A 72,089-nucleotide genomic window follows, 5' to 3' on the forward strand; every position below is an offset into this window, starting at 1 on the left:
ATTTGCCTTTTTTCCTGTTTGCATGTAGGTAAGTAGTGTACAAACAAGAGGCACATTGCTCACATCTGAAACTTACCATTATGTAATATATAGCTGTTACTACATAGGCCTATCTCCACTCCAGGCCAGGATTTCACAATTACTAACGGCAATAATTGCATATATCTGGTGTCTGTGTTTGGTGGTGTGACAGAAATTCTATTTTCTCTTTCACTGTTTCGACAATGCTGCACTCCACGCAAACAGCCAAAGCCTTATCAAAGATGTTTTAAACATGTGGCGCATCATGCAAATGTGAAATTAAGACAATACAAAATTGATAACAGTATGGGACACAGAATGCCACTCTGTAAAACACAACCTATTGCTAGTGCACATCCAAAACCTCTACCTATATCAGGGTTCAAACCCTCAACAGCATTACACCTTCATCAGACAGGATGGATGAATTAGTCCTTTCTGCCACAGAAGCAGCTTGCCAGAAAAGGGGTCATTCATCATACCACCACCTGAATAACAATGTACACTGCAATACATTAGTTACCTAACACATACAGTGTATGATGAAATCTACACTACTCCTGGAAAATTTGGAGATAATAATTGTGACAAGCACCCATTTACCATGAGCTTGTGGGTAGTATGAATGAATTAATGGTATGCATTTATAAGGAGAAACCCCTGTTTTGGTGGGTGAGGGAACAAGTCACATCTACTGTTAGGATACAGAAAAGTCTGAAGTCAGAGACTGCAGTGTGTAGCCTCACTTTCTAACTTCTGTCTTTAATTATGTATCAGTAATCTGCTGGAGTTGGACTGTATGAAGGTTTCATGCATGAGGCCTACTTACAAATGGACACATGCTAGCAAAATAGTGTCAGCAGTCACATGTTACTTAATTTTTTGTACAAATACACCACTATTTACTTGCATACTGTACTAAGTTCATAGACACAGAGGATCTATCAGAATACTCCACAAGACTACAATGTAGGTTAAAGACCTACCTTGCAAATGCAGTAGAGGACAGAACTGTAGCTCAGGGGTGACTATGTCTGATACAAGCAGTACATAGCCAATACATGATAGGTACAGGTCATGTGAGTTGCCCGGCATCCTTTTTAATGTATGCATGTGAGAAGGAGAAAGGTATTAACCCCTAGGACCCTAAGTAGTCAGTGAATGTGCTATGCATTGTCTCTTATCCTAAGAAAGGACATACTGAGCATACCTACATCTGCCCATGTTGATAGCAGCTGAGGGTTCCTCCTCTGAGTCCTTCTGTGACTGTGGTGAACTAGGTGTTGTTGGGGGGGATGAGTGTTCCTTCCCCTTGCTGATCCTGCTGCAGCTGTTTCCGCAGGATCAGATTGTGAAGCATAGCACATACTGTAAATATTTGTGTACATGTACATATAGTATACTGCAAGGCTCCTGTGGATATATCTAGGCACCAGAACCATGACATCAGAAGCCAAAACACATGCTCTATGATGTTCCTAGTTTGTACATGTGCCTCATTATGGCATTCCCCCATAGGTGTGAGTGTGCATTTCTGATGGGTGTCACTGCTCAAAGGCATAGCCAGCTTCCTCCAGTAAATGGCCCTGTGGGATGTCCTCCCAGCAAACATCTGCTACAACTGAGATTTGTGCCAGATATTGGAATTATGATAACTCCCAGGGTTGCCAGCACACACATTCAAGGTAATCCCCTGGGCATTGCACACGACTTGGCAGTTGATGGAGTGGTATCTCTTGCAGTTAATATAAATTCTACCCTGCTCACCAGGAGGTACCTTAATATGTACATGAGTGCAATCTATTGCACCCAGTACTTCAGTGTAGTGAGCTACATTGTAGAACCATTGCATATTGCTGTTTCTCTTGTCAGCGGTAAGGGAAAATGATATGTGCTCACTGGCATGTAGGAGCATACCATCCAGTAAGTGGTGGAGTATCCTGGATGCTGATGCCTTTGACACCCCCATCATGTCCCCAGTTGGTCTTTGAAAAGTAACTGTAGCTAATATTCTAAGGGATACACATGCCTTAGTTGCCGCTGGGATGGCTTACCCTCAGTTGGCTCTGGCTCTGAGTAGAGGGTAGCAAACTTTACAGAGTTCTTGTAATATGTCCCTGTCCACCCTGTAGTGCTCTACAATCTCCAGCTCATGAAGCAACTGGAAGTTTACCCTGGGCCTGAACACTCTTGTCCTTCTTGGCCTAGGCTTATTGTCAGCAGCACCAGCAGCACTGACTTCAGCATCTAGCACATGCAGATGTAGAATAGCTGCAGCAGTCTCTAGAATTATCTCAGATAAAATTTCCAAGTCTCTACTTCAGTGGTCTTGAAGTAGCAAGGGAAAAGCAAAATGCAGGCTGCATGCATACTTTATACATTTCTTGGGTAATTCCACCATGTGGATATGCTAATTAAGATGGAATTCACCTGATTTAAAGGTCCTCCTTCATGGGCAATAGTGCACTGTGTGCACTGGTGTGTAGCAGAGCACAGGTGTGCCTTACTAAGGTAAGGCATGTAAAGATTTTTATTGTCATCCCTGATGTCATGAAAACATACAAACAATGATAATTAATGCTACTTACACTTCATTTGTGTAAGCTGTGGTGTGAAATAGTATGAGAAAAATTGCCATACTCTGTACTTGACCCAGACCATCTGCGCTCCAGTCCAATACCCAAGACATAGCACCACAAGAGTAGTTATACATAGTCCCAGAATGAGAGGGAATGAGCAGAGTATAGCCCTGCTTATCAGGATTGTGTGATGTCCTGCAGTGCTCAACAATATTTATCGAATGCTTCCGGTTTCCATTTTTGGATGTCTAGCTCATGTCTGATACATGGGTGTTCTGCTCACCCAAACAAAGAATGCATTGCCATAACCATTTGCATGAGCTAGCACATTGCACAAGCATAGGCAATAAACCCCAAAACACAACAAAGTTACCTGATACACCCTCCTGATGTCAACAACATCCATGGGAAACATAAACACAGCGTAGAAGGTTACACAAAGTGAACAGCCCTACACAGTTCCTGCTGTTTGTGATTCAAAAAATCCACTAATTTGTGTACTCATTTGCCTAATAACCATGCTGAATGCCTGCAACCATATAGTCAGTTGCTATGTAAGTTGTACAATAGCATGGCGGATCTACTTTAGAGACTCAGATCAGGGCATTACTGTACCCATTGTGACATTACATGATACTTCTCTTTTCAATGTTTATATTATTCATATTTAAAGCCTTATTTGGCAAGCACCACACTGTACAAACATGCGATTAAAAAGGGATTTTAAACGTATACTATTTTGACACACAGCCCTGATGCTTTTGGACATCCACAGTGTATACATCAGACATTATACTGGTAAGTGGATAAAAACACTGCACTTCACACCACAAACTGAGAAACCACAACCAAAAGCACAATCCACTCAGTATATTCTCGTTTTACTCTTGTTTAATAAAGTGCTTTTCATTCGGTTCTTGACCAGAACTTCTTCAGATAAAAACTTTATACAAATCAGCTGTTTAAGAGCCTTTCAAAACAAATCATGTGGTCAACAATTTAACCCAATAAACTATTCTTCCCTATTACAGAATTACAAAATTAACTCTATCTAGTGTATAAAATATTGCTATTTAAATTATAAAACACTTTTTACTTGTTTATAACTTATTTTTCATTATAACCATAAAATAATGAAGTTAGAATCACGTTTCTTATCTTGAGAGACTCCTGAGTTTTAACAAACATAAAATGGAACAAATACTGGCCATTATATTACCTTTTCATGGCCATTCTGTCCACATATCCAGAGTTTTACATGCCCTTGATTCCATACACACTGCTGTACACAGAATATTTCCACATACACTACCAGCATGGACATGGAGTCTACACAGTTGTATTTAAGGTTGTTGGATCACTCCACCATGTTGTTTCACTTCATTTGCATAAATTTCAGCTACTTATTGCTGAAATTTGCATTCCGTGAAAATTTCTGTAATTGTGTGTGAGTGTGTGTGATTGCGTGCCACTACACGGAGTTTGCTGAATCTAAAACTCATCATGCCTGTGTTTGTATTGTGACATGACGCACACATGGAAAAAATGACAATGTAAGCTTTATGGAATTCTCCCCATATTATGATCTAAATGTGGAAAGGAGGGACACAAAGCTAGATTTTGCACCAGTAATATTAACATTGTTCTATGTGTGAAAACATTAACCAATGAAAAGTATGTTTTGAACTTGTACAATGCAGTAGATTGTCTGAAAGAATCATAGAGTCTACCTTCTGCTATTGTGCTATTGTAAAGTTGAAAAGTTAAATGCTTTAATTGATGGTAAGAAAGGTATAATTTTGTAGTAACTAATCATAGCAGTAAAGTTTCAAGGTCACTGCTGCAGCTGTTTGACTACTGCTGGACTTCTAAGATTCAGTTACAAAATGTTTCGTAGTCAGAACTATTGCAACAATGATCTAAATGAGGAACATCCACAAGGACTACTAGAGTCAGATGGTTTGGTTATACTTATTAAGGGATAATATGTCTGTAAATGGAAAACACTTATTAAAAAAAGTTGTTGAAGTTGTCTGGATTCATAGAAATAAATACAGCATGTCATTACACAAGAAGCTTTAAGAATTATATATAGGGAGGTGGAGCCTAGATGGCCACCTGTGAGAAGTGAATTTTGAGAGCTCCATAAACTAGTATTATAATATAGGAAAATTTTATTATTTTCAAGTTTAAAACATCATAAATCTATAGATAAACTACTAAGTGTCTTTCGGCTTTTTCCCGGTTAGGGGTCGCCACAGCGGAACTCCGGTCCGCTAATGATTGGCTGTAGATTTTTACGTACTGGCTTACTGGGCCTAACGCACAACCTTCAATGAAGGAACACCCATTCACGCATGTCGCTGCACAGAAAACGCTCTAACTGAGAATCAAACAGGCAACGTCTAACTGTGAGGCGACAATGCTACCGCAGCACCACCACCGCAGTCTAAATTACATAAATATCAATTTTGGTGGAGAAATACAACAATTATCCTGACAAGTAACTTGGAGATATATTGAGTCACTGAATATGAATAACTCAAGAAATTCTCATCCAGATGCTGTTTTGAAAAAAGAACTGCAATTGATGACATCTACCTTACAGGAACTATCTTTGAACATGGATGGCTTTAAAAATGAGTTAGGAAACCTTAAATTAAATTCTCAAAAACAGACTGAAAACCTTAAATTAAATTCTCAAAAACAGACTGATACTCTTAAGGAACTATTACAGCAACACCATACAAAAATAACAAATATAGAGACTTCTCTAAATGACATTAAAGTGAGACTCAAAGAGGAAGAATTCCAAAAAGAATTTCTGCTTAAACAGAATATATGGCTGCTTAACAAAATAGATGACTTAGAAAACAGGGAAAGGAGAAACAACATAAGGATCTTTGGTCTGCCTGAAAACACTGAAGGAAAATACATTATTTCATTCTTAACCTGGATTCCTGAATTTTTAGACTTGAAAGAGGGACTTTCATTTGGAATTAAAAGGGTGCATAGGGCACTGAGGAAACCTACTTCTAACTCAACAAATACACCACCTAGATCCAGAGTTATAAAATTTCTTTCATTTTTGGACAAGGAACTAATATTAAAATCTGCTTGGAGAAAATCACCCTTAAAATACAATCAAAGTCTGATAAGGTTTGACAATGATTATTCTTCCAGAATACTAGAACAAAGGAAAAAAAGTTTGGCCAGTAATAAAACTGTTGAAACTAAACAACATTAAAGCACAGCTGGCCTTTCCAGCCAGGATAAAAGTACTTTTTGCCAATGAGATGAGAACCTTTAATGACTTAGAAGAAGCTACTATATTCATCAAAAACAACAACATATTGTCTATCCCAGAAGCAATGGAATGGATGGCCCCTACTCTTAAAAGAATAAAAGAAACAAATCCTTGGACTGATGCTAGAAAGAAGAAACAAAAAACTGATTCCAAGATAGCTGTCCCAAAAATAGAAAACTCTTACAATTACATCTCTCAAAGTATCAACTGATATGGCACATCACTTGTCATTTGTTTTTATTTAAAAAAGAGGGTTTCTTATACAACTGAGAAACAGTAATGATTTATTCAGAATGTTCAAAGAGTCCAATAATTCTTCACAAACAAAGGTAGGCCAAGATGGGTTGCTATTTACAGTATATATAAGCCAAACAAAGCAACATATAATACAAACATAGATGTTTCTATTCCCCTACTTGAACTCAATGAATACTTATCTTGTTCATTTTTCATTGATTTTACTTCTAATAATTTAAGTAATTAATTAACTAATTCAACAAGGTACCATTCATCAGAGTTTAGACTCAAATGTAACAAATTAACATCATATATAATAGCAGTAACAGTAGAGTGTTTTGAAAAAAATGCTGTCATGGAGACTAATGCCTTCTTCAGTTAAAGTATGATTTAGAAATGTCATGTATATCCTGGTTAAATAATAGTAGCAAGCTCTTAGTACAAATGTCATTATTATTCTGTCTAAACATAGTTAATATCAATTATGGCAGGTATCATAGCTTTGAGTGCTGTTTGATCAATCCTGATATGGTGTGCGTGGATGCAGCTGTGTCTGGCAGATAGTACAAATGTCATTATTATTCTGTCTAAACATAGTTAATATCATTTATGGCAGGTATCTAAGCTTTGAGTGTTGTTTGATTAAGCCTGACATGGTGTGTATGGATGCAGCTGTGTCTGGCAGCTGTTGTATGTTGCCATTTTCATCTCTGGGAAGCTGTGGGTTGTAGCTTGTGATCAAGGTTTACTGATGTTTGTGTATTAGGAAGAGACATTTGATGTTTTAACCTAGATCCAGGGGAAGGGGATGGATAAAACTGTGATTTGGGATATTTTGGCAGAGAATAGTTTGTTTATACATCTGCTGAGTGAGAAGTGGGAAGGCTGGAAGAATGTGTTATTTTTTGTTGTGGTGGCTTGTTGGGAGTTTTTTTTTTATTGTTTGCTCTGTGTTCTTTTCCTCGCTGCTACCTCACTGAAAGGGAAGGAATTTAGGCTTGAAGTTGCAGTGAAGTGAAGCTTTGCTTCAGGTGCATCGTGAGCCTCTGGTATGCAGTACACAGACACACTAACAGAAGCAGATGATCCTAGGTTGCTATGGTAATAGAGACAGAGTGATGATAATGCTTAACGGCTCTGAGGAGCCTCCAAGATGATTCTCAACAATAACGTTTTTGGTCTAAAAAAAAAAAAAAAATATATATATATATATATATATATATATATATATATATATATATATATATATATATATATATATATATATATATATATATATATATATTTAGGCTGTTTTAAACCACATGTAGACATATTGATGGTCTCCCAACACTTTGTTTAGCTCATTAAGTTGATTCTTGATAAAAAAAAATAATAAGCACAATTTTATATTTAAAATGTATTTTGGTCCAAACACATTAAGGACTTACATAAGAGTGGAAGTCTGAGTTATTGTGAAAGACTAAGAGCACTAGGTCTTGTGCAGTACCCTTTGCAGTAGTCTGGGAGGTGAGCTTGCTCAGACGTGTTGGGCATATGGGGATAGCTGATTCTAGGGCTGTTTGGGGTTGCCGGGAAGTGCTAGAGAGAGTAATCAGATTTCCTTTGTGGAAATATCTGTGTGAATGAAAGGTGTGTTGAGTGGTTTACTGCAGAGTGGCCACTGCATGGAACAGGCTGGTAAAATGAAACAGGACAAATATCAGTTTGGATATTTTAAGAACAGCCTGGAATCACACCACATGAACTAGTGAATGGTATTCTGGCAAAACTGGATGGGCATTGTTGCCCGTGCTTGCAGTACTGATATGTGTGTATGTAAGGATGGAAATATACTTATAACAAATAAGAAACTAGAAGGGTCTCATAATTTAAAGTCTATGCACTGTATAAACATGCTTGGAAGGAGCTAATAATAAGAATAAGCATTACAGCTTGTGGTCTCCACACACACACACACACACACACACACACACACACACACACACACACACACACACAATACTTATGTAATGTATGATTTTAGTAAATCTAGACATAAAATATATAATTGTCATATAAGATGCAGCAGTCTGCTAAATGTATATATTAAAGACAGGATTTAATAACATGGGCTTGTGTATAATAAAACTGCTGTCTTAACTTGTCATAAATGACATACACTAAATTGAACTTCAAGGGGAAGCATGATGATTTTCTTATATAAGTAAATATGCATAACAAGTCATGTAATTGCTTTAACTTGACCATATATAATACTTAAGTGGTTACCAAGGTAACTAATGTTTATACATGAAATCAAACTGACAAAGTTGATTGAGAGAAACAATAGAAGCCTGAAGTAGGAATGTCACAGAATGTAGCAATCACATTCTGAACAAATAGCATTAAATTGACAATAATCATTCAGTTTAACCTTTGCTGATTATACAAAATAGAATGTTGCCATTTAAATCTAAAAACTTTCAGTATATGCCATAAAATGGCAATTTAGTGGAAAGGGAACTTATAATCATTAATCACAATAAGTGAATTTGTTGTTTTTAACCTATAATTTCACTCATTTTATAATAAGAAATGACAGATATGAAAATCCTTATGTGTAGGAAATGGGGGGAAGAGGGATGCACTGATAATTAAATGCACTAACTTTTATCAATGTTCACATAAAACAAACTTGATGCTTTAAGTAAGTTAGCAACAAACAAAGTGATTACTTAAATGCTGCAAAACAATGAAATATGACTTCTGATATATCCAGTAAAATACATTGCATTATAAACATTAGGAATAAATATTATTACCATCTATTTATATTAAGTAATAAGTTTTTAAAGACTTCATCAATAAGGATGAATATGTTAAATAACTGTGCGCTATAATCTTTTATTGAGGTTTTATATATGATACATCCTACTTTACTATGACTGAATTGCAGTGGCAGCTGGTGACTTCGAATTAAAGGGGGGCTGCAGAAGACAGCTGAATGGGTGGGGCCAATGGGAATGGGTGGGGCTAACCAGAAAGGGGTGGGGTTATGCTCAAAACCACAACAACAGGAACTTTAAAAATGCTGCCCTGGGCGCCAAACCTTCATTACAAGAGTCCAATCAAGGCAAAATAAATGTAGAAGAAAAAATATTTCAATGCATTGGCTACATGACAACTTGCTTAATATCTAGATGGAAACACAAAGGTTGTGAGGCATTAACAAATAAATTACTTTTTAAATACATTACTGGAATATCAGTCAAAGTCAAGTATAAAAAAAAACAAGCATCCCTCAACTCAAGTCTCTTCTCCTTGCACTGCATTTCTAATTATAATTTATATTCAGCTTTATAAAATTACCAAGTAACATGCTGAAAGTAGCAATCTCTGTGATACCCCCACTTGTAAAAATGTTTCTTATCCAAAAAAGACCTGCTGCCTGACAACAACTATCTACTTTGTTTCATGGGGAAGACATGATCAAAGTAAAAAATGAACAGCAAACAAGAAACAAGCTCAAGATAAATTGCTTAAAGGATTACTGCACAGGTTATGGACAGCACATGATAGACTGGCATTCTGTTTAGTTTACAGGTAAAGCCTGCAAAGATGACTGCAAGTCTCCAACAAATGTAATGAGCTTCTGAAAATACTGTAATCCTGTCCTTTATTACAAATACTATCATATGCATTTCAATACCTAAGGCTTATACGTTATCTAGTTATGTAAATATTCTCTGCATGGCAACAACGAAAAGACTTTCAATGTTGATAATTCTTTAACAGTATGCTTATTAAAGCTTACTTGCATCTTACAATCTCTGACAAGCTTACCTGATGGTCATTAAAGCATTGCTACTTAAACACAGAGCAACAGGGCACTGTGACAGCATGCATTTTCTGAATAATAAGAAGCATAAATCAACAGTGTAAAAATATGACAGAAAACCAGAACATTATGCAAAATCAAGAACAGATGAAAAGCCACGGTCATACTTGTGATCTACCTTGGATGGGGGAATACTCTACACACTTAACTGCATAACTGCTCCCTGCCTTGCTTGGACACATCCAGAGCAACTACAATGGGGAGTGGGGAGCAACAAGTATGTCACAATTTGAAATGTCTCTGGCTGATGGTGATGGCTTTGACACTCATACCTCTCAACCTCAGAGCAAGAAATATGGAAAAAGCCATACATAGAAGTGAGACACAGGCCCAAAAATAAGGACAATTTTTAAATATTGTTCTTATAAACTTAGAAAGATAGTAGAATAGTAGTAGGTCTTGCATTAGTATAAATTTTCTGAAGGGTATGAAATCTGAAACTCAAATGTCTGCCATTATTTTCTAACTTCAGTCTTTAATGATTTGCCACTAATTTGCCTGAAAAACACAATTTTATGAAAAACAGACCAAAAATGTGATGCAAAAATATAAAATTGCCACACACTAAAGCTGGGATCCTGTCAAAGAAGGGACACCTTTTTAATATTAGTACTGTTAACTTGAGCAGCTGACAAAATAAGAGCATCTGCATGCATTTCTGAAATAAAAGCAAACTATAACTCTGATCATTACATTTATTTATAATTTTAAACCCTCCACATTTTCTTCCAAAACTGCCATTTTGCAGAGGGATTATTAGGGGTAGAGCAACATTTTGAGCCAAAATTGGAGATGGTTGACAGGTTTTGATATTCTTAATCCTATAAAGTGATTTATTTGCACATACCTCTTAACTTCTTAATGCAGGAAATCTGGACAAGGCAAAAAATATTGGGGGAACATACAAAAAGTACTAAAAATTGCTCTTGTATAAACTTAAGACAGTTGATAGAATAACAGGTCTTGCTTTAGCATGCATTTTTCTGAAGGTTATAATGTCTGCAACTCAATGTCTGTCATTATTTAGTGAATTAATTCCTAAATGATTTGCCAGAAAACCACAAATTTTATGAGGAACAAACCAAAAATAAGAAGCAAAAATCTATTCATTCTGCAAAAATCTGGACAGTTGAGAGGTATAGTTCAGCTGGGGCTGTCTGAGTTTGCTGCCCTTCCCCCCTCACAAACTCATGGTCAAATGAAGCCTCCCCCTGCAGCCATTCCAATGTTCCATTCCTTGGTTATTTCTCCCCATTTACCATAAACACTGTAATGTGCATACTGTTTTACTTCTGCAATGATTTGGATTTCATTTGAAAGTTTTACTTTGCATTTTACAGCACAAATCCAAATAGATATCTGCTAAACAAAGCAATGCAGTCTCACAATGAAAATAGTCTTAGCATTAAAACTTCTCTGATCATGAAACTCACATTCATTGAAACAGCATTGAAACCCACATTCAAAGAAAATACATTTTGCCAGTGGCAGATAAAGATTAACTTTGGGCTGTTTTCAAATCATAGGCCCCTTGAACACAAAACATACACATGCTCTTTGATACACCTTCCTGACCTTGCACAATACAGTACAGTTGTTAGACGGCATTTTAAATTTATTGCTTTGAACATTTTTCCGGTAAACAATGAAACAAAATGCATGCACCAGTAATGACAAAACTGCCCAATTTAGAACATTTCCATCATAAAAGTCTACTCAAACTTCTACAGTCCACCAGTATCAGTAAATATGCACAATCTCTGAAGAAGTAAAAGCCATCTAAATAATTCCACATTAAAGAAATCTGTAACTAATGAAGATGTTGCTGCTAGCAAACAACTTTATATGTCATTGTTTCATCTACAAATAAAGTGCCTGTTGCCACTGAGAAATGAATTACCTATGTTGCATTAAAAAAATGAAAAGCTAGTAATATTGCAATAGGGAATGGATGGCAAACTGATAACAGGTTCATAGTTACTAGGTATCTTCACCAAAAAGGACTGCAGCATCCAACACCTTTACAAGGCAGAATAGTATCAGCAATGCATCTACCTACTGTGAGAGTAGAACCCACACCCTTCTGCATCAAAAGCAAGTACACTACCTGTTGTGCTATTAACAATGCAAGCAGATTCAGCTTAAGCAGCACTAAACTTTTGTTACCCTGCAGCTCTCAGCTCCTTGTAAAATGTACTCGGCACTCAGCTGTATCTCTGAACTTTGCAGCACAAGAAATCTGGAAAAAGCCAAAATTTATTGGGGGGGGGGGCAAAAGCCCAAAAACCAGGGACACATTTTAAACATTGCTTGTATAATGTTGGAAAGTTGCTAGAAGAAAATGCTGTGTTACCACCATACATTTCACTGCCAAGTCTTGAACCCAGGGGATCCTGTGCAAAACAGTCAGAACAACATACCACTATGCCAAATCAGCTGTTTTGTGAAAGAGAGGAAGACTGAAACTTAAATGGCTATCATTTAGTGAATTCAGTTCTCACCATAGCTCTCAACCTCATAGCAAAAAAGATGTGGACAAAGCCAGTAATGGAGGAATACAGCCCCCAAACATATTCAGTGAATTCAGTTCTCGCCATAGCTCTCAACCTTAACACAAAAAACTGGACAAAGCCAATAATGGGGGAATACAGTCCCAAAATAGGGGCAAATTTCAAATATCCATGTTATAAACTTAGAAAATTGCTGTAATAAAAGCTTTTGTGTTACCATGTACTTTCTGAAGAATATGATGTCTGAAATTCAAACGCCAGTTATTTTTATTTAACATTTGTGACCAGGAAAGTCTGACTTCAGACACATGACTTTGTAAGATGGGAGGACATGCAGACTCCACACAGAAGGCACCACAGCCAAGAATCAAACCAAAGAACATGTAGGAGTTAGGCAACAATGCTACCAGTACACCACTGCACTACTGACTTTGCAAGTTAACACAAACATACAGAAACCACAGATTTTATGAGGAACAGAACAAATATGAGGCAAAAATCTGCAAACTTTTTACAAATGGTGGTGGGTAGGGAATTCAGGCCCTTGCCACCTGCACTCAAGGTACAGGGTTCAAGCCTGACTATTCTCTACCCACCACCATGTGTTTTCTAGCCACCAGTTACATACACACACACACACACACACACACACACACACACACACACACACACACACACACACACACACACACTCACACACATACCTCTTCCCCATAGCCTGCAGTTCATACCTGAATAATCCACAGCAGCCCTGGATTCACACACCTTAATCCGGTTGTAGCAGCTGATTTCCTTAGCCCACCCATGCAAACTAACGGCTGGTTGGCTCTGCGAGAGTAGGCTGTAGGCTCCAGCCTGTGGGCGATGCAGTCCGGTGTCCTTCCGTTCTGTGCAGCTGGCATCGCACAGACTTCTTGGGCTGCAGGGAAGAAATGCCTTTCTCCCCTATCCAGACTGCCTAACACAGCAGTCTGTAGTTCTGTGAGTACCAGGAACTCCAAGTGTGCATGCGTGGAGTTCTGGGTCTCACTATTTTTTTTTAAATTTTGTATTTCATTTTTGTATTTCTTCTACAGGTGGGGGTCTGCCGTCCAGCAGTCCTATAGCATGAGCCACCCATGCTGAATTGTTTGTCATCTATCTTTCATGTAAATATTGTTTGCTTATACAATAAGTAGACATTTATATAGTATTAAAATTCTGTCTAATCTACAATAGTACTATATATGTTCAAAATAATATAAATATTGCTTATTCCTATTACAAATATTCTCCATATGATAATTCAATTTATGGAGCTCAGATGTTCTGGATTGTCAAGGTACAAATGATAATCTGATGGACTTAGGTTTAACCATCAGATTAGGAATGATTTTCATTCCATGGCTAGTGTGGATCTTAGTTTTGTTAACATTTATTAATTTAAATTTGTTATTTCACAAAAACATTTTTAGTATGCCTGACCAAAACATTATTTTACCGGTAAACACTCAAAGTATAAAGCTGATAATTTCCTTTAAAAGCTCAAACATATACTTTTTAGTTATCAGAGGAAAATGTTTAATAGTCACAATAAAACAAAAAATACATAGTCTAAATAACCTAAGATGGATTTAACTTAATGCTTCTTAAATATAAACAAATCTGTAACCTAACCAAAAAAACATATCATAAGAGATAAAAAGTCTTACTACACTAAACTCCAGACCAATCACTCTAAAAACCCTAAACAATTCTGGAGCTACATCAACTCTCTACTAAATCCCATTACAAAAAGCAACCCTTGTCCTGACACCAGTAAAACTGACACTGAATTGGCCACCCTATTCAACTCCTTCTTTACCAACTCCATAGCTGAACTCACCAAGACCTTCCCCAATCACAACTCCTCTTTCCTCAAACCCACATCCCCCACATCTTCCCAACCTCCCAAACATAACTGCCCCCCCCACATTTCATCTAAAGCCCATCTCCACATCCTACATAAAAAAAACTTCTCTCTAGACGTAAGCCATGCTCACCAGCCCCAGACAATATCCCTCTCTCTATCTAAAGCTCACTGCTGATGGTATTGCCACCCCCATCAGCATTCTCATCAATAGATCCATACAGAAGTCTTATGTCCCCAAACTGTGGTGTGCAGCGTTTATCCTCCCCCTCCATAAAGGAGGTAAAAATAATACCATCTCTAACTTCTGCCCAATAGCCGTTCTCTTCCCAATCTCAAAAATACTTGAGAAATGCATCCACCTTCAGCTCATGCCTTACCTTACTGATAATGACCTCCTCACCCCAACACAACATGGTTTTCATTCTGGACATAGTACAATAACTGCTCTTCTCTCTTTCTTAGACTTAGTAAATCATGCCCGTGATTCTGGAGAAATTGTATCCACTATCCTTCTAGATATTTGTATAACTTGATGTTGGAGCTTTTCTCCCCGGGCCTCCACTGAAAATGGACCTGGTCCAGTCGGAATTTCCCGGTTAACAAATGTAAAATAAATAAATAAATAAATCTTTCCAAAGCTTTTGACACTGTCTCTCATACCCACCTTCTAAATCATCTTTCTCATCTTAATCTCTCACAGAACACCCTATTATGGTTCAACAGCTACCTTTCTAATAGATCCTAAGCTGTGAAATGTCAAACTGGCACCTCATCTTTCCTACCCACCCCTACTGGAGGTCCCCAGGGATCTATTCTTGACCCAATGCTCTTCGATGTATTTATTAATGATTTTCGTGCTGCCATTCCTAATACTAAAATAGTGCAATACGCAGATGACTCAGCATTAGTTTGCTCTGCTCCTAATCTCCCTGACCTCCTAGCAGAAACACAATTAGCCTTTTCAACTACTGAAAACTGGATGCTTCAAAATCATCTCTCCCTAAATGCTAATAAATCCAAAATTCTTCTTTTCTCCCCCTCAAAAACCCTCCACCTTGACAAACAATCTTTCAATATCTTTAGCCATACTAACTCTGCAATAGAAATTGTCCCTTCTGCTAAACTACTTGGAGTAACCATAGATGAACACCAAAAATTTGACACACATGTTTAGCTAAACATTAAAAAAACTCACCAGAAACTTGGCATGCTATATAGACACTCCCAGTTCCTCTCTTCATCTTCCAGACAAACTCTTGCCACCACCTACTTACTACCTTCTCTTCTATATAGTGCTTCCCTACTTACCAACTTATCCTCTTCCATCTCCTCAAAACTAGAAACATTTACAACAAAATTGCTAAATTCGCAATGAAAGCTAATTACTCCTCCCTCCACTGCACATCTCTCCACCGGCTAAACTGGCTAGAACTTCCCAATCAACTCGACTTCTTTCAACTCACTACTGCCCACAGACTAATTTTCAAACCAACTTTATGCCCTGCTTTAACAAATATCTTACCCTTTTATACCCCCCACAGAGCCCTGAGATCTGCACAACAGAATCTCCTCTCTGTATACAAACATAAATGTCCTGCTGGTCACCTTCTCCTATCTTCTTCCCTAGCCAAAAGATGGAACTCCCTCCCTTGTTCTCTTAGACTCTCTGAAAACTACTAATACTTTAAAACTCACCTTCAATCCTACCTTTCCCAGCATTGGAAAGGTAACTGTATTCTCCCTACTTAACCTACTTACTCTCTTCTATGTATGTTTCCTTGTACATATTCTCTACATATTCCTCCACCCCAGGCTGTTCTCCTAAACAGCTACCTCACTCTAAATCTAAAGACCTCCTAAACATCTGCCTCCCTCTAATTCAAATGCAATACTAAACTATTAATATTGCTTTTCTACCTTAAATGTGTACAATGTAAATACTGTTTATAGTCCTTGATCTCATCCCCTCTTACTGAGAACAATTAATCTTTACTAACTACCTATATTAAGCTGATGCTGTTTAACTATGGCAATCACACCTTCCATGTGTGAACTCCACTTTTACTAATGTTCAACCACCTCTCTAAGAATACTCCAGAAACTATAATCAATGCTCTACTAACAGTGTACTTCCCACCTATATCTCCTCTATTTCTGCTAAACTTCAACATACTACAACATTCAAATTTTTAACCTTCAACTAATAACTGTTTTCCCTATAATTGTGAACTCTTATTAACTGAGTAAATGCTATTCTCTTGCTTCTACCAACTTAATTATTGTATAAATAGTTCTCTAAACATCTCTGTAAATATGTTTAAGAACTGTCTTGCCATTATGCATTTGTACTTTTTCACATTACTTAGTATAATTTCATTTTTATTTACTTGTATGTAATTTCTCCCCAGGCCTACACTGAAAATGGGCTCTTTGAGCCCAGTGGACCTCCCCAGTAATCAAAATGGAAATAAATAAATAAATAACTTTATTATCTTTAAATGCCAATGCCTTGAACAATCCTAGCAAGAGATCAAATCTACTGAAATATTTAAAACTGAACAAAGCACAAACTGTCTTCCTTCAAGAAACTCATTTCAAAACAAATGACAATTACAAATGGAATCCTAAGGAATATATGGAATATATAATATTGGCGCAATCCACTTATAAGACAAAACAAGTTTATGGAAAACAAATGTGATTAACACAGAAATCATTTATAAGTATGAAGATAAGGAAGGCCTTATGGCATTAATAATAGTTAAATATAATAACAGAATATGGACCCTAGCCAATCTATACTGGTTCCCAGTCATTGGAACAGGAACTGTTAAAAAACAGTTGGATTTTATTTCCAATAATTATAAATGCAACTTAATATTAGGAGATTTTAACTGTATATTTGATATTTCTGAAAATACAAATAAAAGACTGCTATGCACATCTGCTCTATCAAAAGCTTTAAACAAGTGGGTCGAATCATTTCATCTTGTATATACTTTCAAATTAAAAAAAGATGCATCTTTATTGTTCTCCCATCAAGATCAGAGAATTGGTACCCAAACTAGAATAGATAAAATATTTGCTGCCCATGACTTACACTCTAAAATCATTAATTTCTCAATCACTCCCTGCCCCTTTTCAGACCACAATTAATTGATACTAAAACTTCAAAAGGGGTACAAACCTTTAATCTTTAACTCCAGAATTCCAACTTATATTACTAATTAAAGAGTACAAACCCTGGTTATTATCTGAATTACAGTTCTTCTTAGATATTGATTACACCACAGAGATAAATAAAATAATGATATGGGACTCATTAAAAGCTTACATATATGGTAAAACCCTAACATGGTATAAAAAAAGATCAGAAAATGGGGTTCTGAATTATTAGATCTTCAATCCAAACTTTTGCCAGTAAAAGCTGAAAAAAAATCAAAATTGTTTGGAGATGAAAAAGAAAGTAGAAGTATTAAACAATAAATACAATGAAATTCTAACAAATAAAACTAGTTTAGCTTTAGAAAAACTAAATATTAATACCTTGGCCACTTCTCCCAAATATATACATAATTTATCCACAAGAATCAAAATACAATCAAAAGCTAATAACATTAAAAGTATCTTCCATGAAAAGAAAGGGAAAAATGTCTCAGATATAGGCGACATTCTTGATGCTTATAGAAATCACAATATGGAACATTTCTGAAAAGAAATAATATATATTTTGATCAATTAAATCTAGATGAAAAATGTTCTAATATAAAAAAAACAGAAAAATTAAAACTAGATCTGCAAGCGCCCATATCCTGCAAAGAAATTACAGATACAATAAAAGAGGATAAAAATAATAAAGCTCCAGGTATAGATGGCATAATTATGGAACTATATAAACATTTTCTTTCAAAGATACTATCCCTCTTCCATAAAACTGTATTAGAAATTCAGTCTCAAGCTTTATTGCCACCCTCTTGGAGATATTCCTTAATCACACCAATGCTAAAGGAAAACAAATCCTCAAACCTCTGTACCTCATATAGACCTATATCATTATTAAATAAAGACTCTTCTACTATAGATTATGTTAATAAAGGAAATAAAGAAATATTCATAATTGGCTTAGATATAGAGAAAGCCTTTGATTCCCTAAATTGGGACTATTTATTGAAAATCCTAATGCTATTTAAATTCCCTGCATCCTTTGTTCATCTCCTAAAGAATATATATATACAAATAAGCTTGCATATGTCAAGTTAGGTCATTTTACTTCTGAATCTATACATATAACAAAAGGCACTGAACAGGGATGTCCCATGTCACTGATTATTTCTCCTCTGGCTATTGAAATATTTGGTAGATTCAATTTGTAACAATATAAAAATCAAAGGAATAGAAGTTTATGAACAATACAATTCTAAAGTAATGCTATTTGCTGATGACATATTACTAACATTATCTAATAAAAAAGAGACAGAAGAATTAGATATATTAATTGACAAATTTCACATGACTTCAGGACTCCATTTCTATGAATCAAAATATTTTTTTTATTTTTAAATAAAAAAAAAGAACTGCAGGCTAAGGGGGATCACATCATAGGGAAACAAGACTCTACCTTAAGATATCTAGGAATTGCATTATGCAAGGGTAATAATGAATTAGTCGCAAAAAACTACAATAATATCATCAATACAATTAAAATCTCTGTGGAAAAATTGAATAAAATAATATTAACATTTGAAGATAGACTACAGTTAATAAAAAATGGTTTTACTGCCCAAGGTCCTATAAATAGCCTTGGCAATACAACTGTTACCAGAAAGGAATATATTAAAGAAATAATATCATGCCTAATAAAATTTATATGGCTTCCCAAAAGAAACAAAATAGCTTTAATATATCATATCAGACCATGGAAACAGGGAGGATTAAACTTTCCTGATATAAACATATATAAAAGCATCAATATCTAAAATAATCTCAGATTGGATAAGTCCAAATTACTCTGCAAATTGGAAATAATTGCTAACTGTAATATCAATAAATGAATTTGATTTACAAAAAAAATTCAAAAAGCAGATAAAAACAATTTGCCATGACATATATGTATTAGTATGCAATATAACATAACTAAACCCATTAAAACTCATATGATTAATTATTATATTGACTCATTTAGGAAAATTATTAATGCAAATATAGATTTAAAAATCTGGTTTGATCTTTTAACACCATTTAGAGTCACAAAGAACGTTCCACATAAAATATATAGAGAAATTATTAATTCCTGGGAACATAAAGGATTTGTTTGTTGGCTCCAATGTATCAAAGAACTAAAAGTTTTAGATATGCAAGAAATAAAAGCAACATACAAAATTCCAGAACAGGACTGGCTAACTTTACAGAGTATTCTGTCATATTCACAAGGTTTAAGTAGAATAATTAACAATTCTTCATTTAAAGAAATACCTAAATTTATGAAATACATATATGAAATCATATATAAGGATTTTGACATGGGAAACAGTATTTCAAAATTTTACAAAATATTGATAAACTATAAAACAACACCCAAAACCTCATATTGGAAATAAATAACAAAAGGACACTCAATACAGTTAACTGAAGATACTAAAACAAATATCTTATTATCAATAAAATATACCTCCTTTACAGAATACTGGAAAGGTTTTAATTGGAAAGCCTTGCACAGAGCATTCTTAACCCCAGACAGAATCAGTAAAATTAATTGCTCCATAAAAGGAATATGTTGGAGATGTGAGCAAGTACACAATGCAAATTGGAACCACATTTTCTTTGACTGTGTTAAAATTAAGCCATTTTGGAATGGTATTAATAACTTTCTACAAGCTTTATGGGTCTATATTATGAAATTGAAAACCCATTTCAGCGAACACCACAACACCAACATGTATAGCACAAACTATGGTAATGGCAAATGTTCAAAACTGCAAAACACGAAATGTCGAAATGTCATCGTTGGCCCATCTGCGGTATAGCTCTGTAAGTGTGTGATAGTTACGGACCTTAGAGTTAGGGTGTGAGTTAAGGTAAGTGCATAGATAGTAATGTATGTAAGGTTTAGTGTAGGGTTAGAAGTAGGGTTTGATTAGTGTATGCATGTGTTTTATTCATTATGTTTGGGTATGTAGTATGTAGTGCGCAGTGGTGTTGACTGACTATGACGATTCGAGATTTGAAATTTCGCGATTTAGGGGGTTCGGCATATTTGTGGTTCGGGCTATGTGTGTCGGTGTTGTGGTGTTCGCTGAAACGGGTTTTCGATTTCGTAAGATAGACCCAGCTTTATTTAATGAATCATTTTATTTAACTAAAGCTCTTGTATTATTAAATGTGAACAAAGGTCCTCGTTTGAGTAGGTCAAACATGTATCTGGTATGGACTATACTTGCAATTTCAAAGAAGTGTATAACAAGAAGATAGAATACAAACACAATACCAACTTAGGAAGACTTCTACAGCCTACTGAAGACCACAGCATTATTGGATGTTAAAATTAAAGAACTAAGAATTTATCCAAAGCCATTTAAGAACAACCCTTGGGGAAAATTCTTTTTGTTGATTGACACTATACAATAATTGATCAGACACTCTGATAATGGATTGGACATACTTCTAACATAGCTGTTTAAGATGTTATGCATAAATACTATGGAATTTATTCAAATGTATTTGAAAAATAAAAAAACATTTGAGAAAAAAAGGAATTATATATAGAAACCTAGTTCATCATGTTATTGTAATGCTCAGTTTAACACATGATATGGTAACATGGAAAGACGTTCCCACTTTAAAGATTTGTGGAGGCAATGGGGTGAAAGTAGTGCCTTTGACAGACCATTCTATCAGTGAAAGGAGTGGAATCAGTAGTGGATAGAGTACAGATTCTCCTCTACATAACATGGAACATTAGAAAACTCTGAAGGTACAAACATTCGGCAAAAGGTGCAGAGTGAGGAAGAATCTACATAATTTAAAATGACATGTCAGCAAACTCCTATGGCATGCTGCTTGCAAGAGCAGAAGCAGTAGAAGGAAGGAATGCTACAGTAAAGTACTGTAATCTGATACTGTTGCAGAGCAAACAGTAGAAATGACTAGCCGAACTGACTGAGAGGGTGTATTCTAATGGAATGTAGTTAAAAAGAATAGAAAATCCACAACCTGAGGGGGAATTCTAAACTTTCTGTCTCGCTAAAACAGAATACCTGAGAAATGAAGAATTTTAAACAGCAGGAGGGTTCTATGCATTGGGTTCATAAAGGGAATGAACAGGAAAAATTAATAATGTACAGACAGCAACTGACACTAAAGAATATTGATATGAGCTGCCGTTCTTAGGAGGAGATTTAGACACTGTGACCCCAGTACCTGTATTAGTAGGACAGGAGGATGTGGCTTCTACCTTTAATAGACTGATCCTGCAGAAACACTAGAACTGTCTAACTGCTAGGAAAGCCAAATAAATTTTAAAATGTTACAATGAGATGATGACAGTTTGAGCAGAAAAGTAAAAATATAGTTAAAGATTTACAAAAAGGGAAAATCTCCTTAAAGATCAGATATCCCTTTTAATTAACTGAAGGAACTGTTATGTTCAGAGCCTATCTTACCATCATCCCTGGTGTTCAGACACCCCTTCATAGTATATACTGATGCATCAGAAGTAGTCCTGGGGCAGTGCTTTCAGAGTATTTTGATGGAGAAGAAGACTCTTCATGCTTTTTAAGTCACAATATAAGCAAAGCTAAGGCAAGATGCTCTACTACTGAAATGGAATGTTGATCAAATAGGTATTTCATCATGAAAGTATTATCTCCTAGTCAGGAAAATGACATTAGTGACAGACCATGCTCACTTAGTGTATCTACACAAGCAAAGAAACAAGAATACTAGAAATTTGTTGGTGGCACTTTCATTACAACCTTTGAAACTAACTGGGAAATATCAGTCTCCTTCCACCACATTGGATGTGGCCTGTCTAGGCTCATAGCTCATCTTGTGGGCCTGATCTCTAGTTCTTCAAACTTGGAGGTGGTTGTTGCAACATACATAGGCGAGTCTCAATCTAAAATGAGTCAAAATTGATGCTGTGTAAATAATATTATAAACAGTGCTGCAATAGGATGTGTTAAAATGATGTCAAGCAAACTGTGTTATAAGTTTTGCTGTACAGACAATATATTATTTAAGATAAGACAGGTATGTCTGTACATTAGGTAGAGAGGTTTCCTTAAACATTATTGGGTGCAGGTAATTATATATGAGAAAGGAAAATAGGAACAATATTATGCAGGTGACCATGAAGACTGTAAGTTGCTTAGCCATATATACCTTTAAGTAGACACTTAAAGGTTTATGTCTCCATTTTCAAGCATTTAATGATGTATAACTAATTTAATTTATAAAAATGGTGGGCTATGGACAGGAAAATCAGAGAAGTTGGCTCTCACTGCATGGGGAGTTTTGTGTTTGGAATCTTTGGGAAATGTGCTGTAAAAGAAAGGAGACTAAGAGACAGCCTAAAGGCAGGCAACTATCTGGAGGCATTTTGCTGAGCATCCAGACTGAAGATGGCTGTTTGAATTTATTTTGAGACAAAACCAAAACTGAATAACGGACTGAAAAGTATGTGCATTATTTTTGTTTCATGTCCTGATGAAGAGTTGATGACTTTGCACCACAGACATGTTATTTTGCTGAAATGATGGTCAAAAGGATGAGCTGCCATGAATCACAAAGCAAGGTTTACACACACTTTAATAAGATAACATTATTGGATGGGATTCATGAATGTCTACATGTCACACTAAGATCACGTGCATGATGAGCAGTGACACATTACTGGATGGGATTCATGAATGTCTACATGTCACACTAAGATCACATGCATGATGAGCAGTGACACATTACTGGATGGGATTCATGAATGTCTACATGTCACTCTAAGCTCATGTGCATGATGAGCAGTGACACATTACTGGATGGGATTCATGAATGTCTACATGTCACACTAAGATCACGTGCATGATGAGCAGTGACACATTATTGGATGGGATTCATGAATGTCTACATGTCACACTAAGATCACGTGCATGATGAGCAGTGACACATTATTGGATGGGATTCATGAATGTCTACATGTCACACTAAGATCATGTGCATGATGAGCAGTGACACATTATTGGATGGGATTCATGAATTTCTACATGTCACACTAAGATCACATGCATGATGAGCAGTGAGAAGCAAGGAATTTGCAATTCAGAAAACAGCAGTACCCATCACAGCCAGCCAAACACAAGAGTAACAGCAGCATTTGTTAATGGGCATATAATCAGTCCAACTGTATGCTAATGAAGCAAAAAAATGTCAAGTGATTCAGAAATGTGTAAAATATGCACAAAAATAAAGTGCCAGCTTCAGCTCTAAATTCCAAAACATGCTACAATGCAACCACAATACTTTGAAAAATGTTAGGGGTTGCCACAGCCATTATAAGTTGTATGTGCAACAGTGTATGATAGAAAGAATAGCTACTGATCATAGCAGATATCACCCTCAAACATGGAGGGTATTTAGACAACATTTGACATACTGTAGTTTATACAAAATTGAAATAGTATACCACTACAGAGTGCACAAGACACCACAGAGGAAATAGCATACATCTGCTGGCCCGATCGGAGGCCATGTCAGAATCATGGAGAACCCATTCAAGTGGATGCTAAGGTATATGTAGCTTTATGTATTTTAGCTAGAGTGACCATTCAACAATCTATAAGTAATGTAGTGGCTGTGATACAGGTATCAGCCTCAAGAATACTCCAGAGATTCCTTGATACAATGCTTCAACTTGTAAGGAAACATACGTGTTTTATGTACTTCTGAAGAGAGAGGCACAGCCATGCAAACATTCTATGCTATAGCTCATTTGGCTGAAGTAACAGGGGCCATATACTGCATTCTATAGAAATAATAGCTCCACCTAGTGACCTGGGAAGGTATATCATCCCGTTAACTGTCAGGTGGTCCCTGATGCACGATGTATCATATATAATGTGTTTGCAGGCCAACTAGACAGTTTCCACACTTCCCAAATATGGCATACAACTGACCTTTACCAAAAGTTTCTAAGGACTGACTTCCCACAGGGACATCTAGTGGGAGATGCTAGATATGCCCTGGCATCTTGGCTTATGACACCTATCAGAAACTCACATAATCCCCACTGACCAAGGTTACAACACTGCACAAGTACAGACTAGACATGCTATAGAGCATGCATTTGAGCTGCTCAAGTCATGTACCCTGCAATATGACCCCTCAACCTCTGCAAAAATACTGACTGCATGTGCCATCCTACATCATATCATACTTAGAAAGCAGTTACAGGAGGGAGCACCATTAGAGGGACTGCAGTTCCCAGCACCACAGGAAGAAGCATTTTACACAGATGAAGGGTCAGATGAGGAGCCAGCAGCAGGGGATGACCATGGCAGATGGAAACAGGCACAATATGCAATGACATTAGCTAATATGTAATGAATTGCACATACCATCACCACTTGATTAACATAAGAGCAAAGCACATACAAACAGTAACAATGATGCATAAAAATAAAACAGAATTTGCTTGCCCATGCACTAGCTGGATTCGGTAAATATCAGACATAGGTAACCACAGGCAAAGGCATCCTCAGGAGCAGTAACAAAGGTGTCTGAATAACCTGTCACAAAGAGATACTACAATGCATAACAAAAATTAAGCAGGAAGTAAAAATTGCTGATACCCATACAGGAATATCATTGCAGTTACTGTTAACAAGCAGCACATTTGCCTTTGCTGCAGAAGGCTGTGGGTTCTATTCCAACACCAGGTAGATCGATTACAGACGCTGCAGTGTGGCATAATATGGGTATTGCACTCTGGGGTATGTCATCCTTCAGATGAGATGTTAAAGCAAGGCCTCATCTGCTTGAGGTGGTGGTAGCTTAGGTAGATGTAAAAGATCACACAGCACCTATCAAAAAGAGTGGGCGAAGTTCCTCAATGCCTTGGCCAAATTTCCCCTAATAGTATAAATACCAACTCAGGTCTCCCCTGAAAAGAAGCTAGTATCCTCGTAGGACTAACCCAGCCAACAAAGAATAAATAAATAAAATATACCACAAATGTAGACACCAACTGTGTTGCATTCAAACAACAAAGAAAGCTATTACTTACTTATGTACTTTCAGACCGCTCTGTGCATCAGGCATAAAAAAACAAAACAAAAAAAAACCCAAAGGATCTAAGAAAACTAGCTGAGGCATACCCAAAAAAAGTTTTAATGTAAATAAAGTTAAAACCCAATACAATATAACACACTAAAGATAAGGCCTTTCGTCTCTGTATAACATACAAACAAGACTTTATCAGACAAAGTAACAGTGCAAATAGACAATATAAATAAACTCTGTATCCACCTACTGCTTAAATTTGGAGGCAAAATATTTAAAGTGACAGTACCACTTACTAAGCTACTACACAGAACTGAAATTCCCTAAACATTAAACTTAAACTAGAGCTTCCAAATCACAATATAACATTTATCAAATGAACAATAAATTATGAATCTAAAATATATATCTAAAATATGAAATTAAAATATAAATATTACCAATAACTGACTATATAATATACCAGTAATGATCCCTCTTAAAATCCTGAAACATTCATAAATAACAATTTATGTACAAATATATGTGTAATAATACATGATTTACTTACATGGAATTTGTCTAAACATAACACCTAAGCTAACTTGGAAATAACATGGAAGAGTAGCACAGAAATGATTATAAATAATAATAATAATTATGATAAAATAACCCAAACATGCATGATAATAATAATAATAATAATAATAATAATAATAATAATAATAATAATAATAATAATAATAATAATAATATTTCAAGACTTGTAATTGAAATGATGTCATTAAGACCTGGTGGTCTTTGTCACCATAACTCTCTTTTTTTCTACTATAATACTTCGTGGACCACCCCTTGGACTTTTATCCACCTTCACAATGATAAAAAAACTGAAAACTATGATGTTCATTAACTGATATATATGCTTATGCAATGTATTAGTCCTTCTAGCATTTTTAATATCATATAAGTACTGATATATGCCTTTTCTAAATTTCCTTTCAGTTTTGCTGACATAATAGGCAGCGCATTGTAAACAAACTGCTGCATATTTTACACTTGAAGTATGAGAATCATGCCTACTTATAATATTAATTCTCTTATTAGCAATAGTAAAAACCTCCCCACAGAGTATATATTGACATTGGGTACATGAACCACTTTGAGACATTGTTCCACCTTCTTTCTTAGATATATTCAAAATATTATCAAATATATTTTTAAAACTAGTACCCCATTTATAAACTGTTTTTTGGTCTAACAGCTAATGTCTCATATAAATCTCTATCACTAGATATTAAAGACCAATTTTTATTTATGATAGAATTAATTCTTTTACTATCCACGTTATAGGTGGCAACAAAATAATGCTCATTCTTAAGAGTACTATCCCTCATGTGATAACTAAAATCATCGATGAAATTATCTATTGACACTAAATTACTTTTTTGATTTAGTATGTTGGAAAAGGACCTGTACCGATTGGCTAGACAGAGGAATTGAGGTTGGAAAGATGTGCAGCAGTTAAAGGTGATAAAGGATAATGAGGGAAACATACTCACAAGCGAGGAGTGTGTGTTGAGGAGATGGAAAGAGTACTTTGAGGGGTTGATGAATGAAGAGAATGAGAGGGAGAGAAGGTTGGATGATGTGGGGATAGTGAATCATTAAGTGCAATGGATTAGCACGAGGAAGTAAGGATAGCTATGAACAGGATGAAGAATGAAAAGGCTGTTTTTCCAGATGATATACCTGTGGAAGCATGGAGGTGTTTAGGTGAAATGGCAGTGGAGTTTCTAACCAGATTTTTAATAAAATCTTGGAAAGTGAGAGGATGCCTGAGGAATGGAGAAAAAGTGTTTTGGTACCGATTTTTAAGAATAAGGGTGATGTGCAGAGCTGTAGTAACTACAGAGGGATTAAAATGATCAGTCACAGCATGAAGTTATGGGAAAGAGTAGTGGAAGCTAGGTTAAGAAGGGACGTGATGATTAGTGATCAGCAGTATGGTTTCATGCCGGGAAAGAGCACTACAGATGCGATGTTTTCTCTGAAAGTGTTGATGGAGAAGTACAGAGAAGGTCAGAAGGAGTTGCATTGTGTTTTTGTAGACTTCAAGAAAGCATATGACAGGGTGCCTGGAGAGGAGTTGTGGTATTGTATGGGGAAGTCTGGAGTGTCAGAGAAGTATGTAAGAGTGGTACAGGATATGTATGAGGGTAGTGTGACAGCAGTGAGGTCTGCATTGGGAGTGACAGATGCATTTAAGGTGGAGGTGGGATTACATCAAGGATCAGCTCTGAGCCCTTTCTTATTTGCAATTTTGATGGACAGGTTGACAGACGAGATCAGACAGGAGTCCCCATGGACTATGATGCTTGCAGATGACATTGTGATCTGTAGTGAGAGTAGGGAACAGAGGTGGAGGAGACCCTGGAGAGATGGAGATATGCTCTAGAGAGAAGAGGAATGAAGGTCAGCAGGACTAAGACAGAATATATGTGTGTGAATGAGAGGGAGGATAGAGGAATGGTGAGGATGCAAGGAGTAGAGGTGGTGAAGGTGGATGAGTTTAAATACTTGGGATCAATAGTTCAGAGTAACAGTGAGTGTGAAAGAGAGGTGAAGAAGAGAATACAGGCAGGATGGAGTGGATGGAGAAGAGTATCAGGAGTGATTTGTGACAGACGAGTACCAGTAAGAGTGAAAGGGAAGGTCTACAAAAGGGTAGTGAGACCAGCTATGTTATATGGGTTGGAGACAGAGGCATTGACAAAAAGGCAGGAGTTAGAGCTGGATGTGGCAGAGTTAAAAATGTTAAGATTTGCACTAGGTGTGACAAGGGTGGACAGGATTAGGAATAAGTATATTAGAGGGTCAGCCCAGGTTGGAAGGTTTGGAGACAAAGCCAGAGAGGCAATATTACATTGGTTTGGACACGTGCTGAGGAGGGATGCTGAGTATATTGGGAAAAAGATGTTAAGGATGAAGCTACCAGGTAACAGGAAAAGAGGAAGGCCTAAGATAAGGTTTATGGATGTGGTGAGAGAGGACATGCAGGTGATTGGTGTGACAGAGCAAGATGCAGAGGACAGAAAAAATGGAAACAGATGATCCGCTGTGGCGACCCCTAATGGGAATAGCCAAAAGAAGATGATGATGATGATGTTGGATAAATTTGCCTGCTACACAACATCATCTGACAGATTATAACCCAAATTCAATAATGGCACATAAAAACCTGACATTCTCTTCTGTACTCCTTCCTTCCTGATCACCTGAATCAATTGCCATGGATATCCTATATTAATGAACATATTCACCAGCAGATCAATTTCTTTAAGAAAATCTACCTACAATGTAGTCATCCTGGCTGCACAGACCATCTGACCCTTGATAACTGCTCATTTCTGATGTGGGCATGATTACTGCTATAATGTAAAAAGCTATTAGAATATGTTGGCTTTCTATAAATAGATGAAATAAGACCACCACACTCGATATCCTTAGAAAAATGGACATCCAAAAAAGAAATCTTATTAACATCTAATGTATGAATTAACTGTAAAAATGTTGTTGTATGATTAAGATAAGTCATAAACTCGTCAGTGTTCTCAATAGGACCTGACCATGCTATGAACATTTCATCTAGATAGCAGGTGTACATTATAATAAACTTATAAAATTAACTAGGATATTGATAATGATATTCCCAAGCTGCTTTTACAATATTAGCATAAGTAGGCCCACAAGCTGCCCCCATAGCCACACCTGATTGTTGTTTAAAAAAATGACCCTCATAATAAATAAAATGATTATAAAGCACCATTTTCATCAAGTGTGTTAAAGTATTGGTCCGATCTTGACTAATACTCATACTAAAAACCAAATATTCTGAAAACTAAGCCAATCCGATGTCATGGGGTATACAGTTGTATAAATCCTTACCATCAATGGTTATAGAAAACCCCACCTATAAAGATACCTAAGTTATTACATCAAGATAAAAAATCCCAGGGATCCCAACAAATATGCGGAATATTAGCCACAGGGACTTTAAGTTGAATATCAATAAATTTGGCTATCAGACTAGTTTTTGAATGGGTAACATCCACTATGTGGTGCAATGGAAGTTCTTCCAAATATGTGTAACTCTGGAACCCAAAAATTGTAGGAATTTTTGAATGCTGATTAAAAAGAAATGTATACTCCGCTGGTGTTAGCTGCCCCTGGGTCAGCATATCATCCAGGTAATAATCTATATTTTTATAAGAAAGTTTGTCTTTTTTGGATCATAATCAACAACCACTAAAGAGGGCAGGCCAATCTCAGCATCATCTGCACAGGTGGTAGGGCAGGATATCTATATAACTATGATTGCAAAATTTAAACTAAATCCCATGTAACATTATGCAGCTGTTTTCCTTGGCCCAGGCATTTCCTGCTCACTATGTGCATCAAACATAAGCAGGCCAAGGCAGAAAACCTTCTGGAGGGCAGGGCACTCTCCACATTATTTGTACAACTGAGTGAGCAAGTTATCATACACAAATAGTCACTACTAATAACACATCACTATTGCTATTGAAGGTAAGCAGGCTAAACAAAATTAAAAATGATCTCATATCCAAATACTAATAAGACCTTTGACTGACCATGCATTGGCTGGCCACTCTGTGAATCAGGCATAGACAACCTCAAGTCATGGATTGTATAAATGGAAAGGCACATTAATCATAATTTGCACAGTCTGGTGGAGGATGGTTACAGCTGGGCATGCCATATACAAAGGAAATGTGCAAGTATGTACTCTCAGGGCCAGTATCTGCAGATGGGATTAAAGCATGCACAAGTTTGTGATTGTGTGTGTGTGTGTGTGTGTGTGTGTGTGTGTGTGTGTGTGTGTGTGTGTGTGTGTGTGTGTGTGTGTGTGTGTGTGTGTGTGTGTGTGTGTGTGTGTGTGTGTGTGTGTGTGTGTGTGTGTGTGTGTGTGTGTGTGTGTGTGTGTGTGTGTGTGTGTGTGTGTGTGTGTGTGTGTACATGTGCAGACAAGGACACAAGCCATAACAAGTGTGTTAGCATTAGCCCCTAGCATTCTGGACAGGTGTTAGTCATGTATGGTAGGGAATAAGTATGGCCTGGATGCTCCAACCACATGAACTGCTTCTGCCAAGAGTTGCACTGCCATGTCCATGACTCTGTCTAGAATCTAGAGTGCTACCTGAATATGAACAATGTCTGCTAGATGAGATTTCATTGCAACCTCATTTAATGCCATGACCACATGGGCGACTGCATCGGGGTTTGAACATCCACCCCTGATGTAGCAGTGGAAGTGCTAGCCTTGTCTGAGTGGGTTCTTGGTCATTCATAGTCATGCTGTCCAACATCTGATGATGAGTCATGAGAATGGCCTTGTGGATGGTGTCATACCCAGCAGATCGACAACAGACACTGCATGGTCCAGTGTGTCATTCACTCTTGTCCAAGGAGTCACACACCCAGGTCATGCAGTCCCTTATATCAGAATGCATGACATACAGTAGTCATGTGACCTCTTCATTTTGTAATCACAGCCCTGGACACTAACAGCACTAACATCATCGACCATCTGCCACCAGGCGCAGTCAAGGACGGGCTCACCAGACGAATGTAAATCAAGCAGCTGTCTGTCACGGAGAGGGTGGGACTGTATAATGACCTCATTCTCAGCCTATGAGAAAGGAGGCCTCCATGAAGGTGACACCTTCTTGCTCTTGGATTTGGGAGTAATATCCCTTGTTGTGTTGGAAGAAAAAAATGATGTCACAACACAACATAACTCACATAGGTAGTAGAAACTGTCATAGGTAGAATAACTAAACCAAATCTATCAGTATGCAGTGAGTGACTAGCATAATACTAGCAACCTTGTAAGATCAAGCCAGTACAGATTAAGCATAGCTGGAAAGGATGGCAATGCAACAAGCACTGTAATATCCCATATGCCCCCCACCCTAACAAAAAAGTAAACTGCAGAAGTGAACAATAATGCAGGAATGTGCACCTACCAAGCAGAGAAACATCAAAAGCAAATAAACATTTTGGGGAATGTAAAAAAAAAAAAGATAAGGAACTCAGTCAGTGACAGTATAAAATTGTAAGATGTTATAACAGTAATAAAGTAATAAAGAAGCCTTGTCTGTACACACAAAATATGTTTTGTGTTGGCTGACCCGCCATGAAGTACATTTCACATTACTTGCATGTAAATGAGAAACAATGCAGACTGACAGCACATCACCTGTCTCTCCAAGGAGACTAGGTCCCTTATGAAACAAAGAGATAGTGCTTGGAAAACTGGACTAAATCTAAACAACCACCTCCTCTTCAAAAATACAGGCAACTGAAGAACCTTGCAAAAAAACATACAACTAATGACAAAAAGTTATATTATAGCTCTGCTCAGCTTAACAACAAATCTAATCCTCGAAAATTTTGGTCAACTCTCAACAACATCCTCTATCCTGGAAAGCCCTCTAATCCCTCCCCATACCCTAATTCTTCCTCTCAGGAAATAGCTACCCTCCTGAATAAACACTTTTATCTCTTCCATCCAAAATCTGGCAACCTCTAAGCCAAACTCTACTTCGACACCCACCCCTCCAAGTCCCACTAACACAACTTTGTTTTCTTTTGAGCCAGTTCCCATTACTTACATCAAATCTCTACTACTCAAGCTAAAACCTTGCTCTCCTTCCACTGACAATCTATCTCCTACATTTCTCAATATGCTGCTGACTCAATTGCCTATCCTATATCTATTCTAATTAATCGATCTATTCTGGAATCTACTGTCCCCACCCTTTGGAAATCTTTCCTTACTATCCTTCTTCATAAAGGTGGAAACTCCCTTGACCCCTCAAACTACTGACCCATTGCCATTCTATCCCCCCTCTCCAAGATATTAGAAAAATGCATTCACTCGCAGCTTCTCAATCACCTCCTCATGCACCACTTACTTACCCCTACCCAACATGGATTTCGTCCTCACCACAGCACCACCACTGCCGTCCTCTCCTTCACTCATATCATTGCAAAGGCCCTAGACAACAATAAACACATTTCCTATCTCTTCCTAGATCTCTCCAAAGCCTTCGATACTGTCTCTCATCCTCTACTACTGTCCAAACTTGCAAATCTCTACCTATCCCCCTCTGCACTTGCCTGGTTTAATAGTTACCTATCTGGCAGGGAACAATCTGTCAAATTACCTCATCCTCCTCACCTTTCCTTACCATCTCCACTGTTGTTTCCCAAGGCTCCAGCTTGGGACCCCTTTTGTTTAACATCTTCACCAATGATCTTTACACCTCATGCAAAAAATCCTCCCTTATTCAGTATGCCGATGACTCTACACTTATATCCATCTCAAATAATATTCCTGAACTACACTCCCTGACCCAACAAGCCCTCCTATCCACTAAACAATGGCTGTCTCACAACCTACTGATCCTAAATCCCAAAAAGACCAAACTCCTACTTTTCCTTCCCTGTTTTCTTTCTCATCACAAAACCACCTTTTTTAGTAAATCTTCTAACAATACAACTATCCAACCTGACACCCACACAAAACTCCTAGGGGTCATTATCGACGATGAACTAAAGTTTAACCTACACATACTCCAGTTTATAAAAAAAAAACAAACCCGAAGCTAGGTCTGCTATATTGGAACAAAAAATTCCTAACCCCTGAATCTAGACTTACCCTGGGCCAGGCACTCCTTCTTCCCTCCCTCTTATACGTCACCCCCAGTTCTTACCAATATCCAGGCCTCCACTCTAAACAAACTTCAACAGACTTACCATAAAATAGCCAGATTCATTACTAACTCCCCATACAACTCACACCACTGCATTTCTTTAAACTCTCTTCAATGGCTTGAACTTCCCCAATTTCTGCTATCTTATCAATTTCATATGCTACACTCTATTCTTTATAAAACCTCCTTCTGTCCATCTCTATCTTCCTTTGTCTCCATCTACATCCCATCCTGGACCCTCTGTACTTCTAACCAACAATTACTTGATGTCTACCGCCCAACAAGGTCAGTAGGCAAACTACTCTATAAACACTCCTTTGCCCATGCTTGGAACAAACTTCCCCTTGACTTACATTCAATCCCCCACACCTCACACTTTAAAAATGAACTAAAAGCTTATTTTCTCAATTCCAGGACCTGCCCTTGCCATGACTCCACCTAGTCTTCCTTCCCTTTATGTACCCTCTATAGGACCATACTTGGTACCTCATTACACCTCTCTCTCCAATGCCACATGCATAATTTTATACAAACAATTTTTTTTTACTGTTGACCTGTTGAACTATATCAATGTAAAATGATGTTGATAAGCTTTTTTTAATGCAACTTTAACTTTTATGCATGTAACCCAACATATGTGAATCTTTTTGCTATAACTGCTACTATATCAATATTGTTTAAAATTGTACTTGTTTAAAAATGTACTACTGAAGCTTTTCTCCTCGGGTCTCCACTGAAAATCGGCCACAAGCCCAGTTGGACAAACAAGGTTAACAAATGTCAATAAATAAATAAATAAATAAATAAATATATCAGCATGCTAACCATTAGCAGTTGCATAGCAGAATACATACCTTTAAAAATCCAGAGAACTATCCCATGTAGTTTTATTCCTAAACTGTTGTCAGTATTTTATTCAGCAGCACCTGGGAACAAGGTAATCTTCCCTAACACAATGGAAGTAAACTAGTCTGCATTATACTTATAGGGTGTAGAAAATCTCGTCTGGACACATGGATTGTGTCACAGCTCTCAAGTCAGTAGCCTTTCTTTGTTTGTGTCTTTCGGCTTTTTCCCGGTTAGGGGTTGCCACAGCGGAACTACGGTCCGCTAAAGATTTTTCCGCAGAAGATTTTTACGTACTGAGTTGCCAGCTCTGACGCACAACCTTCAACGAAGGAATGCCCATTCACGCATGTCTCCACACAGAAGACAGTCTAGCTGAGAATCGAACCGAACAGCGTCTTACTGTGAGGCGACAACGCTACCGCAGCACCACCAAGTCAGTAGCCTTTCTAAATAACTCAATTTTCTCAAAATGCTGGAGAGATAAGTATGGTGTTGGTTCCTACAGAAAGGCGTGCACATACCTGAGCATTACAAGAATGAAGGTTAAAGGAATTTTTCCTAGTTAATGCCTTGCAAGTATGTCTCATTAGCATGACTGCTTAGTCAATGATGTGTTAAGGATTCCTAGTGACGACAATGACACATTGAGAAGGTATGTCAGAGAAATCCACATAGTGATGTAGGAATGAACCATGCTGTACAGATTTCAGATGGATCTTCTGATGTACCTCTGCATACATCTCACACGTGATGAAGATGGCTAACATTGTGTCTGAAAACTAAAGCATGTGGAAAACATAAAAAAAAAACTATGTCAAACTTTAACCTTTGAAGTAATGCCCGGCAATGTTAATAGCATCCCTGTCTTACAGAAATGTTTATCCACCTGGGGCATGCTTGGGAATCACTTAACTGGCAACAACTAAACATTTTTGCATATGTTCCTCCCTTGTGAATTAAGTTCATTTTATAATACTTGCTTAGAGAAAAACAGCTCTTATACTCACTTTCCTTACTTGTCTAGAGGAAAGTCATTTTTTATTCAGGCATGTTCAAGGGTCAGGTCCCAGTGTTCTCTCCTGTCTATCTGATGAATCTGGGCATCTTGAGGCAATGTAGCAATTGCCTCATGTACACAGACAACCCTCTCCTCCTACCACCCAAGACCACAACCTGTGAGAGATGCACTTATCTAGTCAAACTGGAGGTAAAGCTCTCTCCAACCAAGACTGCACTTGACAGTCAAGAGAAGGTAAACACTTGCACCACACCACACTCATCACATAGTCCCACTAAACCTACACCACCAAAATCCACACATAGAAACACAAAAACATTCGCAGAGGCTCTCAATAATAATCTGCTCAAGCAACAGAGACATTCAAAGCAGAAATGCGAGCAACCTCCATCCCCCAACACAACCCAAATGACACATAGCCCACAGACTCAGTGTGCCAATAAACCACAGCCCTTAAGGCAAACCAATGTACCCAACACACTAGTCATAGGTGACTCTGTAGTCAGGCACACTGATGTCCCACTCACCAGGCTAAACAAGGAGAAGGTTACTGTCAGCTGCGTGTCGGGTGCCAGGATCAGCCACATAACCTACGCACTCAGGTCACTCCACAACAAGTACAAATATGGCTCTGTCATTGTCCATGTTGGTGTGAACAACCTGAGATGTACTTCCCTGGACTACATGAAAAGTGACATGGAAGAGCTCTCCAATCTTGTAGCCCAGGTAGGTATGACCCTAGCCCTGAGCAGCATCCTGCCATTGCCCAGAATGATACCGCAGTACTAGGACAAAATGATTGACTTCAACAATTGACTAAGCTTCTGGTGTCATTCTAAGGGGATCCAGTATCTCTCTGCCTGGGACGACATGGTCTACAGACCATGATGCTTTGCCAAAGATGGCCTACACCTGTCACCCCTGGGATCCGGACACTGGCTAAGGCTCTTGCTGCCCCTAAAGTGCCTTTTTTAGGCAAGGTTCAAATGACAAATTTACCACTGTAACAGGAACAGGCAAGCAAAAACTGAGGGTAATGCTACTCAGTGCTAGAAATCTAAATCTTAAAATGCACTCACTTGAGGCACTCCTTAAAATGGAGAACATCAATATCTGTGCAGTGACTGAGACCTGGTTCAAGGATCTAGAGAGCACCCCTGCATTACCATTATAACTCATACCACACTTTTCGGCCATCTAACCTGGACCAGAACACCAAAGGCGGAGGTGTGTCCATATTCATTAAGGATACCCACACCTCCAGGCTAGTTGCGCAGCATAATGCATCCCAGGTTATCCAAGTGTAACTAACTCTGGGCAAAACTGCAATCCAAATTGAAGCTTGCTACAGATCCCTCACAATGCCCCAGGATTCCCACTCCTCTTTATTTGATATACTGGAAAATATTAGGGTTCAACCAAACACCCTAATAATGGGCGATTTCAACTACCCCACTATTAATTGGGAAAACTACTCATGTAGATCCACACAATAGAAGCCAGCAGCTGTAGGTATCAGCAACAATAGTTTAATGCATAAAACCTGAGAGAAAAATCCCTCAGATAACAAATATACAGACCGGTTTCGGCTCAACAGAGCCTTCCTCAGTGACACAAGTTTTTAGTATAAAAATCAGCTCACAAAGCTTTCAAACAGAATATATATCAGTGAAAAAAACCAATCACAGTACATGATCAGCCTATCATAATTAACAAATCACAGTTGGTCATTAAGACCAGGTGGAAACATTGCCCCAAGTTTAATTATCCACTTCCTCTCTTTAGAAGTTAGCAATTCATGCCATTTTGTTTTACCCTGACATTTACCCTTAATGTGGTCAATAATACAAAACATAAAGTTGGCTGTGGTGTGTTTTAAACTATGTTTAAACAATGCATTATTACTACGCTTATTCTTGATATCACTCGTGTGTTCACCAATTCTAAGACGGAATGCCCTAGATGTCTGGCCCACATAAAACGCAGAACAGGTGCAGGTCACTAAATATATAACCCACCCAGAACTGCAATTGGCCCAAAAATTGATCTCAAAAATATCAGGTGTATTCTGACTACTGAATTCTCCAATACGTGACACTTTGTTACAAAATTTACAGTGGCCACACGAAAAACATCCAACCACTGGAGCCCCTGTGAGAGTGGATTGAGTGTACACTTTAAGATCAGACAAAGACTTCTTATAATGACTCAAATAGGACCCAATAGTACGTCCCCTTCTAAAAGAAAATGAACATCTGTCCCCAAGAAAATTGTGCAATCTATTGTCAGCCAAAAGGATGTTCCAATGTCTATCAACAATTTTCATAAAGCCTCGAGTATTGCGTCCATAAGAGGTAACTAACCTCAGTGGTTGTTGTAACCCATCACGATTGTGATCTTTATAACGCAATAAATCAGTTCTATGAAATTTAGAAGCCCACTGTTTAGCCATGTGTATAGTCCCTGAATGATATCCCCTATGCTTAAATCTGGCAACCAAATCATCACTGGTCTTGACATAAGACCCTTGATTGGAACAAATTCTTCTAGCTCGTAAAAATTGTGATTTAGGAATATTCCGGATGATATGTGGTGGGTGGAAGCTGGTGGCATGCAATAAAGGATTGTACTCTGGAAATTTCCTGAATAGGGTAGTAGATAGAGTGTTATCCATATTCCTATGAATTTCAACATCCAAAAAAATTATATTGGACCTGTCAAAACTAATCTTGAATTCTATACCCCATATGTTATTATTAAGATAATCAAGAAATTCCATAAGATACTGCTCATCAGCCCTCCACACCAACCAACAATCATCCAGATATCGACGCCACATATCCATTTCACACATGTAGATGTTATGACTAGCATCATAAATAATGATCTCCTCGATATACGCCATAAATAAATCTGCATAAATGGGTACAAAAGATGCACCCATAGCAGTTCCTTTGGTTTGCCAAAAGCACTTATTCTGATAGTAGAAAATGTTGCTGGTTAGCACATATTCAGTGAGACAAACCAGAAAAGTATTAAAACCTGGTTTGTATAAATCAGATCTCACCAACCAATATTCTAGTGCTTGTAGGCCTGCCCAGTGTGGAATGTTGGTATAAAGGGACGTAATATCAAGGGTACATAGTAGCCATTCTGGCTCCAATTGAATGTCACCAATAATCTCCAAAAACTGTGTGGTATCCTGGATACGAGCTCTGATAAACCCTAATAAGGGTTTCAAATAAAATGTCAGATATTCCGATAAGGGTTCCGTCAAGGACCCATGTCCAGACACAATAGGTCGGCCAGGGGGATTACTAACATTTTTATGTATTTTGGGAAGCATATAGAGAAACTGTTTTTGAGGGGACGACACCATCAGTTGTTCCTTGGTAGCCTGTTGGATAATACCCTCCTCTACTGCTGATGTTAAAAATTCATCAATCTTGCGCTGTAAATTGGAGGTTGGGTCCAAAGGCATGGGCATATAGTGGTCTCTATTCCCCAACTGTCTCATGGCCTCATGATCATAAGAATCCTTGTTCTGAATCACCACCGCCCCACCTTTGTCTGACTGTGTGATCACCACATTTTTATTTTTAGCTAACTCATCCAGACTACACATTTCATCCCTAGATAAATTGTTATAAGACAGAGGAAAATCCTTGTAGTGATAGTGTAGATCATATAAAACATTCCTTTGAAAAACACCCACCAATTGAGTCATAGGGGGATTAAAAGACGATTTCTTAAATTTAAACTCATCAGATCTATGACCATCACCATCAGCAAACAACAGTTTTAGATTCAGTAATCTACAAAAGTTAACCACATCCAAGGCTAAAGACTGTTCAGGTACAAAAAAACCGGGGACAAAGTTTAAACCTTTATTTAATAATAAACCCTGTGTAGTGGTTAGCTCAATAGAAGAAATATTATGAACATTAGAAGGGAACATTACTGTGCTGTCATCAGTTTCAATAGAGCATCCATACTTTGCTTGGGCGTGTCCTTTCCTATGTTTCCGCCCCCCTCGTCTGTAAGTGCGGCGGAAGGGTGTGACAAGTTGTCACGTTTAGCATTAGGTAAAACATCAGACTGGTTCTCCTCAAATTCCCCTTCAGTGTTAGATGAATATTCATCACCTGAAGTAAAATTAGAAGATTCAGAGGTGTTCTTAAGAATTGATTTAGGTCTTTTTCTTTTTGGGGTAGAGAATCGCTTAACACCCCTATCATGCTCGCCAGGTACCCTGAACGAAACATTTTTGGAGCTATCAAAAGGTTTCCCCCTTTCATAGTCCCCAACATCTCTAAAGAATTTTTTAATCTTCCTTTCTTTAAGTACCAATTCCATCTTGGAGAGGTCAGACGTAAGTTTTTTAATCTGTGTAGAAAAAGAGTCACAAGTTTCAAACTTGCTAGTATCAGCACATATAGTTTCAAGATCTTTAACCCCTTTCTGCACTTTCCGTTCATAAAAAGCTGTTAATGCATCAACAAACTTGGAACTGGCCAACTGTTGGACCTATCCCCAATCTTCCAATAGTTTATCATCAATATCAGAGACCAAGGGTTGCACCTTAACCCTAAGGCCCCGTGGAGTAATGTTTTTACGTTGATAAGCTTTAAATAAACGTAAGTGCCAAACATTAGTCCTAACCATTCGCATGTTTTTACTAAGTAAACCAAAAAACACGTCACATTCACTATTGGATGCATTGGACGGAGGAACATGTGTAGAGCCCAATGGGCCTAAACCAAAAACTGATAGATCATCCATATCGGATGATAACCCCTGAATAAGGGGTGATAATGCCATAATTTTAACGCAAAGGACTTATTCAAATACAACAAAATAATGTCTATATATATATAGAGGTATATATTCACTATACTTGACCACTATCACAATACAACCAACACACCAGCAACACAATAGTTGGGAATATCAACCAGTATTGACAACAATACTTAATAAATCTGGGGTTCGGACCTGTTCATATGCAAAAACCACCAAAAAACCTAATACCATAACAGTCCTGAAGCCCCTAAATTCAGGCTTCACACTGTGCATAGGTTAGAAAAGCACATGCAAAAAAAATAGGCATTTCATAACTCCCACTCTATTCTTTATAAAACTTTTATAAACCTCCTTCTGTCCATCTCTATCTTCCTTTGTCTCCATCTACATCCCATCCCGGACCCTCTGTACTTCTAACCAACAATTACTTGATGTCTACCACGCCCAACAAGGTCAGTAGGCAAACTACTCTATAAACACTCACTTGCCCATGCTTGGAACAAACTTTCCCTTGACTTACATTCAATCCTCCACACCTCACACTTTAAAAATTAACTAAAAGCTTATTTTCTCAATTCCAGGACCTGCGCCTCTGCGCATGGCTTCACACTAGTCTTCCTTCCCTTTATGTACCCCTCTATAGGGACCATACTTGTAATTATTACACCTTCTCTCTCCAATGCCCACATGCATAATTTTATACAAACAATTTTTTTTTACTGTTGACCCTGTTGAACTATATCAATGTAAAATGATGTTGATAAACTTATTTTAAATACAACTTTAACTTTTGTAAAATATGACTTATAACCTAACATATGTGAATCTTTTTGCTATAACTGCTACTATATCGATATTGTTTAAAATTGTGTACTTGTTTAAAAAATATAACACTACTGAAGCTTTTCTCCTCGGGTCTCCACTGAAAAATCGGCCACAAGCCCAGTTGGACAAAACAAAGAGTTAACAAATGTCAATACATAAATAAATAAATAAATAAAATAAATAAATAAATATATCAGCATACTAACCATTAGCAGTTACATAGCAGAAAACATACCTTTAAAAAATCCAGAGAACTATCCCATGTAGTTTTATTCCTAAACTGTTGTCAGTATTTTTATTCAGTAGCACCTGAGAACAAGGTAATCTTCACCTAACACAATGGAAGTAAACTAGTCAAATGCATTATACTTTATAGGGTGTAGAAAATCTAATCTGGACACATGGATTGTGTCACAGCTCTCAAGTCAGTAGCCTTTCTTTGTTTGTGTCTTTCAGAGGCTTTTCCCCGTTAAGGTTGCCACAGCGAACTACGGATCCGCCAGTAAAGATTCTTTCCTAAACGAGAAGATTTTAATGCGACTAATATGGTTGCCAGCTCTTCCACTTAATTTTAACCTTCAACTTGAAAGGAATGCCCATGACCGCATGTCTCCACACAGAAGACAGTCTAGCTGAGAATCCCAGACAACCTAAGACAGCGTCCTTTTTACTGTGAGGCTGGCTAATAGCATACCGCGAAAGCAATCTCACCAAGTCAGTAGCCACCACAAAATAACCTAAATTTTTTCAAAATGCTGGAGGGATAAGTATGGTGTTGGTTCCTACAGAGCGGCAGCCAGTAATATACCTGAGCATTACCACAGCAAGAATGAAGGTTAAAGGAATTTTTCCTAGCTAATTACCTGCTTTGCAAGTATGTTCTATTAGCATGACTGCTTAGTCAATGATGTGTTAAGGATTCCTAAATGACCTAGCAATGACACATTTTGTTGAGAAGGTATGTCAGAGAAATCCACATAAGTGATGTAGGAATGAGCCATGCTGTACAGATTTCAGATGGATCTTCTGATGTACCTCACAGCATACATCTCACATGTGATGAAGATGGCTAACATTGTGTCTGAAAACTTAAAGCATATGGAAAACAAAAAAAAAACTATGTCAAACTGTACTGAGTACTTAGCGTAACTACGCCCAGCTTATTATTAATAACATCCCTGTCTTACAGAAATGTTTTTATCCACCCGGGGTACGCTTGGGAATCCACTTTAACTACAGCAACAACTAAAACATTTTTGCATATGTTCCTCCCTTGTGAATTAAGTTCATTTTATAATACGCTCTTGCTTAGAGAAAAACAACTCCTTATACTCACACTTCTCTCCTTACTAATGTCTAGAGTGAAAGTCATTTTTTATTCAGGCATGTTCAAGGGTCAGGTCCCAGTGTTCCTCCTCCTGGTCTATCTGAGTGAATCTGGGCATCTTGAGGCTTGATGTAGCACGGTGCCTCACATGTACACACAGACAACCACTCTCCTCCTACCACCCAAGACCACAACCTGTGAGAGATGCACTTATCTAGGTCAAACTGGAGGTAAAACTCTCTTCTCCAACCAAGACTGCACTCTGACAGTCAAGAGAAGGTAAACACTTGCACCACACCCCACCCATCACAGTCCCACTAAAACCTACACTACCAAAATCCACACATAGAAACACAAGAAAACATTTGCAGAGGCTCTCTCTACAATCTGTTCAAGCAACAGAGACATTCAAAGCAGAAATGCGAGCAACCTCCATCCCCCAACACACAACCCAAATGACACATAGCCCACAGACTCAGTGTAAGCCAATAAACCACAGCTACTTAAGGCAAACCAATGTAACCCAACACACTAGTCTTGGGGTGACTCTGTAGTCAGGCGCACTTGATGTCCCACTCACCAGGCTAAACAAGGAGAAGGTTACTGTCAGCTCGTTAGCAAGGATCAGGTGCCAGGATCAGCCTGCCAGTTATCCCCACACACTTCCCCAGGTCACTCGCCACAGCAAGTACAAATATGGCTCTGTCATTGTCCATGTTGGTGTGAACAACCTGGAGATGTACTCTCCCTTGGACTACATGAAAAGTGACATGGAAGCAGCTCTCCAATCTTATGGCTTAGCCCAGGTAGGTATGACCCTAGCCTGAGCAGCATCCTGCCATTGCCCAGAATGATACCGCAGTACTAGGACAAAATGATTGACTTCAACAATTGACTAAGCTTCTGGTGTCATTCTAAGGGGATCCAGTATCTATCTGCCTGGGACGACATGGTCTACAGACCATGATGGTTTGCCAAAGATGGCCTACACCTATCACCCTTGGGATTCTGGATACTGGCTAAGGCTCTTGCTGCCCCTGTAGTGCCTTTTTTAGGCAAAGTTCACATGACAAATTTACCACTGTAACAGGAACAGGCAAGCAAAAACTGAGGGTAATGCTACTCAGTGCTAGAAGTCTAAATCTTAAAATGCACTCACTTGAGGCACTCCTTAAAATGGAGAACATCAATATCTGTGCAGTGACTGAGACCTGGTTCAAGGATCTAGAGAGCACCCCTGCATTACCATTATAACTCATACCACACTTTTCGGCCATCTAACCTGGACCAGAACACAGTATGGAGGTGTGTCCATATTCATTGGATACCCACCTCCAGGCTAGTTGCGCAGCATAATGCATCCCAGGTTATCCAAGTGTAACTAACTCTGGGCAAAACTACAATCCAAATTAAAGCTTGCTACAGATCCCCCACCATGCCCCAGGATTCCCACTCCTCTTTATTTGATATACTGGAAAATATTAGGGTTCAACCAAACACCCTAATAATGGGCGATTTCAACTACCCCACTATTAATTGGGAAAACTACTCATGTACCAATTCCTTCACTCAATGCTTTCTGGAATTCATAAATTCGAATGCCCTGGATCAACTTATCCAAACCCCTACCAGGGGCAACAATATCCTAGACCTAGTCATTACCAACATGAGTGACCGGTGTTCTACACCTGAAATCAACTTCTTGTTGGCCAGATCCGCCCATAAGCTAATCACCCTAGATATCTGCATCCTGCCCCCACCCACCATTAATGAACCCATGGTAAAAACTTTCTCCAAAGCCAACTTCATGCTTCTTAAGACAGAAGTGGCGAACTTCATGACACCCATGCAGATGGGCAATACAGTTACAACTGCTGAATCCTACACAAATGCACAATATAAGCACCTACACGAGCGCATGGTTCGTGCTATCCCAAACAGTACCAAGATGCTATCCTCCAAAAAAAGGAAGCCAATCTGGTGGTCCCCTGCCATAAACAAACTCTACAACAGAAGGAAGAAACTGTTGCAAAAGAGAGTACAATTCTATGAGTGGAGGAGCTGCCTGGTCAGCCTCAGTAAGAAGGTGAGATCCCTTATAAGATCCTCCAAAGCTAGCTATGAAAACAAAATTGCCACTGTTTCTAAGGGCAACCACAAAGCATTCTATAGCTATGTCAAGAATCTCAATGGCAACACCCAGATCTGCTCTGAGTTATAGCACAATGGCATGAAAATTACAGAACCACCTGATATTGCCAACATCCTGGCAGACAGGTTCATTGCTACCTTTACCCCCCCTCTCACCCCCTAAAGAACCCATATCTATACAGGAGGAATGCAGAGTCCCTGTAATCACATCTATGCAGTTATAAGCTTCACTCTCTAAAACCAAAAACACAGCATCCATGGGACCAGACAACATCCCAGGCTGCATTTTACATGAACTTCAGAACGAACTGGCTCCCCACCTAAACACCATGTTCAATCATATTCTCACATCAGGCTTTGTGCCCACTGATTGACGCACAGTAACAGTTATCCCACTTCACAAAGGGAGAGCCACCACTGATCCTGGGAACTATTGCCCTATTAGCCTGATGAGCCTGGTCTGCAAGGCCATGGAACGTATCATCATGGAACTCATAAACAAAGCATTGGTAACCTCCAAACTCTGGACCCCACCCAGTTCGGATTTATGAAAGGCAGATCATGCCTTCTGAACATGATCGGCTTCTTTGAGGCAGTCTCCAAAACCGTAGACAAGGGTAAGGTGGTTCACACAGCCTATCTTGACCTCGCCAAGGCTTTTGATGCCATCTTCCATTCTGGGATTAGAGGCAATATATAATATAAAATATATGCAAACTAGGAGCCATAGCTGAGTCCCCAAATGATGTGGACATCCTACAGAAGGGCCTTACTGAGACAGATGCCTGGTGTCAGAGGCATGGCCTCAAGCTCAATGCCAAAAAGTGAATTGTCATCCCCTTTGGTAAAAACTCTGTACCCATGAACGACCACATAAATGGCAGTCTACTTAATGCTGAATGTGTGATAAGAGACCTTGGGGCCCAGGTGGACAGTAGTCTCCCCTTTGATAATCACATCGCCACAGTAGTCAGGAAATCCTTCTATGTGGCACACCTCATCACAAAAGGGTTCTCATCCAGGAAAAAGGAGGTCATTGTTCCCCTCTACTCAGCACTCATTAGACCAATTATAGAGTACAACACCCCTTTTGGAATGTACCTCACAAGACATCTGCAGCAGCTGGAAAGGCCACAGAAGTACCTCATAAAGAGTATTACTGGCCTCAAACAGATACCCTACACTGACTGTCTCAAAAAACTCCAGCTTTATTCTGTAGCATATCACCTACTCCGAGGAGATCTCTGCCTAACATATAAAGCTATGTTAAACCCAGAGCTGTTGGGCATGCTACACCTTAAGAAATCCCAATTCCTCTGAGCTATATGGTCTAGCGACCTAAACCTTGTCACCACAATAAACAGGACATGCTGGAGGGATCAATTCCTGTCCCAGAGACTTCCTATACTCTGGAACAAGCTACCCATCTATGTCAAGCAAAGTTCCTCATTAGCACTCTTCAAGAAAAATCTTGATGGGTGGATGGGAAATAGGAAATACACCCCATCACTTCTGTGGCTCTGCTCGACAGGGGCACAGGAAATTAACTTTCTTGGGTGGCATAAGCCAAGGAACCTCGTTGGCTAGGCTTACTTAGGCCCTTGGGCTGATAGCCTAGTACCTACCTATGAACCTATAAAACATCTGCTCACTTGTTTCCAATAATATCTTTAATACTGGAAGTGTGTTTTCTTAGTAGCAGCTGTAAATACTAATAATGAAAAGACAGGCCAGACCTGTGTATTGCAATATTTTGCAGTTGTGTGGAGTACAACATGGTGCTGTTTTCCAAGATGGAGAAGAAACAAGCATGGATACAACTGTAGAGGACTGTAAACAAGAGCAATCTAGTCTGAAAATAATTACCTTGATGACGACAAACTCTCTTGCAGGATGTACAGTAGAGAAGGTTGGTGACCGATGATCACAGTCAACAGTTGGGAAAGCCTGAGGAGCAACACCTTGAACAACAGAGGCAAATAATCCTTATTACAGATACTTTAGCAGTGCACTCTGCAGATTTAAAGTGGGTACAGTCTTGTGTCAGAAATTAGAAAATAAGGTGGGTGATATAGAGAAGAGACCACTTACCTGCTCTACCTGAAGGGGTAGTAGGTGAGAATACTATTCTTTTTGCTGCAAACATTTGAAAGATTTTCTGGGTAATAAAACCTCTTTGTCATTGATCATGCACACATGATTAAACCGATGTGTTAGTCTCCCTGATACCACTAGACATTTTATAGGATGCTGCCTCGATTATAATGACAAGGAGCAAATTCTATGCACATCTAGAGAAACAGGAGGCTTTATTAACATTAAAGGTTTCAAAGTAAGAGTGGCTCCTGATTACTCAAGGAAAGCATTTGTACCTTTTTGTGGAAATGTCATGAGAAGGGAATTATACCTCTGTACCACTTAATGCAGGAAATCTGGACAAAGCCTAAAATAATGGTGGGGGACAAAGACCCAAAAATAGGGGCAGATTTTAAATATCACTCCTATAAATGTAGAAAGTTCTTAGAATAACAGGATTTATGTTAGTAAACTCCAAGAGGGTCTCACTCAGACAAATAACTGGTGCCAGTAACATGGCCTCAAGCTGAATACCAGAAAATGCATTATCATCATCCCCTTTGGGGAGAGTGATGTCCCCACAAATTATCACATTAATAACAATATCCTAAGTACTCAATCAGTCGTGAGGGATTTGGGCACCCAGGTTGATAGCAGCCTGACTTTTGGCCACCATGTTGCTTCCGTGGTATGAAAAGCCTTCTACTTGGCCCACCTCATAAGTAACGGTATCTCATCCAGGGACAAAGAGGTCATAATATCCCTGTATTCTTCCCTTATAAGGCCCATTATTGAGTACAATGCACCTTTTAACATGTACCATGCAAAGCACATGCAGCAGCTGGAGTGACCACAGAGGTTCCTCACCAGGAGAATCCAGGGCCTCAAACATCTACCATACATAGGCTAAAAGGGGTCTATATCATATAGTCAAAGCTTTAGGTAATCGAATACCTAAAGCTCGACACCTAAACAGTGAAATCAGTAAAGCACAAATGGTCAATTCTGCAAATTTTTTCATAGGGAAAAAATTTGCTTGGCCATTATCGGGAATCTGCCCTTTTCTCCACTGTAGAGTGAACTCCGAGTTGGTATATTTGGTTCATGGAAGTGGCCATTCGATGTTTACAGCTTTCGCAGTTTAGGTGTCAAGCTTTAGGTATTCGATTACCTAAAGCTTCAATTATCTAATATAGACCCTCTAAAAGACCTATACCTCTACTTAGTTTCATACAGACTCCTCAGAGGTGACCTCTGTCTGGCATACAAGGCAATCATGGACCACACCTTGATGGGACTGCTGCATATCCACAAGTCAAGCTTTACTCGATTAACCCGCATGCACATCCTCAACCTGGTCTGTGACATCAACAAGACTTGTTGGCAGGACAGATTTGTGTCCCAGAGACTCCCTCATCTGTGGAATAGACTGCCTCTCCACATCAAGCAAAATACCTCTTTACCCCTTTTTAAGCATAACCTGGATAACTGGATGGGAAACAGAAAATATACCCCTGGGATTCCACCCATGTTCCTGCTGGACAGGGGCATTGGGTGCTGATTTGTCTAAACATGGGATAAACTCTTGGCTAGACTTATAAGGGCCTCAGGGTCAATAGCCTTATGATCCTATGAAGCATTTTGTGAAGGGTAAGAAGTCTGAAACTCAAATGTATGTCATTATTTAGAGACTTCAGGCCACAGTGATTTGCCAGAAAACCACAAATTTTATGAGGAGCAGACAACAAATATGAGGAACAAAATCTGTACATTCTTTGAAAATTTGGACAGTTGAGAGATATGAAGGCAATTCTAAAATATTACATTTTCCCATACAGATGTGTTTGCAAAGTATTGCACATCTGCATACTTTTTTATAAACTCTTCAGAAGCAGAAACAGCATTAGACAACCTGATACTAGACAACAGTGCAGCAAAAGCTGGTGAAGCAGTGCTACTCAACTTATATGTCAAGATATGAGTGGATGTTAGTATATTGGAAATTTTATTTATTGTGGGGGGTCTGCTGTGTGACAGTTTTCTCTGGTGCTATTCATACTTATGAGTTTTATACTTAACTTTTGAAGGTTTAATAACTATCCTTATATATTTTAACTTGCATACAAGTTTTTATTCTCTTGTGTTGAACCTTGATCCAATCCAGCTACTCTTGCAATGTTGAGTTGCATTTTTTTCTTCTGGTTCACTAAGCATACCAGCATTCTGACTGAGGCAAATTCCTTGCCTATATAGAGGTTTTCACCTATAAAGAACAGGAGAGGAATGCCACAACTAAACCAGGTAATGTGGGTACACTGATTCAATTGCATGTGCCTCATGGAATGTTCAGGCTTTAGGTACTCCATGTATGAGGAGTGCAGTCTTTAATGTTTAAAAAAAATCTCAAGCTAGAGTAGCTGTTCAACAAAAAAGTAAGCTCAGGAATGTTAATGCCAAAGAATATATTAATTTCAGCCCCAGATGGGGAATGGTGAGTAGGTACATGTCTGTGAAGGGGGAGTGTAATGGCCTTACTACATAAATTGTTAGGCTAGCAAGTAGAAAAAGAATGCAAAGATAATTTAGAAAGATGCATACTTTTAAAGATAACTAATGCTAAAGATTCCTTGATTTTAGGCAACTTCACTGGAACCACTGAGGACCAAAACCTGTTTTTTGAAGGCCATATCAAAAATGAAAGGGTCAAGGGATAGAGTAGTTGTATGGGGTGATTTTAATATTGTTCCTGATCTAATCATCATCATGATCTTCTTTCGGCTGTTTCCGTTAGGGGTCGCCACAGCGGATCATCTGTTTCCATTTCTTCCTGTCCTCTGCATCTTGCTCTGTCACACCAACCACCTGCATGTCCTCTCTCACCACATCCATAAAACTTATCTTAGGCCTTCCTCTTTTCCTGTTACCTGGTAGCTTCATCCTTAGCATCTTTTTCCCAATATACTCAGCATCCCTCCTCAGCACATGTCCAAACCAACGATCTTGCCTCTCTGGCTTGTCTCCAAACCTTCCAACCTGGGCTGACTCTCTAATATACTTATTCCTAATCCTGTCCCTCGTCACACCCAGTGCAAATCTTAACATCTTTAACTCTGCCACATCCAGCTCAAACTCCTGCTTTTGACAATGCCACTGTCTCAACCCATATAACATAGCTGGTCTCACTACCCTCTTGTTTGCTTCCCTTTCAGTGGCGGCTGGTGACTGCAAATCACAGGGGCTGCAGGAGACACTGAATGGGCCGAAGGAGGTCAAAGGGAAGGGGTGTGGTCAACCATAAAGGGAGGAGCTATGCACAAAACCACAAAAACTAACTTTAATTAAATACGCTGCCCTGGGTGGCAAAACCATCATTATGAAAGTCCAATCAAAGACAAAAATAAGTGTAGAAGAATAAAAATATTTCAATGCATTGGCTGCATGACAGCTTACTTAATATCTAGATGGAAAAAATGGTTGTGAGGCATGAAAATAAATTACTTTTAAATACATTACTGGAATGCCAGTCAAAATCAAGTATAAGAAAAACCAGAACACTCAACTCAAACCACTTCTCCTTGCACTGCAGTTCTAATTATAATATATTCAGCTTTATTAAAGTACCAAGCAACATGCTGAAAGTAGAAATCTATGTGTTGCCCCACTTGTAAAAATGTTTCTTATCCAAAAAGACCTGCTGCCTGACAACTTGTTTCATGGGAAAACATGATAAAAGTAAAAATGAAAAGCAAACAAGAAACAAGCTCAAGATACATTGCTTAAAGGATTACTGTACAGGTTATGGACCACACATGATTGGCATTCTGTTTAGTTTACGGGTAAAGCCTGTAGAGATGACTGGAAGTCTCCAACAAGTGTAATGAGCTTTTTAAAATAATGGAATCCTGTCCTTTAATACCCAAGGCTTATACATTATCTAGTCAAGTATTCTCTGTATGGCAACAACAGAAAGGCTTTCAATGTTGGCAATTCTTTAACAGTATGCTTATTAAAGCTTACTTGCATCTTACGATGTCAGACAAGCTTACCTTATGGTCATTAAATACAGGCACTTTGAGTAATAAGCATAAATCAACAGTACAAAAATATGACAGAAACCAGACCATTCTGCAAAATCAAGGACAGATGAAAAGCCACTGTAGTACTTATGCAGTGTGTCCTCCCCATCCAAGGTAGATACAACTACTCCTTGCCTTGCTTGGACACATCCAGAGTCACTACATGGGGGAGTGGGGTGCAACAAGCATGTCACAATTTGAAATCTCTCTGGCTGACTGTGATGGCCCTGACACATTTGTCATACCTCTCAACTTCAAGAGCAAGAAATCTGGACAAAGCCATACACAGAAGTGGACCAAAGGCACAAATAATAAGGACAATTTTTTAAATATTGCTCTAATAAACTTAGAAAGATAATAGAATAGGTCTTGCATTAGTATGAATTTTCTGAAGGGTATAAAATCTGAAACTCAAATGTCTGTCATTTTCTAACTTCAGTCTTTAGGGTGATTGTCACTAATTTGCCAAAAACACAATTTTTATGAAATGGACCAAAAATGTGATGCAAAAATATAAAATAGACACACAATACAGCTTCTACCTGTCAAAGAAGGGACACTTTAATATTAGTACTACTACCTTTGAGCCAGGCAATGACAAAATAAAAGAATCTCATACATGCATTTCAAGTAATCTATAACTTTGATTATTGCAGTTATTTCTTAATTGTAAACCCTCCATGCTTTCTTCCAAAATTAAGCTATTTTGCTTGAGGGAGAGAGTTATTAGGGGAAGAGCAACATTTTGAGCCAAAAATTGGGGACAGTTGAGAGGTTGGCTATGCCTAATTTATAAAGCAATTTTATTTGCATGTGCCTTCTCAACCTGTTAATGCAATGTAAATCTGTGAAACAAGGCCAAATATATTAAAGCAATATATAAACAGTACTAAAAAATTGCTCTTGTATAGAACCTTGAGACAGTTGATAAGGAACAGCTCTTACTTTAACATGCATTTTTATGAAGGTTATGAAGTCTGAAACTTATTATTTAGTGACTTCTGGCAAATCATTTAGGAATTAAAACTACAAATTTTATGAACAACAAACCAAAAATAAGAAGCAAAAAATCTATTCATTCTTTGAAAATTCCTGGACAGTTGGGAGGTATAGTTCAGCTGGGCCTGTCTGAGTTTGCTGCCCTTCCCCCCTCTGACAAAATAATGGTTGAACTGGAGCCTCTGCAGCCATTCCAATTAATCATTACTTGGCTATTTCACTCCATTTACCATAAACACTAATGTGCATACTGCTTTACTTCAATGATTGGACTTCATTTGAAAGTTTTATTTTGTATTTTACAGCACAAACATTAAGTCATCTGTTAAACAAAGCAATGCAGTCTCACAATGAAAAACTTAGCATTAAAACTTCTCTGCCCTTGAAAACTCACATTCATTGAAACAAAGCATTGAAACCCACATTCAAAGAAAAATACATTTTGCCAGTGGCAGATAAAGATTAATTTTTGGGCTGTTTTCGAATCATAGGCCTTTTGCATATGTAGAAACATACATGTGCTCTTTGATACACCTTCCTCATTGTACTTAAAAATTATATTCCTGTACAATACAGTACACTCTGTTAGAGGGTGTTTTACAAATTTGTTTAATTGAACATTTTTCCAGTAAGCAGCCGAAACAAAACATATGCACTCATAATGGCAAAACTGCCCAGTTGATTGAGAACATTTATCTTAAAGAGTCTCACTCAGACTTCACAGTCCACTATTACAGGTAAATATACACAATTCTCACAGATCACCATTATTAGTAATATATGCATCCACGTCCACCATATTAGTAACATGCACAACTACAGTCTACTTATTATCAGTAAATATGCACTGCTTCTACAGGCACCTTTATCAGTAAATATGCCGCAATTCCCCTACAGTCCATATTTAGTGAATGCAGTTCTTGCCATAGCTGTTAACCTTCTCCAGCACAAAACCTGGACGGGCCAGCGTAATGGGGAACACAGTCCCAAAATAGGGATCAAAATTTAAAATATTCTTCTTTATAAATCCCAGAAAATTGCCATGAAAAAGGTTGTCAGCTACTAACATATCTCTGAAGAACATAGAGTTTGAAATTTAAATGGCCGGGTCAATTTTACTACGGACAGAACAGTAAAACTAACTTTCAGCAGAGACGAGGGATTGAATACTCACAGACACCAAAGTCCTTTTGTAAATGGCAGGGCATCAGATGCATCCAACACAAATTAGTCAGAGAGAGGTACCAGATAAGACTCAATAACAGAAGCCACCCCAACCAAGAATCAAACCAAAAAACCTATAGCTGTGGAGGCAACAATACTACGCACTGCATCTATCACCAGCAAAGAATTAAGCATTCAAGAACTCCTGAAGTCTGCAAATTCACCAATGCACGGAACAATTTCTCACCGCGGACAGAACAAGTTCAATTTTTTTCAGCAGAGGCTAGCAGGAATAATAATACTGCATTAACCATCTTTGTGGGAAAATGTATGAGACACCAGAGGAGTCCCACACAAACACAGGGAGGAGATGCAGACTCCACACAGAAACCACCCCAACCAAGAATCAAAACCAGAAAACTCGCAACTTTGTGAGAACACTACAATACTACCACTGCACCCATCAAATCTGCAAGGAATTAAACATTCAGAAACCTGAAGTCTGAAATTCCAATGCCTGTCAATTTACTGCAGACATGAACAAAAAGCAATTTTCAGCATGAGGCAAAGAGGGATTAATACTGCAGAACCACGTCTTTGTAGCAAATGGCAGTAAGGAGCACCAGTGAGCAAATCCACACAAATACAGGTGGAGAAGATGCAGACAGAAGCCACCCCAAATCAAGAATCAAACCAGAAACCTCTATGAAGTTGTGAGTTAACAATGTTTACTATCACTGCACCATCAATTATACAGCGAATTAACACGTTTAAGAAACTCTGAAGTCAGAAATTCAAATGCCTGTCAATTTTACTACCGCGACAGAATGAAGCCAAATTTCAAGCAGAGGCACTTGAGGATTAAAACTGCAGGACATCTTTGTAAATGGCAGAGGCACAGAGCAAATCTTTAAGCTTGGGCAGGAGATGAGACTTAGAGCAGAAGCCACCCAGCAAAGATCAAACTAACAGAAAACCTATGGCTGTGGGGCAACAATACTACACACTATCAATTGCTGCGAGTTAAACATTCAGAAACCTGAAGTCTGAAATTCAAATGCTGTCAATTTTACTCCCCCTTTTGGGGGAAAAAACCAAATTTTTTCCCCCGCCCCCCCGGGATTAAAAAAACCCCCCCCCCCCCCCCCCCCCCCCCCTTTTTTTTTTTTTTTTTTTTTTTTTTTTTTTTCCCAAAAAAAACAAAAGTCTTTTTGGGGGGGGGGGGGAAAAAAAAAAAAAAAAAGGCAGGGCCCCCCCCAAAAGCCCCCCAAATCCAACAAAAAAAAAAACAAATTTGGGGAAAAAAAAGGAAAGGGAATTGCCAGGGGGAAAAAAAAAAAAAAAAAAAAAAAAAAAAAAAAAAAAAAAAAAAAAAAAAAAAAAAAATCCACACCAAAAAAAAAAAAAAAAGGGGCCAAAAACCCCCCCCCCAACCAAGTATTTTAAAACAGAAGGCAAGTTTAGTTTAGTATAAGTTTGATATGGTTACAATTTTAATAAATTCATTCAAGGGGTATTGTTACAACTAAGAATTTTTAAATATTAAATATTAAATATTAATTGCTTTTATGTTAATATTTGATGGTTTCATTAGGATGGTTTATATGGATTTATATATGTATGTTAGTATTTAATGTAATGGCCAGTTTTTTGTGATATCAACTATTCCATTCTGCTTTTTTAGGATTTCATTGTGTGTATGTGTTTAAATTATTTTGGAGGGAAATTTATGCATTAATCAATTATTCTATTATTTAATTAATTTGTTGGTATAAAAGGGTTACAATGGATTTTATGCACTGACTCTGAAGAAGCCAATTTTGGTGAAAGCGCTTAGTCAGTGATTGCCAATAAACTACCTTCATTTTACAGCTCAATATATTAATTTCAGCCCCGGATGGGGAATGGTGAGTAGGTACATGTCTGTGAAGGGGGGGTGTAATGGCCTTAGCACATAAATTGTTAAGCTAGCAAGTAGAAAAAGAATGCAAAGATAATTTAGAAAGATGCATACTTTTAAAGATAAGTAATGCTAAAGATTCCTTGATTTTAGGCAACTTCACTGGAACCACTGAGGACCAAAACCTGTTTTTAGAAGGCCATATCAAAAATGAAAGGGTCAAGGGATAGAGTAGTTGTATGGGGTGATTTTAATATTGTTCCTGATCTAATCATCATCATGATCTTCTTTCGGCTGTTCCCGTTAGGGGTCGCCACAGCGGATCATCTGTTTCCATTTCTTCCTGTCCTCTGCATCTTGCTCTGTCACACCAACCACCTGCATGTCCTCTCTCACCACATCCATAAACCTTATCTTAGGCCTTCCTCTTTTCCTGTTACCTGGGAGCTTCATCCTTAGCATCTTTTTCCCAATATACTCAGCATCCCTCCTCAGCACATGTCCAAACCAATGTAATCTTGCCTCTCTGGCTTTGTCTGCAAACCTTCCAACCTGGGCTGACCCTCTAATATACTTATTCCTAATCCTGTCCACCCTCGTCACACCCAGTGCAAATCTTAACATCTTTAACTCTGCCACATCCAGCTTAAACTCCTGCCTTTTTGTCAATGCCACTGTCTCCAACCCATATAACATAGCTGGTCTCACTACTCTCTTGTAGACCTTCCCTTTCACTCTTACTGGTACTCGTCTGTCACAAATCACTCCTGAAACTCTTCTCCACCCACTCCATCCTGCCTGTACTCTCTTCTTCACCTCTCTTCCACACTCACCATTACTCTGAACTGTTGATCCCAAGTATCTAAACTCATCCACCTTCACCACCTCTACTCCCTGCATCCTCACCATTCCTCTATCCTCCCTCACATTCACACACATATATTCTGTCTTAGTCCTGCTGACCTTCATTCCTCTTCTCTCTAGAGCATATCTCCACCTCTCCAGGGTCTCTTCAACCTGGTCCCTACTCTCACTACAGATCACATTGTCATCTGCAAACATCATAGTCCATGGGGCCTCTTGTCTGATCTCATCTGTCAACCTGTCCATCACCACTGCAAATAAGAAAGGGCTCAGAGCTGATCCTTGATGTAATCCCACCTCCATCTTAAATGCATCCATCACTCCCACCACAGACCTCACCAGTGTTACACCACCCTCGTACATATCCTGTACCACTCTTACATACTTCTCTGACACTCCCGACTTCGTCATACAATACCACAACTCCTCTCTAGGCACCCTGTCATATGCTTTCTCTAAGTCTACAAAAACACAATGCAACTCCTTCTGACCTTGTTCCTGATCTAATACTGGATAAAATTCCCCTTGGGAAACCAGGGCTTCCTAAGTTTTAAAGTACCTTCGACCAATTCATAGCTGATCTGTAAGCAGGATAGATTTTTGGTTGTTGGATAGCCTGACAGTCAGAAATGTCTTGCATATTAAGTATCAGCCTGGACCTTTGTCTGATCACCAATGGGTAATGCTAGAGATCTCTTGTTTGCATAGTTGTTTAGGCTGTGATTTTTGGTGATCAGACCTTCTGGTTCTCAAGGATGAGAGGCATGCTATTAACATAGGCAAATGGATTTACAGATATTGGAAGGAAAGTTGGGCAAGGGGAGAATCTTTACTAAATGTGAAAGTTGTAAACATTACTTAAAGCATTACTTGGTCAGACTGAAAATTGATAAACAAAGAGAGAACTATTATTTGTTAGCTTTATTGGAGAAACAACTTGAAAGACATGAATTCCAAGGTGAGTATATACCAATTCCATAATAAATGAAAATCTTAAACAACTTAAACTTCAATGTAGGGCCTTATAATCTCGCTTTGAGAAATGGGAGAGATTTAAAACTTTGTCAGGGCAAAAGTAATTACATCTATTAAATTGTTAGCTCAGAGATTACTTAAAAGTGAGTGAGACAGACACAGCTAGAATAAGAACCAGGTTAGGGCACAATCATGCACAACTCAAACAAAGCAAATCAAACAATGAAGGATAGATTGCAAGCTATATATCATTCACATTTAGTGGGATATATGAGTTTAATTGCTTAACTTTTAAACTGTTGTGATTTACCCACCCTCTCAAGGGAGGATGGCATTAATTGGTAAAGGCCACATTATTTGATAGAAATTCACAGAGCTATTTGCTTTTTAAAGTCAGGCAAGGCACATGGACCTGGTAGCATTATTGTTGAATTTTAAAAGAAATATAAATATTTGTTAAGTCTATTTTTACTAACCTTTATATAGTGAAGCTGAAAAGGTGTTACAGTATCTCAGCTCTATGACTGAGGCTAGAATAGTTTTCTTATCTAAACCATGAAAATATGTCAATGATCCTACCTTGTACAGACCGATGTTATTACTATCAATGGACAATAAAATGTGCAAAAATATTATCCTCTCAGATGGAGCATTTTATAGATAAACTAGTTCAGAACAGACAGCAAGGTTTTATTAGAGAAAGGATGGGGGTCCAGATATGGTTCGACTCTGGCTTAACTTATGACAGTTAAGTTCACCGCACTCATAATCTTGTGCAGCTCTCATATTACACTTCTCAAGTGGATTTGACTGTGTGGAATTGAATTATTTATGATAAATCCTTACCTCGTGTAACTTTCCCAAGAATTTTATAAATAAAATGTGTTTGTTGTACACAAATCCACAAGCTCATGTTTTTACTAACTGTACCCGTTCAGAGGATATTAACTTAGCAAGGGGAATGAGACAAGGCTGACCTCCCTCACCCTTCTGTTTATTATAGTCATTAAGATGTTTGCATGATATTTGGAGAAAGAGGCACCCTACTATGTTATCCCATCTAAATTATAAAAACTAATAATCTCAACCTAGTTTACAGATTTTGGGGTGATTAGGAATCATGGCTCCATTAATGCTATCCCTGTGATTTTAATCTTGTTAGATAAGCTTGCAACCTTCTCTGGGTTGAAAATTAACAAATCCAAAACTTTTATTCCTGCTGGATAGGGCATGCATAGAGAAGTTAGGGTCAGCCTCTTCAGTAATAAATATCTGAAATTGTGAGTGATGCACTTTTTTCACCAAACTGGAAGCAATGCACGCTCCAACCAAGACCGGACTATCTGGTCAAGAGAAGAAGGTCAAGACCTGCAACTCACTACATAGAATACACAGCCCTCCAAAACACCAACCATCACAACCCACACATAGAAATACAAACCATCCACCCACCTTCGCGGAGGCTCTCAATAAAAATTTACCCAAACAACAGAGACCCCCGAGACAGAAACGCACTCGACCACCACAACACAACACCAACCCCAGAACACATAGCTCACCACCACAGTGTGCACCTCAACACAAGCCCTTAAGGGAAAACACTTTGCCCAATGTACTAATCATAGGAGACTCAATTGTGAGGCACACTTATGTCCACTCACTAGGTTGAACAAGGAGAAGGTGACAGTCAGTTGTCTATCAGGTGCCAGGATCTGCCACATAACACATGCACTCAGGTCACTCCACAACAAGTACAAATATGACTCAGTCATTGTCCATGTGAGTGTGAATGACCTGAGATGTACTTCCCTGGACTACATGAAAAGAGATGTGATGAAACTCTTGGATTATGTGGCCCAGGCAGATATGACCCTAGCTCTGAGCAGTAGTCTACCATCACCCAGAATGATACCACAGTATGAGCAGAAAATATTGACTTCAACAATTGGCTAAGTTTCTGGTGTCATTCTAAAGGGATCCAGTATCTGTCTGCCTGGGACAACATGATCGACAGACCTCGATGCTTTGCCAGAGATGGCCTCCTACTGTCACCCCTGGGATTCCGGGTACTGGCTAAGGCTCTTGCCACCCCTATAGTGCCTTTTTAGGCAGTGTTCCAAAGACCAAAATTCCACTGTAACAGCTACAAACAAATGCAATCTGAGGGCCATGTTGCTCAATGCTAGAAGTCTAAATCTCAAGATGCACTCACTTGAAGCTCTCCTCAAAATGGAGAATGTCGACATCTGTGCTGTAATGGAGACCTAGTTTAATGAGGCAGACAGCACCTCTGCACTCCTAGGCTACAACTCATTCCATACATTTGGCACCAGAATGCGGCTGGAAGCTCCAAAGGTGGTGATGTCTCCATATTCTTAAAGGATACGCACACCTCTAGACTGGTAGCCCAACATAATGCATCTGAGATACTTCAGGTACAACTAACACTGGGTAAGACAGCAATACAAGTCATAGCCTGCTACAGAACCCCAAACATGTCCCTAGACTCACATGCCAACTTCCTAAGCATCCTGGAATCTATCAAGGTCCAACCCAATACTCTCATATTGGGTGACTTCAACTACCCTTCCATCAACTGGGAAAACTATTCAAGTACCAATGTACAGGCCCAATGCTTTCTGGAATTTATCAATTCCAATGCCCTGGACCAGGTCATTCTGATCCCCACTAGAAGAAGCAACATCCTCGACCTGGTTATCACCAACATGGGAGACCATTGCTCTACACCTATAGTCAGTTCCTCCCTGGTTAAATCTGACTACAGACTGATCACCATGGAAATCACCATCTCGCTTACACCCCCCGCTAAGGTGACCGCCCTGAAAAACTTCTCTAAAGCCAACTTTGGGCTTCTAAAAGAAGAGGTGGCTAACTTCTCAGCACCCATGCCAATGAAAAATAGCTGCATGACTGCCAAATCATACACCAATGCACTGTACAAGCATTTACACAAATGCATGGACCTTGCCATACCAAATAGAACTAAGACACACTCCTCCAAAAAAAGGAAGCCAATCTGGTGGTCCCCAGGCATCAATAAACTCTACAACAGAAGGAAGAAACTGTTACAGAAAAAATGAAGTCACAAGACTGGAAAACCTCCCTTATCAGTCTCAACAAAAAGCTGAGATCCCTATTCAAATCCTCTAAAGCCAGCTATGAAGGCAAAATTGCAGCTGACACCAAAAACAACCACAAAGCCTTCTATAGCTATATGAAATATCTCAATGGCAATACCCAGATTTGCTCTGAGCTATTGCAGAATGGCACCTGCTATACTGGCCAACAGATGTAGCCAATATACTGGCCAACAGATTCAGTACTAACTTTACCCCACCCCAATGGCCCTATCACAATACCAGATTAAATCATGGTACCCACCAGTTCTGTGGCACAGGTAAAATCTTCATTGTCCAAAGCCAAGAATACAGAATCCATGAGACATGATAATATCCCTGGCTGCATCTTACATGAGCTACAAAATGAACTGGCATGACATCTGTGTGTCCTGTTCAATCACAGTCTTACCTCAGGCTATGTCCATAACAAATGGTGCACTGCTACAGTCATCCCACTCCATAAAGGGGAAGCAACTACAGACCCTGGGAACTATCTCCCCATTAGCCTGACAAGCCTGGTATGCAAAGCTATGGAGCGCATCATCATGGACCTGCTTAACAAAGATATAGGCAATCTCCAAACTCTTGACCACACACAGTTTGGCTTTGTCAAGGGGAGATCCTGCCTGCTGAACCTGGTTGACTTCTTTGAGGCAGTCACCAAGGCTGTGGATGAGGGTAAGGCAGTGCATGCAGCCTACCTTGGCCTGGACAAGGCCTTTGATACCATTCCCCACTCAGGTATCATTGATAAACTCACCAAACTAGGCATCAGTCCTTACATCACAAGGTGGGTTGCAAATTGGCTCACAGACAGGACCCACAGAGTTAAAGTTGTGGATTCTAAGTCAGACTGTTAATCATTCATGCATGAAATCCCACAGGGCTCGGGCCTGGGCCCTTTCCTGTTTGGCATCTACTTCTCAGAAGTCCAGGCCAACACAGAAGGACTCTGGCTGACCAAGTTCACTGATGACTGCAAGCTAGGAGTCATTAGCAACTCCCCAAGGGTTGCAGACATCCTACAAAAGGGCCTCTCTGAGACCAATAACTGGTGTTGGAACCATGGCCTGAAGCTTAACACCAAAAAATGCGTTATCATCCCATTTTGGAAAAAACTCAGTTCCCACAAATTACCACATTGATGTGAGCCCACTAAACACTGAATGGGCCATAAGAGATCTGGGTACCCAGGTCGACAGTCACCTCACCTTCGACCACCACATTGCCACTGTGGTCAGAATGTGCTTCTATGTGGCACATCTTATAACCAAAGATTTTGCATCCAGAAAGAAAGAAGTCATCATGCCTCTCTACTCATCCCTCATTAGACCAATCATTGAATATAACACCCCGCTTGGCATGTACCTGACCAGACACCTACAACAGCTGGAGAGGCCACAAAAGTACCTCACAGAAAGGATTCTAGGCCTTAAACACATGTTCTACATGGACAGACTCAAGAAACTTCAGCTGTTCTCAGTCTCTTATCTACTTAGAGGTGATCTCTGCTTGACTTACAAAGCCATGTCTGACTCAGCCCTACTTGAAATGCTACACCTAAAGAAATCTCAATCCCCCATGCCACATGCTCCAGAGATCACAACCTCATTACCACAATTAACAGAACATGCTAGAGGGACAGGTTCATCTCCCAAAGACTGCCCATACTCTGGAATAAGCTTCCCATTCATGTCTAGCAGAGCACCTCACTGGCCCTCTTCAAGAGAAATCTTGATGAGTGGATAGGTAACAGAAAGTTCACTCCAGAGATCATTTCAGTTGACTACTGTATACGGGCACTGTGAACTAACATTGGGTGGTACAGTGCCTGGGCAATTTTTTTTTTTTTGGGGGGGGGCTAGGCTTGTAAAGGCTTCAGAGTCATTAGCCTAGTACACACCTATGAACTTATGAACCTATGTCTGGGGATTATGATGATATTCCCATTACATCCCTTTATATGCTAGTAGTACACTATAAATATCTATACACCATGATAAGAGATAAGCTTTCCTCTTGGTATCATTGGATCCCATTTCTTCATAAAATTCAGGCTATCAAAATAGGAGCACTCTCAAAAGTTCTATTTCTGTTCAGATATTTGCCTCTTATAGCTAAGACTCATGGAATGATAAACTTCAGAAACTGACTTTTCATTTTTATGGGAAATACAGTCCCCAGAAGGAAGTGTAAGCTGTCTTTACTGAAACTTCTAGGTTGTTCTGGCTGGCATTTAATCTAGAGAGTTGTACAAACGTGACAGTTGGCTGGCAAATCCTGTGAGTCAAACTAAATCTCAAACGACTTTTTTGACTACATCTTGAAGTCATGTATCTCCTCGTCTCATTATCTAGACTTAAGGATTCCAACAGAATCTGAAACCTGGGAGGTCTGCAGAATTGGTGCCTTGGAGTATGCCCTCCACTTATTTCAGATGTAGTTTTAGTACATGAGGGCAAAATATGGTTAAAAAAATCCTCATAGATCATAGTGCAATACTATGGCAGACCTGGATTAAAATAAATTTTAATTTTGTTAAAGATTTTTAGGAAATAAGTTTTGTGCAGTTAAACAGGGATGAAAATTTATACTACTGCCAGTTCTTATAGACTTCCTCATTAGTGAACTGTATAGGAATAGAAAGAAGGAACTCAGCTTTAAACTTTTTCAAGGATTTCATTCACAGTGCTATCCAGCTATTTAACAATGGTAGATAAATATAAGTCAAATACTTTTCTCCCAGGCAACTGCTTTGTTTACCTAACTTAATTTTGGGGAAATTCAACTTGAGCTTACAGAAAATGTTTAATTAAAAGTGTTTAAGAAACACCTAAGCTTCACCTGTTTTATATTCATCACATACTTTAAAATGATACATTCCCACAAAACACCACTATTAGATTATGGAAAAGAAAGCAACTGGAAGGGGCAGTGTGTACAAAATGTTACAGAACCAAATTATTTTCATATGACTGAACTCTGCTCCTCCATCATACCTTCATGGTGGAAGATGTATCACAATATGTCGGACATCATTAGGTACCCCACCTGATATGTGTCACAATATGTCAGCTATCACAATTTACCCCACCTGATGTATCACAATATGTCAGCCATCACAATGTACCCATCTAATGCATCACAATATGATGGCCATCACAATGTATCCCACTTGATATTATGTCAGACATCACAATGTACCCTACCTGATTTGTATCACAATATATTTGGACATCAGCTTCACCTGTTTTATATTCATCACATACTTTAAAATGATACATTCCCACAAAACACCGCTATTAGATTATGGAAAAGAAAGCAACTGGAAGGGGCAGTGTGTACAAGATGTTACAGAACCAAATTATTTTCATATGACTGGACTCTGCTCCTCCATCATACCTTCATGGTGGAAGATGTATCACAATATGTTGGACATCATTAGGTACCCCACCTGATATGTGTCACAATATGTCAGCTATCACAATTTACCCCACCTGATGTATCACAATATGTCAGCCATCACAATGTACCCATCTAATGCATCACAATATGATGGCCATCACAATGTATCCCACTTGATATGTATCACAGTATGTCAGACATCACAATGTACCCTACCTGATTTGTATCACAATATGTTGGACATCACAATGTACCCCACCTGATGTATCACAATATGTCAGACTTCACAATGCTCCCCACCTGACATATCACAATATGTCGGACATACCAATATACCCCAGTTGATGTATCATAATATGTTGGACATCACAGTGTACTCCACCTGATTTATCACAATATGTCAGACATGGCAATGTATGCACCCTGATGTAACACAATATCTCACACATCACAATCCACCCCAACTGATGTATCACAATATGTAAGACATCCCAATGCACCCCACCTGATGTATCACAATATGTAAGACATCCCAATGCACCCCAGCTGATGAATCATAATATGTCAGACATCACAAATTACCCCACATCATGTATCATAATATGTCAGGAATCACAATGTACCCTACCTGATGTATCATAATAAATCAAACTGTACCCCACCTGATGTATCACAATATGTCGGACAGCACAATGTACCCAACATGATAAGTATCACAATATGTCAGACATCACATCATACCCCACTGATGCATCACAATGTACTCCACCTGATGTATCACAATATGTCAAACATCACAATGTACCCCACCTGATGTGTATCACAATATATCAGACATAATGTATCCAACCTGACTTATCACAATATGTTGGTCATCACAATGCACCCACCTGTTAAGCATCACAATATGTCAGACATCACATAGTACACCACCTGATGCATTACAATGTACCCCACCTAACGTATCACAATATGTCAGACATCACAATGTACCCCACCTAATGCATCATAATATATTAGACATCACAATGTACCCCACTTGATGCAACACAATATTTCAGATGCTCACAATGTAACCCACCAGATTTGTCACGATATGTGAGACATCACAATGTACCCCACCTGATGTATTCAACATGTCAGACAGCACAATGTAGTCCACCTGGTATGTATCACAATATGTCAAACATCGGAATGCACCCCACCTGATGTAGCACAATATGACAGATCTCAGAATGCATTCCACCTGATGTATATCAATATGTTGGAAATCAAAATGTACCCCACATGAAGCATCACAATATATCGGACATCATAATGTACCCCAACTGATGTATCACAATATTTGGAACAATGCAATGTACTCCACCTGATATGTATCACAATATGTCGGACATCACAATGTACCCCTGCTGATGAATCACAATATGTCAGACATCACAAATTACTCCACATCATGTATCATAATATGTTGGGAATCACAATGTACCCCATCTGATGTATCATAATAAATCAGACATCACACTGTACCACACCTGATGTATCACAATATGTCGGACAGCACAATGTACCCAACATGATAAGTATCACAATATGTCAGACATCACATCATACCCCAACTGATGCATCACAATGTACTCCACCTGATGTATCACAATATGTCAGACATCACAATGTACCCCACCTAATGCATCATAATAAGTCGGACATCACAATTTAGCCCACTTGATGCATCACAATATTTCAGATACTTACAATGTAACCCACCACATTTGTCACAATATGTGAGACATCATAATGTACCCCACCTAATGTATCACATGTCAGACATCACAATGTACTCCATCTGATGTATCACAATATGGCAGACATCACAATGTATCCCACCTGATGTATCACAATAAGTTGGACATCACAATGTACCCCACATGAAACATCAAAATATATTGGACATCATAATGTACCCCAACTGATGTATCACAATATGTCAGACATCACAATGTACCCCACTTGATAAGTATCATAATATGTCTGACATCATATCCTACCCCACCTGATACATCACAATGTACTCCATCTGATGTATCACAATATTTGGAACAACGCAATGTACTCCACCTGATATGTATCACAATATGATGGACATCGCAATGTACCTCATCTGATGAATCACAATATGTCAGACGTCACAAATTACCCCACATCATGTATCATCATATGTCGGGAATCACAATGTACCCCACCTGATGTAGCAAAATAAATCAGACGTCACACTGTACCCCACCTGATGTATCAGAATATGTCAGACATCACAATGTACCCACCTAATGTATCATAATATGTTGCACATCACAATGTACCCCACCTGATATATCATAATATGTCGGACATCACAATGTACCCAACATGATAAGTATCACAATATGTCAGACAACACATCATACCCCAACTGATGCATCACAATGTACTCCACCTGACGTATCACAATATGTTGAACATCACAATGTACTCCACCTGATATGTATCACAATATATCGGACATAATGTATCCAACCTGACTTATCACAATATGTTGGTCATCACAATGTACCCACCTGTTAAGCATCACAATATGTCCGACATCACATAGTACACCACCTGATGCATTACAATGTACCCCACCTAACGTATCACAATATGTCAGACATCACAATGTACCCCACCTAATGCATCATAATATATTGGACATCACAATGTACCCCACTTGATGCAACACAATATTTCAGATGCTCACAATGTAACCCACCAGATTTGTCACGATATGTGAGACATCACAATGTACCCCACCTGATGTATTACAACATGTCAGATAGCACAATGTAGTCCACCTGATATGTATCACAATATGTCAAACATTGGAATGCACCCCATCTGATGTAGCACAATATGACAGATCTCAGAATGCATTCCACCTGATATATATCAATATGTTGGAAATCACAATGTACCCCACATGAAGCATCACAATATATCAGACATCATAATGTACCCCAACTGATGTATCACAATATTTGGAACAATGCAATGTACTCCACCAGATATGTATCACAATATGTCGGACATCACAATGTACCCCACCTGATAAGTATCACAATATGTTTGACATCATATCCTACCCCACCTGATACTTCACAATGTACTCCATCTGATGCATCACCATATTTGGAACAACACAAAGTACTCCACCTGATATGTATCACAATATGTCGGACATCACAATATACATCACCTGATTTATCTCAATATGTTGGACATCACAATGTACTCCACCTGATAAGTATCACAATATGTCAGACAGCACATCGTGCTCCACCTGATGTATCACAATGTATCCCACATGATGTATCACAATATGTCTGACATCACAATGTACCCCACCTTAGGTATCAAAATATGTCAGGCATCACAGTTTACCCCACCTGATGTGTATCACAATACGTCAGACATCACAATGTACTCCACCTGATGTATCACAATATGTCAGAAATCACAATGCAAGTGGACATACACAATATGTTGGACATACCAATATATCCCAGCTGATGTAGCACAAGTCGGACAACTTAATGTACTGTACCTGATTTGTATCATAATATGTCAGACATCACAATGTACCCCATCTGATGTATCACAGACACCAATATGTCAGACATCACAATACACCCCACCTGACTTATCATAATATGTTGGGCACACCAATATACCACAGTTGTGATAATCCACCCCAACTGATGCATCACAATATTTCAGACTTCACAATATACCCCAGCTGATGTATCACAATATGTCAGACATCACAATGTACCCCACCTGATGTATCAGAATATGTCAGACATCACAACATACCTCACCTAATGTATAATAATATGTCAGACATTTCATCTTATCCCACCTTATGCGTCACAATGTCACACTATGACAAACATCACAATATACCCCACCTGATATGTATCACAATATATCAGACATCACAATGTACCCCACCTGATTTATCACAACATGTTGGACATTTCATTGTACCCCACCTGAAAAGTATCACACTATGTCAGCATCACATCATATCCCACTTGATGTATCACAGTATACCCCAGCTGATGTATCACAATATATCAGACATCACAATGTACCCCACCTGACGTATCAAAATATGTCTGACATCACAATGTACCCCTCCTGATATGTATCATAATATATCGGACATTGCAATGTACCCTACCTGATGTTTTACAATGTGTTGCACATCACAATGTACCCAACCTGATGTATCACAATACATCAGACATCACAAGGTACCCCACCTGATGTATGAAAATATGGCAGATGTTACGATGTACCCCACCTGATAAGTATCGCAATAAGTCAGACATCACATTACATCCCACGTATGTATCACAACATGCCGGACATCAAAATGTACCAGACCTGATGTATTACAACATGTCAGACAGTACAATGTAGTCCACCTGATATGTATCACAATATGTCAAACATCGGAATGCACCACACCTGATGTAGCACAATATGACAGATCTCAGAATGCATTCCACCTGATGTATCTCAATATGTTTGAAATCACAATGTACCCCACATGAAGCATCACAGCATATTGGATATCATAATGTACCTCAACTGATGTATCACAATATTTGGAACAATGCAATGTACTCCACCTTATAAGTATCACAATTTGTCAGACAGCACATTGTACCCCACCTGATATATCACAATGTATCCCACCTGATGTATCACAATATGTCTGACATCACAATGTACCCCACCTTAGGTATCAAAATATGTCAGGCATCACAGTTTACCCCACCTGATGTTTATCACAATACGTCAGACATCACAATGTACACTACCTGATGTATCACAATATATCAGAAATCACAATGCAAGTGACCTGATGTATCACAATATGTTGGACATACCAATATATCCCAGCTGATGTAGCACATGTCGGACAACTTAATGTACTGTACCTGAATTGTATCACAATATGTCGGACATCACAATGTACCCCATCTGATGTATCACACACACCAATATGTCAGACATTACAAAACACCCCACCTGAAGTATCACAATATGTTGGGCACACCAATATACCACAGCTGTGAAATTCCACCCAAACTGATGCATCACAATATTTCAGACTTCACAATATACCCCAGCTGATGTATCACAATATGTCAGACATCACAATGTACCCCACCTGATGTATCACAATATGTCAGGCATCACAATGTACCCCACCTGATGTATGACAATATATCAGACATCACAATGTATCCCACCTGATGTATCACAATATATCAGACATCACAATGAACCCCACCTGATGTATCAGAATATATCGGACATCACAACATACCTCACCTAATGTATCATAATATGTCAGACATCACATCTTATCCCATCTTATGCATCATAATATACCCCAGCTGATGTATCACAATATGTCAGACATCACAAGGTACCCCACCTGATGTATGAAAATATGGCAGATATTACGATGTACCCCACCTGATAAGTATCGCAATAAGTCAGACATCACATTACATCCCACGTATGTATCACAACATGCCGGACATCAAAATGTACCCGACCTGATGTATTACAACATGTCAGACAGTACAATGTAGTCCACCTGATATGTATCACAATATGTCAAACATCGGAATGCACCACACCTGATGTAGCACAATATGACAGATCTCAGAATGCATTCCACCTGATGTATCTCAATATGTTTGAAATCACAATGTACCCCACATGAAGCATCACAGCATATCGGACATCATAATGTACCTCAACTGATGTATCACAATATTTGGAACAACGCAATGTACTCCACCTGATAAGTATCACAATTTGTCAGACAGCACATTGTACCCCACCTGATATATCACAATGTATCCCACCTGATGTATCACAATATGTCTGACATCACAATGTACCCCACCTTAGGTATCAAAATATGTCAGGCATCACAGTTTACCCCACCTGATGTTTATCACAATACGTCAGACATCACAATGTACACTACCTGATGTATCACAATATATCAGAAATCACAATGCAAGTGACCTGATGTATCACAATATGTTGGACATACCAATATATCCCAGCTGATGTAGCACATGTCGGACAACTTAATGTACTGTACCTGATTTGTATCATAATATGTCAGACATCACAATGTACCCCATCTGATGTATCACAGACACCAATATGTCAGACATCACAATACACCCCACCTGACTTATCATAATATGTTGGGCACACCAATATACCACAGTTGTGATAATCCACCCCAACTGATGCATCACAATATTTCAGACTTCACAATATACCCCAGCTGATATATCACAATATGTCAGACATCACAGTGTACCCCAGCTGGTGTATCAGAATATGTCGGACATCACAACATACCTCACCTAATGTATAATAATATGTCAGACATTTCATCTTATCCCACCTTATGCATCACAATGTCACACTATGACAAACATCACAATATACACCACCTGATATGTATCATAATATATCAGACATCAGAATATACCCCACCTGATTTATCCAACATGTTGGATTTTTCATTGTACCCCACCTGAAAAGTATCTCACTATGTCAGCATCACATCATATCCCACTTGATGTATCACAGTATACCCCAGCTGATGTATCACAATATATCAGACATCACAATGTACCCCACCTGACGTATCAAAATATGTCTGACATCACAATGTGCCCCTCCTGATATGTATCATAATATATTGGACATTGCAATGTACCCTACCTGATGTTTTACAATGTGTTGCACATCACAATGTACCCCACCTGATGTATCACAATACATCAGACATCACAAGGTACCCCACCTGATGTATGAAAATATGGCAGATATTACGATGTACCCCACCTGATAAGTATTGCAATAAGTCAGACATCAGATTACATCCCACGTATGTATCACAACATGCCAGACATCAAAATGTACCCGACCTGATGTATTACAACATGTCAGACAGTACAATGTAGTCCACCTGATATGTATCACAATATGTCAAACATCGGAATGCACCACACCTGATGTAGCACAATATGACAGATCTCAGAATGCATTCCACCTGATGTATCTCAATATGTTTGAAATCACAATGTACCCCACATGAAGCATCACAGCATATCGGACATCATAATGTACCTCAACTGATGTATCACAATATTTGGAACAACGCAATGTACTCCACCTGATAAGTATCACAATTTGTCAGACAGCACATTGTACCCCACCTGATATATTACAATGTATCCCACCTGATGTATCACAATATGTCTGACATCACAATGTACCCCACCTTAGGTATCAAAATATGTCAGGCATCACAGTTTACCCCACCTGATGTTTATCACAATACGTCAGGCATCACAATGTACACTACCTGATGTATCACAATATATCAGAAATCACAATGCAAGTGACCTGATGTATCACAATATGTTGGACATACAAATATATCCCAGCTGATGTAGCATATGTCGGACAACTTAATGTACTGTACCTGAATTGTATCACAATATTTATTTATTTTATTTATTTTATTTTACATTTGTTGACCGGGCTAGTCTAGCTGGATATATGTCCATTTTTAGTAGAGGCCCGGGGAGATAAGCTCCAAACTTCAATAACAGTATATATCTACAGAAGTAAATACATGAGATCAACTACATTAATAATAACTAAGGAAGTATAGCTAAAAGTGGTTACAGGTATATAGAGTATATAACACAAGATATTGACTAAACATAATACAATTTATCATGAAGCTGTGTTTTAACTGTTCAGAAAAGGAGATAATAAAGCAAATAATTTAATTCTAGATAAAGGAGGAGAGAAAAGGAAAGTAAGATTGGAACAGAAGATGAGTAAGTAAGTTCTAATCAAGAAGATTGGAACTTTTGTGAGAGTATACTAATAGGAAGGTTAGGTAGTGGAGGTAGAATGGTAGTAGAGTTCTGATGAGAATGTTACTGAGCTGAGATAGTGAGGTAGAAACAGGTAGCTAGAGCATATAAGGTGGGGTTGAAACAAGTAGTGAGAGTGTGTAGGTTAGTCAGGTTTAGTACAGGGGCACATCCAATGAGTTTTAAGGAAGAGCTTAAATTTATTTTTGAACAAGGAAATAGAGGGGAGTGTTGAAAGTTCAGTGGGGAGTGAGTTCCAGATTTTCCCAACAGTGTTAGTGAAGAGAGAGTCTCCAGCTCTATTGTTTGATTTGACAATATTTATGAGGAGTTTTTGAGAAGATCTTAGGGATCTCAGGTTATTGTAGGGATGAATAAGGTTAGATAGTATGGGTGTCTTAGCAGGTTGATAAAGAATTTTATGGGCAATGGTCAGTTGATTAAATTTCAGCTGCTGCTGTAATTCAAGCCACCCTAGGCATTTTAGATTAATACAGTGGTGCGTTTTAAAAGGGTTACCAGTGGCAAATCTGGCTATGTTGTTGTAGGTGTATTCTAGTTTCTTAAGGTTATTTTTGACAGGTTAGTGAAAATGGGAGAGGCATAGAGTAGGGTAGAGATTAGATGTGTGCGGGCGATAGTTATTCTAGTTGCAGGGGTGAGGAAGGGTTTGATCCTATATAGAGAGCCTATTTTTCTGTTAGTTGTTTTCAAGATATTATTAATATGAGTGTCAAAGTTAAGGTTGTTGTCTATGGTGATACCTAGCAGTTTGGTAGTAAGATCCTGGGATATAATGGTGCTATTATTGGAGGTTATAGTGAAGTCAATTGGTGGGGATTTATTAGTAGGTGTAAAAGTAGAAGTTTAGTTTTTGGGATTTAGTAAGAGACAGCGTTTTGTAAACCATAGTTCTACTGAGCTAAATAAGTTCTGTGTAAGGAAGTGAAGTTCAGATTCAGATTTGGCTGAGCATATAAGTGTAGAATCATCTGTATTGTATGCATGTAGCTTGGGGAACTGCTTCGTGA

The sequence above is a fragment of the Protopterus annectens genome, chromosome 9.part0 (assembly GCF_019279795.1).
Source record: "Protopterus annectens isolate FY-2018-M chromosome 9.part0, PAN1.0, whole genome shotgun sequence".
NCBI lineage: Eukaryota > Metazoa > Chordata > Ceratodontiformes > Protopteridae > Protopterus > Protopterus annectens.